The sequence below is a fragment of the Lithobates pipiens genome, unplaced genomic scaffold (assembly GCF_037356315.1).
Source record: "Lithobates pipiens isolate NorthernLeopardFrog02 unplaced genomic scaffold, aLitPip1_a1.2 Scaffold_27, whole genome shotgun sequence".
Classification (NCBI taxonomy): domain Eukaryota; kingdom Metazoa; phylum Chordata; class Amphibia; order Anura; family Ranidae; genus Lithobates; species Lithobates pipiens.
The window spans coordinates 56,330,922-56,403,010 of record NW_027507788.1 but is presented as its reverse complement, the minus strand read 5'-3'; positions in this window follow the sequence as shown (position 1 = coordinate 56,403,010).

Here is a 72,089-nt window from a genome sequence, read left to right as displayed (position 1 = left end):
ACATAACACTTGTAGCAAGGAAGATCAAAACCACTCCCTCTGCCCCTAGGTCTGCCTACCATTTTGGGTATATTTTTAGGCGGTGAGTATTGCAGAGCTGCTTTGTTTCAAGATGCTGATACACATATTTTTAATGTTTCTCTAAAAGATGGAATTGAACTTAAAAACATCTGCCAAAAAGAAAATAATTCAGTAAAATGATAATGCACAACAGAACACAGAGCAGAAAGTAGCAGACAAAGCTAATTTTTAAAAGGCCTTTGAGTAGATATGAAACCCTCGCCTATGCAGTCATCTTCCCTCAGAACATAACCACTCTTTGTTATGCAGGTGGAAATTGTCTTACCTGAGTAACATACAGTTTGCATAATGCATCCTTAACTGCAGCAAAGCTCATTAAACATCATTTTATAAAGTTTTAGAGCAGTTGTTTTTTTTTTAGCCACCCTGTCCTGGGTCAGCTAAATTTCGTTTATGACTCTGTTGTATCCAGCTGAGCTGCAATTCATTTTCCAGGTCTCCTCAGGATTATCCCTAAACCTGGTGGCTGATGGCTTTTGCCTGTTCTAGGAAAATTTCCGGAAATCGTGAGGGAGTGTATGTCATTGGATTATGTATAGTTATCTGACCTTGGTTAATCTTTGGGAGGCTGGCCCAGAAGGTGTGGCTGGGCAGAAGATAAATATTTGGGAGGATCTGATTATTCTCTCTCTTCCCCTAGGGCTTTCTACTGGAAGGAGGCATATTACAGTGGTGTGAAAAAGTGTTTGCCCCCTTCCTCATTTCCTGTTCCTTTGCATGTTTGTCACACTTAAGTGTTTCAGAACATCAAACCAATTTAAACAATAGTCAAGGACAACATAAGTAAACACAAAATGCAATTTGTAAATTAAGGTGTTTATTATTAAAGGTGAAAAAAAATCCAAACCATCATGGCCCTGTGTGAAAAAGTGATTGCCCCCCCTTGTTAAAACATACTATAACTGTGGTTGTCCACACCTGAGTTCAATTTCTCTAGCCACACCCAGGCCTGATTATTGCCACACCTGTTCACAATCAAGGCATCACTTAAATAGGAGCTGCTTGACACAGTAAGGTCCACCAGAAGATCCTTAAAAGCTACACATCATGCCAAGACCCAAAGAAATTCAGGAACAATTGAGAAAGAAAGTAATTGAGATCTATCAGTCTGGAAAGGGTTATAAAGCCATTTCCAAAGCTTTGGGAATCCAGCGAACCACAGTGAGAGCCATTATCCACAAATGGCGAAGACATGGAACAGTGGTGAACCTTCCCAGGAGTGGCCGGCCGCCCAAAATTACCCCAAGAGCGCAGCGAAGACTCATCCAAGAGGTCACAAAAGACCCCACAACAACGTCCAAGGAACTGCAGGCCTCACTTGCCTCAGTTAAGGTCAGCGTTCATGCCTCCACCATCAGGAAAAGACTGGGCAAAAATGGCCTGCATGGCAGAGTTCCAAGGAGAAAGCCACTGCTGAGCAAAAAGAACATCAAAGCTCGTCTCAATTTCTCCACAACACATCTTGATGATCCCCAAGACTTTTGGGACAACATTCTGTGGACCGATGAGACAAAAGTGGAACTCTTTGGAAGGTGTGTGTCCAAGTATATCTGGCGTAGAAGGAACACTGCATTTCATAAAAAGAACATTATACCAACAGTAAAATATGGTGGTGGTAGTGTGATGGTCTGGGGCTGTTTTGCTGCTTCAGGACCTGGAAGACTTGCCGTGATAAAAGGAACTATGAATTCTGCTGTCTACCAAGAGATCCTGAAGGAGAATGTCCAACCATCTGTTCCTGTACTCAAGCTGAAACGAACTTGGGTTCTGCAGCAGGACAATGATCCTAAACACACCAGCAAGTCCACCACCGAATGGCTGAAGAAAAACAAAATGAAGACTTTGGAGCGGCCTAGCCAATGTCCTGACCTGAATCCTATTGAGATGTTGTGGTATGACCTTAAAAAGGCCGTTCATGCTCGAAAACCCTCTAATGTAACTGAATTAGGACAATTCTGCAAAGATGAGTGGGCCAAAATTCCTCCAGGACGCTGTAAAAGCCTCATTGCACGTTATCGCAAACGCTTGGTTGCAGTTGTTGCTGCTAAGGGTGGCCCAACCAGTTATTAGGTTTAGGGGGCAATCACTTTTTCACACAGGGCCATGATGGTTTGGATTTTTTTTCACCTTTAATAATAAACACCTTCATTTACAAATTGCATTTTGTGTTTACTTGTGTTGTCCTTGACTATTGTTTAAATTGGTTTGATGTTCCGAAACACTTAAGTGTGACAAACATGCAAAGGAACAGGAAATGAGGAAGGGGGCAAACACTTTTTCACACCACTGTATATGTGTTCAAGGGAGTTACTACTACTAGACCTCAGCATGTGCTATGGTCTGAGGGTCTAAAGAAAACTTTCCTGAGGAAAAATTGTCTGCGGGAGCTTGGCTGGAGAGGGAAACGTTTCATTGAAGAATTTTGCAGGGGAGCTGGGCAGAAACTGCTCCTGGGCATTGTGAGTAGGAACTTTCTCTATAGTTCCAGGTATGGAAGTACTTAGTGAGGGTGATGCATCAAAGGTTGTTGCAAAGGACTGTGACTACTCAAATAGGGTCTTAGATTGACTGGCTTCCCCCTCCACTATAAGCATTATTTTTAAGTTGCTACTAATAGACACACTCCTAAACCTTGTGGACAGCTTTCCCAGAAAAGTTGAATGCTGCAAAGGGTGGGCCAACTCAGTATTGAACCCTATGGACTGGGATGTCATTAAAGTTCATGTGCATGTAAAGGCAGGCATCCCAATACTTTTGGTAATATAGTATACATTATATTATATATATTGGTAAGGTTGAATAAAGGCAACAGTCCATCCAATTCAACCTGTGTAGGTGTGTGTGAGTGCGGAAAAATAATTTACCATATCCCCGTATATTGTTTTCTCTAAGATGCACGTCCAAGAGTCCTTTTTAACAATCCATACTTTCCATACATAATGACACCACCAATTTTGGAAGAGAATTACACATCCTTACTGCCCTGACAGTTAAAAAAAAAAAAAACTATGCAGCTTAAAGTGGATGTAAACCCTCACATATACCCATTGAAGTGAACAGCCTCAGCTGATACACAGAGATTAAACAAATCTCCCTACATAAGTTTTACATGTATATCTGCTGTCTTCAGCTTTATATACTGTTTAGAAAGTGCACGTCCTGTTCGATTTTTTACTTCCTCATTCATCTGTAGGAGTAGATTTTTGCTAGACACTGTGGGACAGCTGATTGAAGGTAAGGCACACACCCCCTCCCCACACATGCAGAGCTTGCCTGTGAATAGTTTAGCAGTCTGCTAATTTATAGCAACCTATCCCGACACACACGTCTATCTCCTATCTTGGAGAGCTTGGCAAAAGTTATCAGGCTGATAACAGAAGAACAGAGCAGGACAAAGCTACGAAAGATAGTACTTTGAAGAGTGATAAAAAAAATACTACAGATATATGTGCCCAGCTCATATTTCATGGTTTATATTATATATATATATAAATATATATATATATATATATATATACATATTTCATTCGGGTTTACATCCACTTTAAGGTTAAACCGCTAATCTTCCAGTCTCATCGTGTGACCCGGTGTCCTCTTACACTTCCTGATAGTGAAAAGTTTTATACTTATGCTGGGATCACCATTGAGATATTTGTACATCACAATCATATCCCCTCTCTTCTCCAGGGAGAATAAATTGAGTGCTTGCAGTCAGTCATTTCTCATAAGTGAGGTCCTCCAGTCCCCATATTCATTTAGTTGCCCTTCTCTGGACTTTCTCCAGCTCCAGCACATCCCTTTTCCTTCTGAGGATTGGTGACCAGAACTGGACGGAATACTCCAGATGTTTTATAAAGTGGCAGAATAATCGTTTTATCCCTGGAGTAAAATCCCTTTTTAATGCATGCTAATATTCCGCTTGCTTTGGAAGTCGCAGCTTGACACTTCGTGCTATTGCTCAGTCTGTCTTCTACTAGGACTCCTAGATCCTTCTTCATCCTAGAAGCCTCTAGAGATTCTCCCCCGAAAGAGTAACTTGCGTTTATATTTTTACCCCCAAGTGCATTACCTTACATTTACCAGTATAAAACTTAATTTGCCATTGTGTGTAGTAGCCCATTCCTTTAATTTTTTCAGGTTCTCTTGTAAAGTTTCTATATCCTGCTGTGTTGTTATTCCCCTGCATATTTTTATGTCATCAGCAAACACTGGGATCGAGCTATTCATCCCATCCTCTATATCATTTATAAATAACTTTAACAGAATTGGTTCCAGGACAGAGCCCTAGGGTACCCTACTAACCACTCTAGACCATTCTGAATATACGTTATTTATCACAGCCTTTTGGACACGCCCCCGTAGCTAGTTTTTTTATCCAGGCACATACTCTGTGGTCCATGCCTACAGACCTCAGCTTGCAGATTAAGCGTTTGTGGGGATTGTATGAAATGCTTTCACAAAATCCAGATACACCACATCCACTTGCCTACCTTTGTCTGGATGGCAGCTCACTTCCTCGTAGTATGTTAATAGGTTGGTTTGGCAAGACCTTTAGTAAACCTGTGCTGATTACTGCTAATGATACTGTTTTCATCAGCAAATTCTTGGATATGGTTCCTTATTCCCTCAAATAGTTTGCAAACTACCAACGTTAGACATTATGCTGACCGGCCTGTAGTTCCTGGGAATAGATCTCTGCCCTTCTTTGAATATTGGTACCATGTGGACTTTCTGCGAATTAGCTGGTACCAATCCTGTCAATAAGCTGTCCATGAAGATTAGGAATAACGGTCTGGCTATAACCTGTCTGAGTTCATTAAGGACTCTCGGGTGTAAGCCACATAGTCCCAGTGATTTATTATTATGTTAACCACATGCCGACCAGCCATCGCAGTTGTACTGCGACAGAATGGAATGGCTGGGCAAAACAACATTATGTAACGTCGCTTCGCCCTATGGCCACTAGGGTGTGTGTGCCCCTGCTCACTCCCTGAGTCGATGTGAGTGCCTGGCGGTCTTGATCACTGCCATGCTCCTGCGATCACTCTAGGCACACGGAGAACCCAGAACTGTGTGTGTAAACACACAGCTTCCGATTCTCTGAGCAGAGAACTGACAGATCATCTGTTCATACAGAGTATGAACAGTTTCCCTGCACAGTCCCCATCCCCCTTCAGTTAGAACACAAACTAGGACACACATTAACCCCTTCACTGCTAGTGACATATTTACAGTAATTTTTGCACAAACCAATTAATATACACTTTTTACCAAAAAATATGTAGAAGAATATACATCGGTCTAAACTGAGGGAAAAAAAATGTTTTTATAGATTTTTTGGGGATATTTATTATAGCAAAAAGTAAGAAATAATGTTTTTTTTTTAAATTGTTGCTTTTTTTTATTTATAGCGTAAAAAATAAAAACCGCAGAGGCGATCAAATACCATCAAAAGAAAGCTCTATTTGTGGGGGAAAAAGTACGTCAATTTTGTTTGGGAGCCATGTCGCATGACTGCACAATTATCAGTTAAATCGATGCAGTGCCGAATCGGGCTGAAGCGGTTGAGCTTCTCTAATCCTTTCTGGATTCCAGCCTCTGTTAGCCACAAGGATAGATCATGTGGCGTGTAGTTGCAATACTTGTGGTCGGTATACCCCTCCTTTTTCTGTGTATAGACTGAGAAGAAGAAAGAATTTAGCACAGCTGCCTTCTCCTTGTCATCTGTAAGCACCTTCCCTTCCTCGTCTTTTATGGGGACTTTGTGTTCTGTTCTCGCCTTTTTACTAATATATTTAAAAAACTTCTTGGGATTATTTTTACTTTCCTCCATTTGGTGTTTCTCAAATTTTTTTTAGCTGCCCTGATTGTGTTCTTACACCTCACATTGTATTCCTTGCGTTGTTTGAATGCTGACACTGACCCCTCCGCTTTGTACTTTTTAAAGGCCTTTTTTTGTCTTTCATATGACATTTTACTTTTTGGTTTAGCCACCTAGGTTTACCTTTGTTCTTCTATATCTATTACCACTCGGTGATACATTTATTTAATGTATTCCTAAAGCATTTCCATTTTTCCTCTGTGTTCAATGTTTCAAGGATATGGTCCCACTTAGTATTCTGCAGCATTGAGTGCAGTTTAAAAAAGTTTGCTCTTTTGAAATTTAGTGTTGATTTAGTGTTGTAGTACTCCCCTTACTATGATTTATGCGGAATGTAATAATCTTGTGGTTGCTAGTTCCCAAGGCCAAGGTATCACTTGCAATTAAAAGATCTAGCAATGCGTTAATCCTAGTTGGGGAATCCACCAATTGAAGCTGTCCTGTAGAACATTTAAGAAATGGCGGGCCTTTAATGAGTGGGCTGTCCCTTCCGTCCAGTTAATGTCGGGATAGTTGAAGTCCCCCATTATGATGGCATTTCCCTGTCTTCCTGCCATTTTTAATTGTGAAAGAAGTTCCTCTTCCTTCAGGTTAGGGGCTCTGTAACATACCCCCACTAGTAATTTCTGGCTCACTTCCACCCTTTGGAGTTCCACCCATACAGACTCCACCTCCCCCTTGCCCCATCACTGATGTCATTCCGCTCTTCTACCCTTCAATTATTCCTGATATATAGACACTCCCCTCTCCTTCCCTCCCTGTCCCTCCATTACAAAGAATACCCCTGGATATTTGCCAGCCAGTCATGTGAGCTGTCAAACCAAGTTTATGATATTCCCATCCTCAATTTTATTGACTAGGCTCCTGGCATTTGTGAACAGTCCCCTGAGTTTGTATTGGTGCATATTTTAATTTCCATTTGATTTCTAAGGCTTTGTTTTTGAATTGGTACCCCCTTAACCCCCCAAGATTAGATGTTATGGATATAATACTGCTAGTGTCTCCACTAACCCCCTCTGTTCTATGCTCACTGCACAGGTAGTATTTCAGAGAAAACCATCTTGGAGGTCCTTCTCCTCAAGCTATTCCCTAAGTCCCTGAAATCACTTTTTAGAACTCTCCACCTTCCTCTCACATTGTTATTGGTGGCAATGTGTACCATAACAGCTGGGTCCTCCCCAGCCCCACCCAATAATCTGTCCACTCGATCCACGATGAGCCGAACCCGAGAGCTCGGTAAACAACATTAAATTCACCACAATCCACCACATGTAAGAAATTAAAAAAGTCCATCCACAAACTTTTGTGTATTCCCCCATAATTCCCTTTAACCTTTTACACATAGCCTCTTACCAACAGCAGAAACCCCAAATCATAGGCGGTCAATGCAGCTCTTAGAGTTTTGCGGACTAGCTGTGTTAACCTTATCCACTCCTGGATCACAGATATGCTGATAGAAGGCTGGAAGGCTGTCCAATACTCTTCCTCTCCAAAGATATTACTGTGTCCGGCAAAGGAAAACACATAACAACCCTCTATAGCGTAACGTCAGAAATATCTCTTAAAAAGTTGTAATTCTACTTAGAATGTAACAGATAAGAACCGCATACAACTCCATAAACTATGCAGCTAGTACTGGCTCCAGCAGCGGATGACATCAGCACAAACTCTGTATGTTTCATCCAAACTGACATTTTCAAGGGGATTGGCTGAGTGTGCTGATAGGTCATTTAAATAGACATCTCAAAGCCTGTGAATGCCACCAAAGCATCCACGCTTCCATTTAACATTTTAATCAAAAGAACCCTAAAATTTTTATTACTAGTTACTCAAATATGTCAGACTTTACTGGTACTAGAAATGACAGACACATAAATATATCAAAATAATTGAAAATGTATTCAAAATTGAAAATCACTCTTAAAATAACATGGGAAATAATCCCTTTCAAACAATGTAGACCATATGTGTTATTTCCATTCACAGATCTCTTTGCTGGCATAACAGTTGCTGGAATATCCCAATAGGTTGCCGTGTTTCACAACAATTAACTTCTTCAGGACCTTTACATCTTGGGGGCCAAGAGGAATGGCCTAACTGGAAGAACATATGAAGCAAATATATTCATCATTGATATAGCATTTTTAACGACATAATTGTAATCTATGCCACTTACACACTGCCTCTCAAAGTACACATGGTGATCCGATGGTGGATGTTAACAGTGCATATTCATTGGGTGATAAGACGGCTGGACACAGGACACAAAAATATTATTATTAATGCTGCCTGATCATAAGGTGAGTTCAAGTATATACTTTAAGTTCCTCCATTGCCAGCCTTTTATGGGGGGAACTGCGTTGGAAGGAGAAGCAGCTTTTTTTAGTGACTTCTGATTTAAGCATTTAGAATTTTAACCAATTTTACAAACAATGCATTTTTAACAAGGAAAAAAAATAATTTTTATCCAAAAGATTTACTATGATGGACACTAGTTATTTACATCCGTAAGGAGTTAATGGTGTATATCCATCTCAATTTTTGACTTGATTTGATATATCACATCTGCTACTTTGGTGATTATGTTTAGTAAAAGCAAAATATGTTCTTGTATCAAAATAGGTATGGACTGCAGAGAGTGCCAATGCCAATCAGAGAGTGCTACTCAGTCCCACCTATTAGTGCCACTCAGTGCCCATCAGTGCTGCCTACCAGTGCCAATCAATGCCACCTATCAGTGCCAATCAGTGCTGCCTATCAGTGCCAATCAATGCAACCTATCAGTGCCCATCAGTGCTTCCAATCAGTGCTGCCTAGCAGTGCCAATCAGTGCTGCCAATCAGTGCCCATCAGTGCTGGATATCCATACCCATCTGTGCCACCTATCAGTGCCCATCAGTGCTGCTTATCAGTGCCAACCAATGCCACCTATTAGTGCCAATGATTGCCCATCAGTGATGCCTATCAGTGTCCATCAACCCTGCATATTAGTGCCACCTATTAGTGCTACCAATCAGTGCTACCTATCAGTGCCTACCAGTGCTGCCTCTCAGAGCCAATCAGTGCCCATAAGTGCTGCCAATCAGTGCCCATCAGTGCTGCATATCAATGCCATCAGTGCCACCTAATAGTGCCCAGTGTCCATCAGCGATGCCAATTCATGCCTATCATGCTGCCAATCAATGCGGCCTATCAGTGCTGCCTATCAGTGCCACCTATCAGTGTCAATCAGTGCCACCTATCAGTGTCAATCAGTGCATCCTATCAGGGCCAATAGTGCTGCCTATCGGTGCCAATCAGTTCTGCCTATCCGTGCCACCTATCAGTGCCATTAGTGCTGCCAATCAGTGCCACCTATCAGTGCCAATCAGAGCCAATCAGTGCTGTCTATCAATGCTGCCCATCAGTGCTGCCAATCAGTGCCAATCAGTGATTCCAATCGGTTCTATTAGTGCCAATCAGTGGCGCCTTACAGTGCCAATCAGTACTTCCAGTGCACATCAGTGCTGCCAATCAGTCCTGCCCACCAGTGCCACCTATCAGTGGCCATCATTGCTGCCAATCTGTGGCCAACAGTGCTGCCAATCAGTGGTGCCTATCAGTGTCAATCAATGGCACCCATCAGTGCTGTCAATCAGTGCCCATCAGTGCTATCAGTGCCCATCAGTGCTGCCAATCAGTCTCCATCCGTGCACTGAGTGCAGGGTTGGGGAGATGAATTCAGTAGCCAGACACATTGCTGATGCTTATTAGTGCCACATCCCGATCTTTAGTATAATAGGTAATCACTACACTACTATTTACAATAAACTACTGGAAGTAAAATAAAAAAGTGTCAGTAAAAGGCTTGCTGCTAAGCACTGTTATGTGTTCCCACACCACCAAAAAAAAAAAGCATCACTAACTTACTGATCAATAATGGTGGAACCCTCTAATGTATGTAAATCTCTATGAAATTCAATATTACCACAATATTGGTCTCTATGATATGTAACATCACATATAATACACATCAAACTGAAAAAAAGAGACATAACAAATAAAACTCAGCAGGGTTGGTGGAAACCCCTTCTATAGATATTTGCCATACAGATTAAATTCAAGTACAATAATTCCCGTGATATGTGATTTCACATGTAATGCACATCAAAATGAGAATAAGATATACATTTTTTTTTAAACTTAGCAGAGAAACCTTGCTACAGATAATTGTAATACAAATTAACTTCAAGGGAAACATATTTTTAGTTGGGAGGTTCACACCATTTTAGCAGTTTAACATTTTAATTTTTTAGATTGTTACACTTCATTTTATATATTTTAGTTACTATTATAATGTGAATTTTTGCACCTGAATTAAATTTTTCACCACCTCTACTAAGTCCATGTCTTTAAAGACCTTGCTTTGTGCACTGGTGTGCAGTCATGCTGGAACAGGAAGGGACCATCCCCAAACTGTTCCTACAAAGTTGGGAGCATGAAATTGTCCAAAATGCCTTGGTATCCTGACACCTTAAGAGTTCCCTTCACTTGAACTAAGGGACCAAGCCCAAACCCTGAAAAACACCCCCACACCATAACCCCCCCCCTTTACCAAATGATTTGGACCAGTGCACAAAGCAAGGTCCATAAAGACATGGATGAGCGAGTTTGGGGTGGAGGAACTTCACTGACCTGCACAGAGTCCTGACCTCAGCCCAATAGAACACCTTTGGGATGAATTAGAGAGGAGATTGTGAGCCAGGCCTTCTCGTCCAACATCAATGCCTGACCTCACAAATGCGTTTCTGGAAGAATGGTCAAACATCCTATAGACACACTCCTAAACCTGGTGCACAGCCTTCCCAGAACAGTTGAAGTTGCTATAGCTGTAAAGGGTGGGCCAACCCAATATTGAACCTTACAGACGTAGACTGGGATGCCATTAAAGTTGATGTAAAGGCAGGTGTCCCAATACTTTTGACAATATAGTATATAGAGTATATATATTTGTACATGCATGTGTGTTTGAGCTTTGGGTGCACACCCTAATGCAATAGCCTGCGTACAGCTATGAGTAAGACCTCATCTGGAATAAGCAGTACTATTTTGGGCACCAGGTCACAAAAAAGGATATCGGGAAACTGGAGAAAGTGCAGAGAAGAGCAACCAAACTGATAAGAGGTATGGAGGAGCTCAGCTTTGAGATTATGCCCCATACACAGGGTCAGACATTCCGACAACAAAATCCATTGGATTTTTTCAGACGGATTTTGGCTCAAACTTGTCTTACATACACACGGTCGCACAAAGTTGTCAGAATTTCCGATCGTCAAGAACGTGTTGACGTACAACACGTACAACGGAACTATAAAACTCTTGTCGTAGAGTTCGTGCTGTGCAGGGGCTTGGTGTTGGGCTTTTAGCTTTGACACAAGCCCAGTCCATGAACAGGGCTAGGAGGAGTTCATGGACGAAGAATTGGTTCCTCCAGTGTGACCAATTCTCGCACATGCCTTTGCTTTGGGAGATCCGTGAGACTAATCCTGATGATTTCAGGAATTATCTCTGGATGACGGAACCCGTTTTTAACTGTCTGTTGGCTTTGCTGTCCCCTTATATCAGCAGGCAGTATACCTGCATGCAGCAAGCCATCACTCCGGAGCAGAGGCTAGTTGCCCCGTTGCGGTACTTGGCAACTGGGAGAAGCCTTCAGGACCTCAAGTTCTCGACAGGCATCTCCCCCCAGGCTCTGGGGATCATTATTCCAGAGACCTGTTCTGCCATTATTCAGGCCCTTCAGAAGAACTATATTAAGGTAAGTTTTATCTTTAACATCACATTCTATGTATTTAATGTTTGCTAATGCATTGTATTTCTTTCATCATTCCCTAATTATCATGATTGTAATATGCTGTAATATGCTGTGCCCCTTTGTCCTCATGCATGCTAGAAGCTTTTAAAGTTCCTTTTTTGTCCTTCATGCATATTTGCCTTCACTAACCTCCCCAGCATGCTCTCCTGGGCCCACATACACCTATAGCCTAGTCACTTAGCAGTGTATTTTGTCAGCTCCATAGTAGTGCTTTTCCCTAAACACCACCAAAAATGTGCACAAAATGTTATGTGTGTCATTAAATTCATGCAGATTGTCAGAGGCTTTTTTTTTGGTGGCCCAAACTCATTTGGAACCCCCCTCCCCCCAACCGCTAAGTCAGCTGATAGCAATCTTCTATCTGCTGACTTTGGCAACCCATACACACTATACCTACCTCTTTTGTGGTCAGATTTATGGATAAATTCACCAAAGCATGTAGTGCAAGGGCCTGTCTAAATACTTTCAAATGGTACTGTTTAACCACTTTCAGACCGGACCATTTTGCTGGCTTAAGACCAGACCACTTTTTGCGATTCTGCACTGCGTCGCTTTAACTGACAATTGCACGGTCATGCGACATGGCTCCCAAACAAAATTGACGTCCTTTTTTTTCCACAAATAGAGCTTTCTTTTGGTGGTATTTGATCACCTCTGTTTTTTTTTTTTTGCGCTATAAACAAAAATAGAGCGACAATAAAAAATAAAAAAACACATTATTTTTTACTTTTTGTTATAATAAATATCCCCCCCAAAAACATTTTTTTCCCTCAGTTTAGGCCGATACCTATTCTACATATTTTTGGTTTAAAAAAATTGCAATTAGCGATTATTGATTGGTTTGCGCAAAAGTTATAGCATTTACAAAATAGGGGATAGTTTTATGGCATTTTTATTAATTTTTTTTTTTTACTAGTAATGGTGTTGATCAGCGATTTTTATTGTGACAGCGACATTATGGCGGACACATCGGACATTTTTGACACATTTTTGGGACCATTGTCATTTATACTATTTATTTATATGCTATACAAATGCAGTGATTCCTGTGTAAATGACACTGAAAGTGAAAGGGTTAATTAGGGGTGGCAGTGTAGGGGTTAAGTGTTCCTAGGGGCGTGTTACTAACTGTGGGGGGCTAGGCTTTGTGTTAGTGAACACTGATTTCTGCTCCAATCACATGGAGCAGAGATCAGCGTCACTTGTTGCTATGCAGAACAGGGAGATGCTGTTTCCAATGGCATCTCCCCTTTCTGCCACCCCGTGAGACGATCGCGGGTAGCGACCGGACTCACGGGGTCCCGACCGCCACGCGAGCGCATATAAAAATGGATGTGCCTGTACGCCAATATTCCTGCCCGTGCCATTCTGCCGACATACATCGGCGTGCGCCGGTCGGGAACTGGTTAAAGTTTGTTTCTCATATTATTATCTTGATAGGTAATAGCAGAATGTAAAAATGTGCTTCCATTTGTTCAGTGTGTTTTTTCATTTTTGTTGTTTTTATTATAACACTTCTTACCTGTCCAGTGGGCTACCAATAGTGTAAGTAAGGAGGGGCTGGCCAAAGTTAACACACATTATTTATGCATTCAGCTCTCAATGAAGTGGAGAGGGTTACCTGTCCCAAACATCTGCCCCCCCCCTACATTTTTGCAATGGGCCATCAGATGGGGTGAGGAATCTGATAAGTGGACCTTATACTTTTGTCTTTAAGTACTCATTCCAATAAATGTTATACTTATGTTGGCCAAACATGTTTGTGTCTAATCTGCTTGCAATGTTTATGTGCAACATTACTAATTTTTTTTTTTCTTGTTTGACTCCACAGTTTCCTTCAACGCCACAGGAATGGCAGACTGTGGCTTCCCACTTTGCCACCCGTTGGGACTTTCCCAATTGTGGAGGTGCAATTGATGGGAAACACGTCCACATCGTCCTACCCCCCTAACTCGGAGTCCTACTATTATAATTACAAGGGGTATAATAGTATAGTGATGTTGGCGGTGGTGTCAGCTACTTATGAGTTCCTCTATGTGGACGTGGGGAAACCGGATGTTGGATGGTGGAGTGATCGCCCAGACAGAATTCTACTGGCATCTTCAGAATGGCAGTTTGGGCTTGCCACCTCCAGAAGACAATGTGGAAGGACTCCCCTTCGTCTTCGTCGCAAATGAAGCATTTGCACTGGGGGACCATGTTATGCGGCCATTACCTATGAGGACCCCCACCCCGGACCAGCGGGTTTTTAATTAGCGGCTGGCCAGAGCCAAAAGAGTGGTGGAGAACACCTTTGCGATAATGGCCAGCTGGTTCCGTCTATTTTTGACTCCAATCCACATGACGGAATATAAACTGAACCATATTGTGCTTGCCTGCTGCATTCTGCACAATTTTCTCCGAAATAATTCACCAAACTAAGTGGCCTCAGTTGAGCCCGAGGCCGACTTTCCAGAACTTTTCTGGCGGACAATCCGCTGGACTATGGCGGGAGTCTGCTGGACTTTTGAAATGAACGGACTTGCCTACACACGGAGTAAAGTCCGTTAATTTTGAACCTGGCTTCAGGTAGATGGGACTAGCGAAGGAAGTCAATGTTGCCGCCTCCATCAGCGAGATTGAGACCTCACTAGCCCTGTCACCTGGTATGGATTTAAAGGGGAACCTCTACGCCGAAAAAACGGTGTGGGGGTCCCCCCAAAGTCCATAGCAGACCCTTATCCAAGCACGCAGCCCGGCTGGTCAGGAAAGGGGGTGGGGATGAGCGAGCACCCCCCCTGAGCTTTACCAGGCTGCGTGCCCTCAACATGGGGGGTGGGTGCTTTGGGGAAGGGGAAGCCCTGCGGCCCCCCTACCCCAAAGCACCTTATCCCCATGTTGATGAGCACAAGGTCCTCTTCCCGACAACCCTGGCCGTTGGTTGTTGGGGTCTGCGGGCAGGGGCTTATCGGAATCCAGAAGCCCCCTTTAATAAGGGGGCCCCCAGATACCGGCCCCCACCCTATGTGAATGATGGGACTGTGACATCATATGTCCCTATATAAGTCGCCGCACAACGCGTCCCTGCCATTACGGCCAGAGAGAGCGCCATGTTAACATTGCAAGGAAGAAGAGAAGAAGGTGGCAGTGACAGAAGACTGGGCCAACGCTAGTAACAGAGCTATAAGAAGATAGCGGAGGCTCGGCAAGAAGAACCGAAGAGCGGGAAAAGACCCCCGAAGAGTGGGACAAGACCCCGAATTCGGAAGAAGACCCCTGGACGGCGGCGGCAACGAAGAAGAAAGCTGGGCTCCTCCGCTAGTAAAAGAGCTAGCAAAAGAGCAGAAGATAGTGGAGGAGTCCGTCGAGAAGACCCCCCCAAGATGGAAGAAGAAAAGACCACCGGAGCTGTCTAATAAATTATTTTAAAAGCTTTTGTTGTGTTTTTTTATTTACACTTTTTTCACCAGGTGAATGGGTAGGGGTACATCATACCCCATACTCATTCACATAGGGTGGGGGGCCGGTATCTGGGGGCCCCCTTATTATAGGGGGCTCCCGGATTACAATTTACATGTGCGTTTATAAAAGAGTTTTTCAACACACCAACATCTTTGGTGTATATAACATTATTTTTGGTGACATTAATATAACTAGCCGTTTTGTTAAAACAGGCATGTTTCAAAGCATAATAAAACATACACAACTCAGGAATTTACAAAGTTTAACTTTGAAAAGTGAAGACAATATCAGACATTAGTATGTCCAAACTGTGTTGATATTGCCTTCATCAGATGGGGTGATGTCACGCCTGTAAAAGACAAATTTGGAAGATGCACACAAATTGTGATTCAAACTGGGCATTTTCCTCCTGATCCCATGCCTAATGTCAACATGTTTTGGGGGTGCGACCCCTTCATCTCAGCCAGTTTAGTAGCAAAGAAGGGGTTGCACCCACAAAACACGTACATTGATCCCTCATGATGGGAGATAGCACATGTTGCTTAGACATGTGCGATTCATTTTGTAGGAATCGAAAACTCGTACGAATTTCTGGAAATCCGTACATACGAATCCGAAATACAAATTTTTATGCATACGAATTCTGTACCAAATAAGAAATTTGGATGGTGGGAACCCTGTGGGGAACGTCCATGCTTACAAATTTTATACGAAATACAAAATGTTGTTAAAGAATTTCAGAATTTTGGATCCAAATTAACAGAATTGTGACTGGTGTTTTGTTTGCCAATCAGAGGAAGTCAGCACAGCACAGGGATGGTGGGAACCCCTCATAATGGGCACAGTGGGTGTACACTCAGACCCGGGAACTCAGCACAGGAATTTGTGAGAACCCCTCATAATGGGCACAGTAGGTGTACAGACCTGGGAACTCAGCACAGGGATGGTGGGAACCCCTCACAATGGGAACAGCGGGTGTACACTCAGACCCGGGAACTCAGCACAGGGATGGTGAGAACCCCTCATAATGGGCACAGCAGGAGTACAGACCTGGGAACTCAGCACAGGAATGGTGGGGACCCCTCATAATGGACACAGCAGGTGTACAGACCTGGGAACTCAGCACAGGGATGGTGAGGACACCTCACAATGGGCACAGCGGGTGTACACTCAGACCCGGGAACTCAGCACAGGGATGGTGAGAACCCCTCATAATGGGCACAGCAGGAGTACAGACCTGGGAACTCAGCACAGGAATGGTGGGGACCCCTCATAATGGGCACAGCAGGTGTACAGACCTGGGAACTCAGCACAGGGATGGTGAGGACCCCTCATAATGATAAATTCATCATAATAAATTTGTAAACTTTTTGTTAAAATAACAAAAGTTCAACGAAAATTCATATTCCATAGGAATCCGAGTTTAATTTCATACACAAATTACGATATATGATTTTTTTTGTACGAAACGGAACAAAACAATTTTTTTGACGCTGCCCATGTCTAATGTTGACACACTGTGTGCATCTTCCAAATTTGGCTTTTGAAAAAATTTAAAACTGTTTTTTAAAATCTCAAATGGATACTATCTAGTTTTGTGTGTTTTAGATTCTCCCTAAAACATCAATGATGGTCTTCATTTTTTGTTGAACATCATTGATGTTTTTCTTGAGATTTTCTAAATCACGATTGCACCCCATCATCTCCCCCAGATGAGGATCTGGGCCCTTTCACTGGTAAAATTACATTCTTCTTCCACAACATCTACATCACCTTAAAATAAACAAAAAAACACACCATGTATTATAAAAATGCAGGCACATATCTATTGCCTGTGGTCTCAGACACTCATCTGTTGTGGTGACAATTTCGCCAATTTCAACAACCTCTTCTTCCTCCTCCTTCTCTGCTTCTGGTGTTGATATTTCCCCTTCTTTGGGAGGTGTAGTGTGGTCCCTGGTGTCCTCAGACATCCCATATCTTCTGTACCCTATGAGAATGTAAAAAAAGAATATTTAGCACATCGATATTTGAGGACAGAAATAGGAATATGAAACATTGCTTGGAAGTGTAGTACAATTGTATTTTTTGGCAGAGTTCAAAGCTGATAACATTATTTTTTACACTTTCTAAAGCTGGAATCCTTACCTGTTTTGTTCAAGTTTCACAGATGGAGACACCCCTATAGTATCTACTGGAGCATGTGTGTGAGACACCCTAATAAAAAGGGTGTTCTTGTGTCCCACACTAGTGCTCCTGAGTCCAGATGTGTAAACAGCTGCTGAGCGTCTCCTTTACACTGAATCAAGTTTGCATTTCATTCTCGTTAAAAACCTATCTATACAACAAACTTCTTTGACTAGAAATAGGCCTGAACAAATGTAGTTAACTGCAACTTCCCAAAACATCGTATTTTAGTGGGCGAATGAACAATGTTTCCTACGACCGATTGAACCCATGAAACTTGCCATTTTAAACTGTACAACGGTAAAGAAAAGCACATGGACCGGTATGCAAGTAATAATAATAATATGAACACACGACAAATACTTTTTGAAGAACTCGCTTGATCGTTCTGTACTCATTGTGCTCCCTCAATTTCAGGTCTGACCAGCGTTTCCTCAGTTGATCTTTGGATTGTCGTACCCCAAAATTCTTCTGCAGACTCTTCACAACTTTACTCATGATCTTGGCCTTTCTGATATTTGGGTTTAGGTAAGGTCCATACATCCAATTATAGTCGTTCCTCTTCAATATGTCCAACATCTCTAAAAAGGACATATTTGAGGCCTTAAATCTTCTCCTCTGGGATCGGGACGTTTCTGGCTCCGGGTTTTCCTCGCCCTCCTCGTTGCTGTAATTAGCACGCACCTGCTGTGTCTCCGCCATGTGCTCTCCCCACTGCTCCAAAAGAGAAGGGGCAGGGAATACACTAGAAAGAACATCAGGGTGAGTTTCACGCATGTGCAGTGTATATAAAATGTAACGCGCGTGCTTCGTACGTACGATATGTGAATGGAGGACGGAGTATCGGAAGCGACAATTGAAGGTACAATTTAAACTCGGAACATCAGTGGCCTATACTGCTTATAGATTGAGGCCTATATTGGGTCAAGATTAGGAGAGTTTAGCCTGACATTAGGGTTTGTCTTGTGTTGTGTCTTGCAGAGAAAATGGATGGGTTTAACAACTACAGTTTTCTCCCAATTTTCATAGGCAAGTACAGGGAGCTGCCCTATCTGTGGCAGGTGAAACACCCCCATTACAATAATAAATGAAAGAGGCAGGCAGCACTGGAGAAACTGCTGGAGTTGGTGAAGCCAGTGGTCCCCACGGCAAATATCCCCTATTTAAAAGCCAAAATTGATGGCCTGAGCAGTACATATCTGAGGGAGCACAAGAAGGTCCAGGACTTCATGAGATCAGGAGCTGCAGCAGATGTGGTACTATGTGGTACTATGAGAGACAGCATTTTCTGTTAGACCAGACTGAAATCAGGGAATCCCTCTCAACCCTTCCTTCCATGCTTCGTTCCACGCTTCGTTCCACCCCAGCTGAGACTTCAGATGCCCACTCTGGGCCTTCCAGCCAGGAAGAAGTGGAAGAGCCCAGCTTGAGCCAGGTATAGTATTGTTCTACATATTTTTTGTGTAAAAATGAATGAGGTTAACTAGATGTGATTATTGATCACTAATTGCTGATTTAATAAAGTGTTTTACATATCAATAGACAGTAGTAGCCAAAAATAATTTGGACAAGAATGAAAAATGCTGGGCTCAGAATGATAGTATTTTCTATTTGTTAACATTCAATTTGCAACAGTCATGAGCTGAAAATTGTGTGTGATTGATGAACCAAAAACTAAAAGTATGTCCCTTTTTCATACACAGGAAGACCTCAGCCAGGATGAGGGCATGGAATGTGGCAGCCAAGAGGAGGTAGGAGTTAGTGGCAGCCAGGAGGAGGCAGGGGTTAGTGTCAGCCATGAGGTGGGCAGGCCTTGGGGCCTCACAGAATCCCAGGTCCCTCCCCTGTGCCTTCCAACCAAAAGGCCCAGAAAGGGGAAGAACGTGGAGGAGTTAGCGCTCAGGCTGATTGGGGAGGCTTCTGCAGCCCTCAAAACCACCCCCACTCTTCAAGAGGCCTTTGCCTCCTTGGCTGCATGCAAACTGCAGGACGTGGAGGAGGGGAAATGCCTCACATGTGAAGAACTAATTTATCTCACGCTAAATAAGGGGTTGAGGGGACAACTCACCAACAAAACCCACCTGTGTGAGTTGGACTATCCTCCTCCTCTTCCTTCTGCCCCACCTCCAAAACCACTGCCACAGCCTGGAAGGAAGCATGGAAGGCAGACCAGAGAGTGATGGCCTGGGTTCAGTCTGGTCTGACAAAAGATGCAGGCTCTTATATGACCACAGCCTGGGGACATATATGTCATCTGCTGCTGTTCATGATCTCTTGGACTTCTGGACCAGATTGTACTCCCTTATATATGGACTCCTCAGGCCACCAATTTTGCCTTTAAATAATTGATGTGTGCCCTGGGGGCCAAAGGCTTCACCAATTTCACCAGTTGCTCCAGCGTTGCCGTCCTCTTTATTTGGTTATGACCCATAATATTTTTTTTTGTTAAAGAAATACTTGCCTATGTGTTTTTCTTAAAAAGGGACAGTTTATTTGTGAGTAGGCAGGTACATTTAAAAAATACTAAGTCAAATTAACAAGATACACAAACACCAAACAACCTCCTCAAAATTAAAAAATAAAACAATAAAATAAAAACATAATAATGGTGTTGTGTTAAGCTGAAACACAAAACACACAAAAAAATTATGGCGATCACCAAAATAAAAAAATGAGATCTTGAGTAAAAAAACAGCCACACATTTTAAAAAAAATATTAAAACATAAAAATCAAAAATGATTCGGGAGATCTGACGAATAAAAATATTATATTCATGAAATCAGGAGAAATAATAAAGAAAGAAGAGATCCAGCTCTTAAATTTTGTGTGGCAGAAATTCCGATGGAAAAAGTCAGATGGAGCCCACACACGATCAGATTTTCCAACAACATGATCCGATCGCACATTTTCCATCTGAAAGTCTGAAGGGGATATGATATGGAACATAAGTGATCCATATAGTGAACTTGGAACTTGGTGTTGAGTTATTCGCTTTAAAGTCATCACAGAGGACAGAGGACAAGGGGGCACTCTTTATGTCTGGAGGAAAAGAGCTTTAATCTTCAAATATGGAAAGGTTTCTTCACTGTAGGAGCTATGAAAATCTGAAATAGACTCTCTCAATTAGTTATGGTCAGCTCAGTAGATTGTTTTAAAGAAGAGCTGTATGTATTGTTTAATGCAAAGAATATATCTGGATACTAATGTTTAGGGAAATCCAAAGAATATCTGATTACCTCCTGGGGGATGAGCTACCCCAAAGCACCCTCCCCATGTTGAGAGCATGTGGCCTGGTAAGGTTCAGAAGGGGGGCGCTCTCTCGTCCCCCCTATTTTCCTGCAGCCTGCCAGGTTGTGTGCTCGGATAAGGGTCTGGTATGGATTTTGCCATTTAAAAAAAAAAATTGGTCTTCAGTCTGGTATGGATCTTAGGGGGACCCCTATGCCATTTTTTTTTTAATTTGGTGCAGGGTTCCCCTTAATTTCCATATCAGACCCGACCCCCCATGCAATTTTTTTGTGTCCCCCTTAATATTCATACTAGACCCAAAGGGCCTGGTAATGGGGGGGGGGGGAATTCCATGCTCTTTTTTCAATTATCCGTATCTATATTGCCGAGACCCAACAACTCATTACAGCCGCAATCAGTTTTAAATGACAATTTTTCCTTTAGAAATGTCATTTTGCTGTGGTACTGTTCCATACACTGGAAAAATGTGCCACTTTACAGGCATACTATAGACACCCCCCAGGCACAATATTTAAAGGAATATTTAATTTTTATTGTTTCTCTTTAAGCCTTAAAAAAAAATCACTGCTCCCGAAAAAATTTCACTTTAACGATGTTCCGGCAGCTTTCGACTTTGCCACGAACACCGCATATTGTTCACTGTTCGGCGAACAGGCAAACATCAGGCTCATTCCTAGTTACTACCACTCTAGCGTAGTGGGAAAGAGTATCTATGCCTAAATTCAGCTGTGCCAGGCTAGGGGATAGCTGTACAGGGATGGACACACTTTCTGAGATGGTGTCAAAGATGGAGATCAGAAATTTTTCTAATTTTTGACATTCCCAAAGAGTATGGAAAAGAGTACCCATCCACCCTTATTCCCTCCAACAAATATCGGATTTACTATATACGCTTGAAATTTGGATAGCCAGTATGGGGTCACGTACCAAGATAATTGTGTGCATTAACTCCCATAGATTGGCATTTCTAGTAGATTAATAGGTATAGGATATTTATAGGAGTTGAAGGATTGGTCAAGGTCACATTCCCAAGCCAGGAAAGTTTTAGATTTGCAGAAGTACTTTTTGGCATTTATAAACCCATATAATCTATCTGCCATTCAGAGATATTATGGATGGCTGCATGGCAGACCTCCAGTGGAAAAGAGATAGTAGAAGTTTGTTCATATTTCACATTGGCGATAAGTAGTAGTACCGCCAAGCATTTATAGAAGCTAAGATAGTGAGAGACAGTTTTTGTTGGATTTAGGGTTTGAAATGCTGGGCTAAACGGAAATTTGGTAAATTTTTACCTGGAATAAACTCAGACTCAATCTCAGACCACAAATGTGAAATTGCAATGGCAAACTAGTGCTTTAGGTGTGAAATAACAGTTACTATGTAGTAGTCTTTCAAGTCTACATGTCCCATACCCTCAGCCTTTCTATGCTTAATAAGTTTGTTGAAGGCAAACACATAGTTAATAACAATGGCTTGTAGGTATTTAAAGAAAGAATCTGGAACCACTATTGGTAATGTCCTGAAGATAGTAATTGCGGCAAAACCATAATTTTAAAAGCTGCAAGGTGGCCGGATCAGGAAAGTTCAAATTTGGATATATGGGACTAGTTATGTACCTTTTGTAGAAGAGGGGCATAATTTGGATTAAACAAAGATTTGGTTGAGCTAGTAAGATTAGTGCCCAGGTAGGGAATACCTTCCTCTTTACAAAAATAAGGACATTTTTGTTCCAAGTGTTTTTTTCAAGGGGGATGCTATACCCAGATTCAGTATATATACGATTTAGGTGAGTTGACCTCATAATAAGAAAAAGTGTGAAATAGCTGCAGAGCATCCTGTACTGGTTACAAGGTTGTAACATTTGTTGTTAACATCAATATGATATCGTCAGCAAATAAACTGATGAAAAGGACACGACTGCCAGTTTAAAAGTCGGTGATATTGGTATGGGAACGAATATACGGGATGAAGGGTTCCATTAAAAGATTGAAGATTAATGGAGACAGGGGGCAACCCTGTCAAGTCCCATCTGTAATTAGGAAGGGTTGAGATAGCATACTCTTCAAAAGCACTTGGGCTGATGGGCAAGTATATAATACTAATTGAGGAGAGTATGTGTCATGAAAAACAAAATTTCTTTAGAACCTTGTCAAGGTAAGTCCAGTGAATGCAATAAAACGCCTTCTCTGCGTCTAGTGCCAGAAGCAGAGAAGTCGACTTGGACATCTTAGCATAGTAGATAACATTAACAACCCTTCTTGTGGTGTCAAAAGTCTGTCTAGCTTTGGTGAAGCCGGATTGGCCTGGGTGTATCAAGGTGGGCAGAGTGTCCACAAGTTTAAAGGCTATTCATTTTGCATAGCATTTTAGGTTATTATTTAACAATGAAATAGTACTAAAGTTTTGCGGGGTATCAGGATTCTTCTCAGGTTTCGGCGACAGTATCGTTTTAAATGTTTTAAAATATTCCCCACTATACCCATCTGGTCCTGGCGATTTATTGCCGGGGAGGGAGTCAATTGCTTTAGTCAGTTCTGCTGAAGTTAAAGGGGCATTTATATTTCCCAGTTGGGTAGGTGACAGAGAGTTTAAATTAATGTTATCTAAGAAGCGCGTTATGTCATCTAGTGATGGCTGTAGGGTCGTATGGTCCTCATGGAGATTGTACAAGGAGCTGGAACAGCAGCTAAAAATGTCGGCAGTTTCTTGCGGGTTCAGGACTTTTTTGGTAATAGGATGGTATAAGGTAGATATTTTAACCTTGGTTCTATAACCTTTTAGTCATCTGGCAAGCAGTTTGTTTGCCTTATTACCACAGGTATAGTAGGTAATTTTCAGGCATTTAGATTATTTTTCAAAATTCTCCAATAGGAGATTGTGGAGGTCTCTCCATAGGTTAGTAAGTTTGGTGCTTATGACTTGATCAGGATTGGATTTATTTGTTGTTGTGCACTGTTTTATTTCTAATAGTAAGTGGTCTATGTGCTGCTGACTTTTGCTCTTAGCCCTAGCTCCTAATTAAACAAATATTCCCTTCATAAAAGACTTATGACAGTTCCATAGTACAAATGGATCGGTGATGGACTTTTTATTGAACTGAAATAATTCCAGGAGGTTCTTTTCCAATGTGGCCTTGGAGTAATTAGTGTGCAGTAGGGTGCACTTAGTTCTCCACAGGAATGTGGATTGGGGAGTACAGAAGTCAGTAATTCTTATAGATATAGGGGCATGATCTGACCACGTTATGTAATTTATGTAAGCATCCTGAATCTTTTGCAGATGCCACTTATCCACTAGGAACAAATCGATCCTTGAGTAGGTAGTGTGGACCGCTGAGAAAAAAGATTAAATCTTTTTCAGATGTGTAGAGACATCACCATACATCATAGAGATAATTTTGACCTAGGAGGGGTTGCAATGAGGGTGTAGAGCGTCTGGGTGTAGTAGTGGAATCAAGGCTGAGGTCCGAGGTAATACTAACAAGCCTCCTTGATTGATCTTCAAAAATGGAAGAGAAGCACCAGGCATATCCTAGTGCAGCATTATTTTATTTTATTAAAATACAAATTGTTGACAATACAAGGTGCACGTACATAGTACTAGTACTAGTGAGGATAGGTGCTTTCCAGATTCAGCATTCAGCATGGACCCTTGCACAGGGACACCCGGTGGCTCTTCTGTGATGCTGGATCTGGAAAGCACCTACTCTCACTAACACTATGCAAGTGCACCTTATCCTGTCAACAATTTGTATTTTAATCAAATAAAATAACACTACACTAGGATTTGCCTGGCGTTTCTCTTACTTTTTTGCCTTTTTCCCATAGTGATTGCTCCCTTTGCAGCATTTGTTTCAGAGACACAGAGTTGACAGGAGTGCACCCCCTAAACTCAATGTTCTACTCGTTCATTTTAGGACTTTAATTGATCGACATTTTTAACAAAAATGTTTTTTTTGTTTTCTATTCATTTTTGTTAAATGTTTACCTCTACAGTATATTTTTATTGTTGCTATTGATGAACCAGCATACTTATGCATGTCCCCCCACTATTTTTCAGAATCAGACATTTCAGCACTGAGTGTTACACCAGTGCTTTATGTGTGTTTGTTTTTTTCTAATGTCCTTGCTTGATCTTAGCTATTTTTTGTAGTAATCGGTTTAGAAAGTGAATCTGATGTTTTTTGGGTGCATACAGATTTTTTAGCGTGTACCTTGTTGAGTTTAAATCGCATATTAGTATAACAAATCTTCCTCCTGTGTCAATAAATTGATTGACTGAAAGAAAAGTGATATTGTCCAAAATTGTGATTAGTACTCCCCTATTTTTTGCTGGGATGGAGGCAGAAAAGATGTGGGGAAAGGAAGTGTTTGGAAGGGCTAACTGATGGAAGTATGTTTCTTGCACACATAGTATGTTAGAATGGTGTTTAAGAGCTTTGGCCCAGAAGGAGGAGAATTTAACTGGGTGATTTAACTCTTTAGCATTGATCGAGAGTTAATTGACATGGTAAGAGGACTTGTGTATGCTGAGATCAGATGCTGGGCTACTTACGTATTGAATGTAGTTTGGCTGGATGATAGCATGCAAAGACTCCTAGAAGTGAGGACGATCATTGTAGAATATGGTGGACGCAGGTTTGATGTCCATGCTTGTGAAGTTGTGGTTGACTCATAGACAAAGAAAAATAAAACAGAAAAGAACATTAAAATGGTAGGTAAACAATGATCAATGAACTAGACCTAAAATGGTGTGTAATAAGAACTGCAAAAGGCAATCGGATTAAAAGTTTGCTAGCAGGAAGATTTCCTTAAGCAGGCTAGGAAGATCATATTGATGTAAAGCTGCTGTATAGCAGATTAAACACTCAAATCGTTGGTGATTAGTGATGGCCGAACGGTTCGCCCGGCGGTCGTTTCGCGGCGAATTTCCGACTTTCGCCGTCCGCGGGTTCGAACGCCTTTTTCCGTCGTTCGCCCCGGCGGACTTACGTGTTTAATGTATACAAGAACTTTAACCTTTCGTGACACGTTTATCATGTGTTACAGGACAACCAATTGAGACATGACAGCTCATGGACACTTGGACATTCCCCCTAACCTATAAATACACCCGATCCGGTGGCCATTTTACATTCTTTCTTCTGTCACTGTAGGGAAAGGATCCTGTGTGGAGTAGGGACAGAGAAAACGCTAGCTATTTGGTACACAAAAGTTCTTTTCAGGACTGGTATAGGTGTTAGGTCAGCAGCCTGAGTTTCTTTTGTCAGTTTAGATAAAGGGACAGAGCGCTGTATGCTGCTATTTTAGGGACAGCTCAGCCAGATTAGTCTTTCTTCATCATCATCATCATCATCATCATTAGCTGTTACTATCAGGTCCACAAAAGAGCTGTTCCAGCTAATCGTTCCAGCCTACTCTTTTTTGCCAATTTGTATAGGGACAGGCAGGAAGCAGTGTGTCAGGCAGTGAGGATAATTTTAAAGACTTGCTGTTACTATTAGTTCCACAAAGGTTCTTTTCAGGACTGGTATCAGTGGTACGGTAATAGGCTTGTACACGTATAATATTCTTTCTTCCAAATATAGAAAGAATATTATACTTGACTGCTGCCCTTCTGCTGCAGTCTGCTAATCATTCACAACTCACTTGTTCCACAAAGCTCTTTATCAGGACTGGTAACTTGGTCTGTCTAGGGTGCTACGGTACATAGGCTTGGGTGCGGTACAGTCTGCTGTTCTGTAAGGACCGCTATCGGTCCACAATACATAGGGTTGCCGTGCACTACTGCTGACCGCTGCCCTATACTGCAGCAGTCCTTCATTGGTATAGGGACTGACGTACAGTCTGCTAATCACTAACACACAACCTGCTTGGTCCACAAAAGTTCTTATAAGGACTGGTAACTTGGTATAGGGTGCTACGGTACATAGGCCTGAGTGCGTTACAGTCTGCTGTTCTGTAAGGACCGCTATCGGTCCACAATACATAGGGTTGCCGTGCACTACTGCTGACCGCTGCCCTATACTGCAGCAGTCCTTCATTGGTATAGGGACTGACGTACAGTCTGCTAATCACTAACACACAACCTGCTTGGTCCACAAAAGTTCTTATAAGGACTGGTAACTTGGTATAGGGTGCTACGGTACATAGGCCTGAGTGCGTTACAGTCTGCTGTTCTGTAAGGACCGCTATCGGTCCACAATACATAGGGTTGCCGTGCACTACTGCTGACCGCTGCCCTATACTGCAGCAGTCCTTCAGCGGTATAGGGACTGACGCACAGTCTGCTAAACACTAACACACAACCTGCTTGGTCCACAAAAGTTTTTATAAGGACTGGTAACTTGGTATAGGGTGCTACGGTACATAGGCCTGAGTGCAGTACAGTCTGCTGTTCTGTAAGGACCGCTATCGGTCCACAATACATAGGGTTGCCGTGCACTACTGCTGACCGCTGCCCTATACTGCAGCAGTCCTTCATTGGTATAGGGACTGACGTACAGTCTGCTAATCACTAACACACAACCTGCTTGGTCCACAAAAGTTCTTATAAGGACTGGTAACTTGGTATAGGGTGCTACGGTACATAGGCCTGAGTGCGTTACAGTCTGCTGTTCTGTAAGGACCGCTATCGGTCCACAATACATAGGGTTGCCGTGCACTACTGCTGACCGCTGCCCTATACTGCAGCAGTCCTTCATTGGTATAGGGACTGACGTACAGTCTGCTAATCACTAACACACAACCTGCTTGGTCCACAAAAGTTCTTATAAGGACTGGTAACTTGGTATAGGGTGCTACGGTACATAGGTCTGAGTGCGTTACAGTCTGCTGTTCTGTAAGGACCGCTATCGGTCCACAATACATAGGGTTGCCGTGCACTACTGCTGACCGCTGCCCTATACTGCAGCAGTCCTTCAGCGGTATAGGGACTGACGCACAGTCTGCTAAACACTAACACACAACCTGCTTGGTCCACAAAAGTTTTTATAAGGACTGGTAACTTGGTATAGGGTGCTACGGTACATAGGCCTGAGTGCAGTACAGTCTGCTGTTCTGTAAGGACCGCTATCGGTCCACAATACATAGGGTTGCCGTGCACTACTGCTGACCGCTGCCCTATACTGCAGCAGTCCTTCATTGGTATAGGGACTGACGTACAGTCTGCTAATCACTAACACACAACCTGCTTGGTCCACAAAAGTTCTTATAAGGACTGGTAACTTGGTATAGGGTGCTACGGTACATAGGCCTGAGTGCGTTACAGTCTGCTGTTCTGTAAGGACCGCTATCGGTCCACAATACATAGGGTTGCCGTGCACTACTGCTGACCGCTGCCCTATACTGCAGCAGTCCTTCATTGGTATAGGGACTGACGTACAGTCTGCTAATCACTAACACACAACCTGCTTGGTCCACAAAAGTTCTTATAAGGACTGGTAACTTGGTATAGGGTGCTACGGTACATAGGCCTGAGTGCGTTACAGTCTGCTGTTCTGTAAGGACCGCTATCGGTCCACAATACATAGGGTTGCCGTGCACTACTGCTGACCGCTGCCCTATACTGCAGCAGTCCTTCATTGGTATAGGGACTGACGTACAGTCTGCTAATCACTAACACACAACCTGCTTGGTCCACAAAAGTTCTTATAAGGACTGGTAACTTGGTATAGGGTGCTACGGTACATAGGCCTGAGTGCGTTACAGTCTGCTGTTCTGTAAGGACCGCTATCGGTCCACAATACATAGGGTTGCCGTGCACTACTGCTGACCGCTGCCCTATACTGCAGCAGTCCTTCAGCGGTATAGGGACTGACGCACAGTCTGCTAAACACTAACACACAACCTGCTTGGTCCACAAAAGTTTTTATAAGGACTGGTAACTTGGTATAGGGTGCTACGGTACATAGGCTTGAGTGCGGTACAGTCTGCTGTTCTGTAAGGACCGCTATAGGTCCACAATAGATAGGGTTGACGTGCACCACTGCTGACCGCTCACCTATACTGCAGCAGTCCTTCAGCGGTATAGGGACTAAGAGTTTTGTCACAGGGTCATTTAAAAAATGACATGCAGAGGAAGAGGCAGGCCCTTCCGCAGGGGTGGTAGGGGTAGGGCAGGAGCAACAGGCTTGAGCCAAAGTGGGAAGTTGCAGAAGGTGCGTTCAATTACTTTAAAGGATGCACCAGACTTGGTTGAGTGGCTCGCTCAGCCTTACTCTTCTGCACCCTCCTCATCCTCTCGATCTGCACCCTCTTCTTCACTCTCTGCTATGTGCACCCCCAAAGACACTACCACCAACAACACGACCACCACCACCACCACCACATACCTTCCGCTTGAGTCACTGGAATTATTTTCCGATCCATATCAAGAGGACATTTCTGATGCGCAGCCACTCTTGGTATTGGATCAGGAAGAGGAGGTAGCAACAAGCGCTACTCAGCAGTCTGACGCCAGTACCCAGATCAGCCCAAGGAGGAGGTTGGTCCCCGGTGTTGCTGCCTACTCTACTTATAGCGGTGGGGAAGGTGACGTTGATGATGACGTGTCTAGTGATGTCACGTGGGTGCCCACAAGAGAGGAAGAGGAGGGGAGTTCAGAGGGAGATATGGACCAGCAGATAGGGAGGAGAAGCAGCAATGACTTACATTGCACAGCAGGGACAAAGCAGACTGCAAATGTATCAGGAGCGAGTCATCGACCATGTACGGTCACATCTGGCGCTCCCAGGACACCGGCACATGGCTCCGCAGTGTGGGCTTTTTTTAACGTGTCCGCTGCTGACAATAGCGTTGCCATCTGCAATCTTTGCAGTCAACGCGTTAGTCGCGGTAAGCCCAATACTCACCTAGGGACGACCGCCTTAAGAAGGCACATGAGCAGCCATCACCGAGCCCAGTGGGAGCAACGGAACACACAAAGCCACACTGCAGGCTCTCACCGTCCAGCCTCGTCTTCTACTTCTCCTTCTCCTCTCTCCTCACAATTGTCCTCCACTCCACCTTCCATCACGCCAAGCTCACATTTTTCTGCAAAAAGGCAGGCTTCCGTGGGCCTAATGTTTGAGCGTAAAAAAATGATGACGCCGGATAACCCTCTTGCCCAACGGTTGGCGGCTGGCTTGTCAGAACTCATAGCCCGCCAACTACTGCCATATAAACTGGTGGACTCGGAGGCCTTTCGCAAATTTGTGGCCATTGGAACACCACAATGGAAGGTCCCAGGAAGGAAGTATTTCTCAGAGAAGGGCATCCCAGAGCTATATGGCCATGTTCAGCGGCAAGTGAATGTATCTCTGGCACACAGTGTCGGTGCCAAGATACATCTGACCACAGACACGTGGTCTAGCAAACACGGGCAGGGAAGGTATATCAGTTTTACTGCCCACTGGGTGAACCTTCTGACGGCCGTCAAGCATGTAACCCGTGGCACCCGTGTAGATTTGGTTTTACCGCCACGGATTGCATGCAGGCCTGACTCTTCTTCTCCTCCTCCTACTCCATCCTCCTCCCTCTCCTCCTCAGCTGCCTCCTCCTTTTCCGCTGCTAGCGTCTCTTCCACTGCACCGCCCAAGCTCCCCAGAACCTATTCCACATGCCAGGTGAGACGTTGCCATGCCGTGCTGCGTCTGTTGTGCCTGGAAGCAAAGAGCCACACTGGCCCGGCACTCCTTTCAGCTTTGCGTTCACAGGCAGATGAGTGGCTAACACCGCTCAATTTGACAGTTGGTAAAGTGGTGTGTGACAACGGTGCCAATCTGCTTAGCGCATTGAAACAGGGCAAAATCACGCACGTGCCGTGCATGGCACACGTCTTAAACTTGGTCGTGCAGCGATTCCTTGTCAAATACCCTGGGGTCCAGGACATCTTGCGGCAGGCAAGGAAAATCTCGGCCCATTTCAGAAGATCTTACACGGCCATGGCTCGCCTTGCTGACATTCAGCGGCGACACCATCTGCCGGTCAGACGTCTTATTTGCGATTGCCCGACGCGATGGAACTCAACCTTCTATATGCTTGATAGGCTGCTCCAGCAGAAACGTGCAGTTAACGTCTACCTGTATGAACTCTGCGAAAGAAACGGTTCTGGGGAGCTGGGTTTTTTTTCACCGCGCCAGTGGCTGCTCATGCGCGACACATGCAGACTTCTGCGGCCATTTGAGGAGATCACCAAACTGGTCAGTCGCAGCCATGGCGCCATCAGTGACATGGTACCTTATGCCTTCTTTCTGGAGCGTGCATTGCGTCGTGTCATTGATCAGGCTGTGGAGGAGCAGGAGCGGGAAGATGAGGAAGTCGCAATGCTGGATGAATTCCCAGGGGGGGCTACTCTATCTGAGACAAGTCAACAACAGGAGTCTGATGAGGAGTCAGAGGAGGATGGTGCCGGGGCGGATGAGCAGGAGCAAGAAGAGCATGCTTTAAACCTTTCTGGGATCCCTGTTGTGCGAGGATGGGGAGAGGAGAATGAAGAGGACGACATTATCCTGGATGATGAGCAGGAGCCAGGCCACCACACCGCTTCCACTTTAGTGCAAATGGGGGCCTTCATGCTCCAGTGTTTTAATAGGGACCCCCGTATAAAAAGCATGAGGGTCAAGGACCAGTACTGGGTGGCAACGTACTTAGACCCCCGGTACAAACACAAAATGGCGGAAATGTTACCGCCGTCGCAGAGGGCTGTCAGAATGCAGCACTTCCAGGCCTTGCTTCGAGAAATGCTGCATTCTGCTTTTGCGTGCGCTGGCAGAGGAGCAATTCCCACTCCCAGAGAAGGATTTGCGGGTACCAATCCAACAGCGCCTGCAAGAAGAGGCCGGTTTGAAGATGTGTTGGTGACTTCGGATATGAGGTCATTCTTTCAGCCGACCCATCGACAGGTGTCATCCGGATCCAGCATCAGGGAACGCCTAGACCGTCAGGTGTCCGACTACATTGGGTTAACGGCCGATGTGGACGCTCTGAGGAGTGATGAACCCCTAGACTACTGGGTGGGCAGGCTTGACCTCTGGCCAGAGCTTGCCCAATTTGCAATCGAACTGTTGGCTTGCCCCTCATCCAGTGTCCTGTCCGAAAGGACGTTCAGCGCAGCAGGGGGGATTGTGACCGATAAGCGTACTCGCCTAGCTCACCACAGTGTTAACTACCTCACATTTCTAAAAATGAATGAGGCATGGATCTCGGAGGAATTCAACACATGTGATCAGTAGACCATGTATATGTCTATAAACAATTTTTGGAATCAAGCACACAGACCTTCTTAATTCATTTGGCTCACTTCCCTGACCCAAAAAAGCACACCGTACTATATGCCCCTACCCTCCTCTTTGAAGAGGTTGAGCGGTGTCATATTTCTACTGGGGCTGCTTATTATGAGGGGTTCCCACCATCCCTGTGCTGTGCTGACTTCCTCCTGGGTGTTCTTATTATGAGGGGCTCCCACCATCCCTGTGCTGTGCTGACTTCCTCCTGGGGGTTCTTATTATGAGGGGATCACACCATCCCTGTGCTGTGCTGACTTCCTCCTGGGGCTGCTTACGGTGCTGCTGTCAGCGCTGTATGTCACGGAGCTGCTGTCAGCGCTGTATGTCACGGAGCTGCTGTCAGCGCTGTATGTCACGGAGCTGCTGTCAGCGCTGTATGTCACGGAGCTGCTGTCAGCGCTGTATGTCACGGAGCTGCTGTCAGCGCTGTATGTCACGGAGCTGCTGTCAGCGCTGTATGTCACGGAGCTGCTGTCAGCGCTGTATGTCACGGAGCTGCTGTCAGCGCTGTATGTCACGGAGCTGCTGTCAGCGCTGTATGTCACGGTGCTGCTGTCAGCGCTGTATGTCACGGAGCTGCTGTCAGCGCTGTATGTCACGGAGCTGCTGTCAGCGCTGTATGTCACGGAGCTGCTGTCAGCGCTGTATGTCACGGAGCTGCTGTCAGCGCTGTATGTCACGGAGCTGCTGTCAGCGCTGTATGTCACGGTGCTGCTGTCAGCGCTGTATGTCACGGAGCTGCTGTCAGCGCTGTATGTCACGGAGCTGCTGTCAGCGCTGTATGTCACGGAGCTGCTGTCAGCGCTGTATGTCACGGAGCTGCTGTCAGCGCTGTATGTCACGGAGCTGCTGTCAGCGCTGTATGTCACGGTGCTGATGTCAGTGCTCTGTATTACGGTGCTGCTGTCAGTGCTCTGTATCTCCTGCACCCTCTTGTTTGCCTACCCTGGTCCCTGACCTTCCCTCTCCTCCATTGCCTTCATTAGCTCCATAGTCCTGAATTGTCAGAACAATTTCCCAAATAAAAAAAAAATGCTTGTAGTTATCGATCCCAAATTCACCTCATACATGTATTATGCTATTGTCCAGGTGGTGGGACTACGTGCTACCCCCTAATAATTACCCCGTGGCCGCAAATTCGACCTAAAGGTTTGCGAAATTCGCCTCCCATTGAAGTCAATGGAGCCCGCGGCGAACGGTCGTTTTCGCGAACGTTTGTGCCCGTTCGCGTTTCGCGTTCGCGAAACGTCCCGTCGGAAGTTCGTCCATCACTATTGGTGATATGGCTGAAGGCACTTATTGCCATTCTAGAGAAAGATGAGTAGGGGTGCGATTTCCCCTATCAGATGGTACAGGGTTATCTACGATTCCCCAGGACCTCAGGAGCTGCAAGCCTTTCTCCAGAGTGTAAATTACATGAGTGTCCCCATTCCTGAAGACAAGGGGTTTGGTCGGGTTTCCGCATTTGAAATGTATTATGTGTTTTCTCAGAGACTTGGTGATTGTATTGAGCTTCATCTGCAGTTGCATAGTAAATTGTGATAGATCTGCAAAAAAATTGCTCATACGGAGATGGGAGAGAACCCAAGTTGCAAGAAGTGGTTAAAAGCTGCTCCTTCACATGATAAAAATGAATGTGCATGAGCACATATCTGGGTACATGTTCAGGGATGAATTATGGCTTAGATATATGGTGAATTCTGTCTATTATTGTCAGGGTTGGGCTAAGCCCTTCCTTCTCTAAGCTGGCCACTCAGCTGTCGGCTAATTGCCAGCTCCTATCTCTCCACAGTGACTCACCTATTGATGATATGCTGCTCGTCAGTCCTGCCTACTTAAGACGTCCAATCTAGATGATCTCTGCCTTCACTTTGGTCATATCTCTAGAGATGCTCTCCTGTGTTCCTGCTAATGACTTGCTTGGCTGACATTCCGTCTGGCTCCAGATCCTGCTTGCTGTTCTACTACGCTCATCTCTGGCTCCCTGACCTTTTGGAGTGTCTGACTATCTGTTCCGGTTCCTGAACTCTGGTTATGTTTTGACTACATTTACTCTGTTTCATTTTTTATTATTATTAAACAAGTGGGATTTATCTGTACTTATGTCTCAGTCTGATTCATGGTTTCTGACAACTATCATCTCAGAGTCTGTGAGTTCAGGGATCGTTGCTTTAAAGGGTTTGCTAGCATATTGGTAGAGCTCCCAAGGTTGCACAGATTCTGGGACCCCCCTGATCTTTAGGTTGTTTCTTCTGGAACAATCCTCCAGGTCTGTCAGCTTAGCCGTAAACCAGGTATGCTCCTCCATATTGTCATTATGAGTGTCTACAAGGTCAATAATAGTATGGGCAGACTCATCCATTTTAGTTTCTATATGGTCAACCCTGTTGCCATTAGCCTGTATCTCTCCAGTGAAATGCTTGATAAGCTGCATAATGTCAGTAAGGAGAGTTCCTCTGAGGAATACTAGCATGTTGTTTTGTGCAGTTTCTGAGACAGGTTGGTTAGTAGCTGGAAATGACAGGATAGTCTGGTAATTCTCTGGTGATATTGAAAGAGTCAGAAATAGGAGAAAACTCACCCACCATGTCCCTCAGCCCAGTCTGGTTCTGGACTTAGTAGGGCTGTAGTGGCATAGATGCTGCAGGAGAGCGGGAGCTAAACAAAGAACCTCTGTGCCCAGAGCCACAAGGATGGGCAACCATTGGTGTCTGTTGGCCACCTCTTGTGGAGGTATGCAATCCAGGGCCATTTTGCTTGGGCTCCCTGGCCGCCTGATAAAAGAAGGCTGGGAAAAGTCCTTTTTCCAGCGGGGTATGTTGCTTGAGTGATCGGGGGTGCAAACCGCCGTATCTAGGGAAAAGAGTGAATACTGAGCTCATCGCTGGAGATAGTTTTCCTTCGCTGCAGGATGAATCTCTAGAGTCAAAAGTCCACATTCCTTGCACGCTAGCCATGCACCCAAGTACTTAATTTTTTATCTTAAAGTGATTTTAAATGTCCGTTTTTTTTTGTTTGTTTTTTTATGACAAATATGTTATACTTACCTCCTCTGTGCAAGGGTTTTGCACAGAGCGGCCCCAATCTTCCTTTTCTGGGGTGCCTTGGTGGAGCTATTGTCTCCTCCTCTTTATTGAGTGTCCCAACGGAGAGCCAATATCCAAGAGGGCACTCGTGCAGGTTCTCTCCCGAGTCCTGCTGCTGCGTCTATTGACACAGGCAGCAGGACTTGGCCCCGCACCCGGCTCCCATGTCACAGGATTTGATTGAGAGCAGTGGGAGCCAATGACTCAGTCTATCCAATGAAGGCCAGAGACAATGGCTGGTGCTGCTCTGCTCATCCTTATTGCTGGAACGATCGGGTTCAGAGGACAGCTGCAGCGCAAGAGGTTTTTCACCTTAATGCAAAGAATGCATTAAGGTGAAAAACCACAAGGGTTTACAACTCCTTTAATGATTCCCTTCTCTAAATACTTAAGGGATGTCTAAAATGTAAGGGTGGAGCTGACCACAAAGTTACATGATTTAGACTACTGCAGAGTTAAAAAAAAAAAAGGCTCTGCATTAATTTCAAGCTCATGATAACCTTTAGTATTCTGGAGGCATATACTCACTTTCAGGACCCCAGAGCACTTCAGCAGTCATTGCAATGTATAGGTGTATGAGCTGGTATAGAAATTATACACCTGTTCTATTCATTTCATTATTGGACAGCTTACTGTAGGTGCTACATTTTTAAATGCAGCTTGCAAATTATACGTGCCTAACTTATCTGCTTCAGTCTACATTAACACATTTTTACATAAAACACATGTCTGGAAATATATGATTAACTCACCATGTATCATAATACTGAAATACCTCAACCTGTTTCTCGTCCAAAGAAATCTCAAGATTGCCCAGATTGGCTCGCAGAGTCCTTGGCAAAGACTGTTCCTAAATCCGCCAATTCATGCTGGCAAGATATTTAGGTCTCTTCCTAACCTAACTAGCTTCCTGGATCCCCTGGGCCACTGTATCTTAGACCCAATTTATCAGATCTGGACAGGAACCAGCTCCTTGATTGCTGATATTGCGTGGGTAGTTTTGATATGACTTCTCAGAAGTTAAAGTTGGCTGTTTATACCTAAAACAAATTTCAGCTGTACCGCTAGAAGTGAGCATTCTGTTTCTTCCACACATTAAACGAGCATAAAAATTAAAGCTAATTCTAGTTATTTACTATTTCATGTGCTTTATGGAATATGTGCTGACGTTTTTATGTGGATTTTACTTTAATATCTTGTATTTTTTAGGCTGCAATGAATGAAAACATGTCCAATTCGGTACAGAGCATTGTGGTATATCCCAACAGTTTTCTTTGCATATGCATGGTGTTTGAAATCTCTGCATTATGGGTTACTCAACTGTCTGTGTTGTGAATGCAGCAAAATGGACTTGCAAAACACAACCCCAATGCCTAGTATGCCAGGTTAGTGCCAGACTAAAGCTGGCTGTGCTTTTTTTTATTATGCTTGATTCTCTGTGTGCTAAAACTGTGTAAAGCAGTTTACTGTACTTTGAAAGTGTGCCAGATGTCACATTTTCCATTTAATAAATACAACAAATGTGGCAGGCAAGGGGGAAGGGAAATACTGTAAGTTCCAGTTGGTGAGGTAATATATTTTTGAAGGAATATGATCTTGTTTGAGGGGAATGTTGTTGGGTCCTATTGGGGGTAAAATACTTTTAAAGGAACTTTTAAATGGTCCTGTTCGGAAGTAATATTTTACTTTTGGGAGAATATAATTGTGTCTGAGGTTATATTGTGCATTTCCTCAGATAACCCAGTCTAAAATAAAGCGTTACTAGATCTACTGATTACCAACAATACAGACCTGATCACGGATGTGGAAATATGGGGAAATTTAGGAAACAGTGATTACAGGTCAATTGGCTTCAGTATAAATCACACAAACAGGAAACATAAGGGAAATACAAAGGCACTGAATTTCAAAAGAGCCAACTTCCCTAAACTACGCACCTTGCTAGAAGATATAAATTGGGATAAAATCTCAGAAACAGAAAACACGGAGGAGAGATTGGTTCACTTTAAGAACATATTAAATAAGGGCATTAGCCAGTGCATCCCATTGTTTAAAAAATGTAAAAGAGCGAACAAAAGTCCTGGATGGCTTAACTCCAATGTAAAAATGCAAAGCAAAAAATACAAGGTTGAGGGATCATCATCAGCATTCAAACTTTATAAAGAATGCAACACGAAATGTAAGGGTGGGGGGGCGCATGCGCGGCTCTCTGAGTTGGCGGACGCGTGACGCCTGAGCTCCGCTCCCGCCTGGTGATCCACGACCCCTGCACAGCCTCAAGCTTCTAAAAGCATCGGGGGTAAGACTCCACAACTCCCTGACTCCCCCCGGCACTGCATGGTTAAAATCGAGACCAACGAGACCACTATCGAGCCTCACGACACCTGTGGAGGACTACATTAGCACCTTGATGGCGGAGGACGGATCACAGCAGGCCACTTTCCCTCACCCTGCCATACCACCTCACCCCGGAGATGATGGATCTCAAGCTCCAGGGCCGACGCCAGAATCTCAGAATCAGCGGAGTCCCAGAAACGGTCGTGGACAACAACATTGGGTCTTATCTCCTGGGCCTTTTCAATACTCTTTCTCCTGAAATTGTGCATATTGACTGGCGCCTGGATCACGCACACAGGCCCTTGGCCCCCAAACCCACTGTGGGGGCCAGACCTCGTGACATAATGGTACGCTTTCAGTTTTATGAAAGCAAAGAGACCCTGACTAGGGCCACACGCAACAGATTGGGCATTGACTACAAAGGGGATAAGATTCAGCTATTCAGTGACCTCTCCCCTATCACACTGGCCAAGCATCACTCTCTAAGACCCATCACCTCTCATCTCCAGATGCATAAGGTCCCTTACTACTGGGGCTTTCCCTTCCGCCTCAATGTTATCCAGGACGGGGTTCAAAACATTCTCTGTGACCCTCAGGAGGGGGATGCATTCATTAATCATTTGGGCCTTCTTCCGCTTCCTCCAGAGGTGGAACAAGCTATCCCTACCACCCCACAACCTCTATCAGCACCGACCAGGATCTGGACCCCAGTAAGAGGAAGGGGATCGAGGGCCTTCTCCACACCTCAGCGCTCTCAATGCTCAAGGCTACCACCCTGATTTAGATCAAGTAACCCTCTTGCACCTATCTTCTCTCTATCCCACCTGGGATCTCGACAAATAATCAAACCCCCCCCTTGGGGAGCCCATGTGTTCTTTTTTGTTTCTGTTTTACCTAACCTTCCCATGAAGGCACCTGCAAAATTGGCAGAGTTACAGCTGCATTGTCATCTGCCATTCCCTGAGTTGTTTATAATTTTCATACGCCCACTCATCCCTTTTTTCTGAGGATGACACAGCTGTTCATCTCACCCCCATGGTTTTTCCTGTGACTGCTGTCCATCAGACACTTCTAAGCCCTTGTACACACGGTCGGAGAATCTGTCGGAATGAGTCTTATCGGACCGTGTCGTCAGATAATCCGACTGTGTGTGGTATGCATCGGACTGATTCCGTCCGAATCTCCGTCCGACCCAATTTTCCAACATGTTGGAAATATTTCCCGACCAACTGGGCCGGACGGACCTAATCCGATCATGTGTAGAGCATTTTCATCGGACCAAGTGCCACGCATGCTCAGATCAAATTCCTACATCAAAGCTATTGGCTACTAGCCTGAATGTAGTCCCATGGTAACGAAATGACGTCATCATGTTCGGAAAGATCGGATTTTTCGCCAACTTGGCCCGACCGTGTGTATGCAACAGTTTCGGACACAATCCGTCGGACTAAATCCGACGGGCAAAATCCGACGGATTTGGTTGGCAAAATCTCCGACCGTGTGTACGTGGGCTAAGAAGAGTCCAAACAGTTAACATTATAGGCGGATGACCATGGCGGGTGGTCCCTCACCATGTTGGAGACTGTTGTGCTCTCCTTCAGTTCCTCAGGCTGAGGCCGAGGACTTATGCGTAGCCCCTGCTACTCAGGCCTCTTTTTTGATGTTTTTTTCTTTCTTTTTTTTTTGCTTTTTGGGCCATACAGGCCTCCTTGTTTCCAAGCCATCCAATCTTTCATGATTCCTTTTTTGGATCACCTCAAGACAGATTTGGTCTTACTGTTCTTTTTTTTCATTATTATTATTATTATTATTATTGTTGTTTCCTTTTCTTTTACCATATCAATGATCATCTCACTACTGGTGAACTCTTGGTCAGGCTTGGATCTGACCTATGGCTATTCAAATATGTCTAATTCAGGGCTGTTGCCCAATGTTTTGAATATTTCTAAGCTGGATCATAATACTTACTTATGGCTTTGAAACTGTTAGGCCGCGTACACACGGGCGGACTGTTCGCCCAACCTTGTTCGGCAAACAGTTTCATCAAACAGTCCGCTCAAAATTTGCATGAGCGGACTTGCCCACACACGAGCGGACTGTTTGACGAACAAGGTTGGGCAAACAGTTCGCTCAACTTTTGAAATGAACGGACTCGCCCACGTAAGGCGGAGGCAAATCCGCCCATTTCGAGCGCGTGTACAGGTAGGCGGGGCCCGCGAAGGAGACGTCGCGGGCTCCGCCGCCTGGAATGGGCTTAAAGGGGAACCCCAACGCCGAAAAAAATCGGCGTGGGGGTTCCCCCCAAGTCCACACCAGACCCTTGTCCGAGCACGCTACCCGGCCGGCCAGGAAAGGGGGGCGAGCGAGCGCGCCCCCCCTCCTGAGCCGTACCAGGCCGCGTGCCCTCAACATGGGGGGTGCCTTGGGGAAGGGGGGGGCCGCGCGGCCCCCCCCACCCCAAAGCACCTTGTCCCCATGTTGATGAGGACAAGGGCCTCTTCCCGACAACCCTGGCCGTTGGTTGTCGGGGTCTGCGGGCGGGGGGCTTATCGGAATCCGGGAGCCCCCTTTAAGAAGGGGGCCCCCGGATACCGGCCCCCCACCCTATGTGAATGAGTATGGGGTACAATGTACCCCTACCCATTCACCTGTGAACTAAAGTACAATAAAAAACACAACACAGAGAAAAAATATTTTATTGCACAGCTCCGGGGGTCTTCCGTCTTCGGGGGTCTTCTCGCCGGACTCCTCCGCTATGTGTGTGTAGCTCTTTTGCTAGCGGAGGAGTCCGGCTTTCTTCCTCCCCGCCGCCGGCCTCTTCTCCCGACTTCGGGGGTCTTGTCCCCCTCTTCGGTTCTTCTGCCGGGCCACCGCGCCTGGTCCGGTGGCCCGGTCTTCTGTCGCCGTCTTCCGTTCTTCTGTCGCCGCCTTCGGTTCTTCTGCCGGGCCACCGCGCCTTCTTGTAGCTCTTTTACAGGCGGTGGCCCGGTCTTCTGTCGCCGCTGTCGTCGTCGCCGCCGCCGCCGCCGCCTTCCGTTCTTGTTCTTCTTCTTGTTCTTCTTCTTCTCCTGGAGATGTTGACTCGACGAGCTCTCCGGCCGGAATGCCAGGGACACGCTCCGCTGCCACTTATATAGTGACAATGGGGCGGTGTCACATGGTATATGTCACATGGGTTGGTCACATGGGTTGATGTCACATGGGGACTATGACATCGTAAGGGGGCGGGGTCACCATGTGACCAACCCATGTGACATATACCATGTGACACCGCCCCATTGTCACTATATAAGTGACCGCACAGCGCGGCTCTGGCATTCCGGCCGGAGAGATCGTCGAGTCAACATCTCCAGGAGAAGAAGAAGAAGAACAAGAAGAAGAACAAGAACGGAAGGCGGCGGCGACGACAGCGGCGACAGAAGACCGGGCCACCGCCTGTAAAAGAGCTACAAGAAGGCGCGGTGGCCCGGCAGAAGAACGGAAGGCGGCGACAGAAGAACGGAAGACGGCGACAGAAGACCGGGCCACCGGACCAGGCGCGGTTGCCCGGCAGAAGAACCGAAGAGGGGGACAAGACCCCCGAAGTCGGGAGAAGAGGCCGGCGGCGGGGAGGAAGAAAGCCGGACTCCTCCGCTAGCAAAAGAGCTACACACACATAGCGGAGGAGTCCGGCGAGAAGACCCCCGAAGACGGAAGACCCCCGGAGCTGTGCAATAAAATATTTTTTCTCTGTGTTGTGTTTTTTATTGTACTTTAGTTCACAGGTGAATGGGTAGGGGTACATTGTACCCCATACTCATTCACATAGGGTGGGGGGCCGGTATCCGGGGGCCCCCTTCTTAAAGGGGGCTTCCGGATTCCGATAAGCCCCCCGCCCGCAGACCCCGACAACCAACGGCCAGGGTTGTCGGGAAGAGGCCCTTGTCCTCATCAACATGGGGACAAGGTGCTTTGGGGTGGGGGGGCCGCGCGGCCCCCCCTTCCCCAAGGCACCCCCCATGTTGAGGGCACGCGGCCTGGTACGGCTCAGGAGGGGGGGCGCGCTCGCTCGCCCCCCTTTCCTGGCCGGCCGGGTAGCGTGCTCGGACAAGGGTCTGGTGTGGACTTGGGGGGAACCCCCACGCCGATTTTTTTCGGCGTTGGGGTTCCCCTTTAAGCCCATTCCAGGCGGCGGAGCCCGCGACGTCTCCTTCGCGGGCCCCGCCTACCTGTACACGCGCTCGAAATGGGCGGACTTTCCGAGCGGGAACAGTCCGCTCATTTCGAAAGTACAGCGGACAAGCCCACACACGGGCGGACTGTTCGCTCAAACACAGTTTCAGCGGACAGTTTTTCGGAATTTCCGAAAGACTTTGTCCGTCCAACTGTCCGCTGAAACTGTCCGCTGAAAGCCCACACACGAGCGGACTGTCCGCCCAAACACTGTTCAGCGGACAAGGTTGGGCGAACAGTCCGCCCGTGTGTACGCGGCCTTATAGTACAATGTGAAAGGTTCAAATTCTATAAAAAAAAAGGTAGATGGCCTTGAAGGAACTCAGGGCATCCGGAGCGGATGTAATCCTGGTTCAGGGGATTCATTTCCGCGCCGGAGGATCCCTGAAATTAGTTTCCAGACACTTCCCAGTGTCATACTTGGCCTCTGACTCATCTGGAAAGGCGGGAGTGGCGATTTTGATCAAACGCTCTTGTCCCCTCCAGATTAAGTCTACTCAATTGGACACTAATGGTCGTTATATAATTCTGGAAGGTACCTATCTATCCAACCCTATAACGATTATGAATGTCTATGCCCCTAACATGGGTCAAATTAAGTTTATAACTGGGGCATTTGAAAGGTTGAATAGAGTATTACATCCCTTATGATAATTGGAGGGGATTTTAATGCTGTTCTCTCGCCCACTAGGGACAAGAAATCCCTGTTCCATACAGTGTCCTCTTATGCCCCACAATCATTAGCCACTTCTTTTAGGAAATTGATCCAAAACTACCCCTCTGGATAGGCAGTACTCATTCTATTCCCCTCCCCACAAGATGTTCTCCAGGCTGGACTACTTTCTGATATCTGCCCCATTACTTTCCCACTTGGTAGGTTCTGATCTGGGTCCAATTACCTGGTCGGATCATGCCTCTCTGTCCTTAGACCTATGTCTCTCCACTGCATTTCCCAGGAAATGTCAATGGAGGCTTAATGAATCCCTACTAAAACAACCCAAAACTAAATCCAAATTTCTTACCGTCTTAACAGAATATTTTCAATTAAATACAGGTTCTGTGCCCTGTTGTGGGAAGCCCACAAAGCCTTTTTTAGAGGACAATGCATTTCTATTGGATCTCGGAGGAAGAGTGACTTGGCCCTTTTAAGATCCTCTCTAATATCTGATCTAGCAATTGCTGAATGATCTTTGATTATCGCTCCCACGATGGATCGGCTGCGCATGGTAACTTCCTTACGGAATCGCATAAAGTCCTTAGACATGTCTAAAATTGATAAATCCCTACTCTGGGCTAAACAAAAATTCTATGAATTTTCTAATAAGCTACACAGGATGTTTGTCTCTAAGCTTAACCCTAAGCCCTTGCTCTCTTTCCCAGACCACTTAAAACGCACTGACGGGACCTCCACTCACTGCCCGCAGACAATGACTCAAGTCTTTGGCGAATTTTACGATAAACTTTATAACTGCCTCACCCCAGACCATCATCCCCCATTCAATCAGACAACTTTTGAAACATTTATGACCGATCTCCAACTCCCCAAACTCACCAAGACAGATGTACAGACATTGAATAACCCCATTACTGCAGAAGAGCTTGCTTCCGACGTCAAATCCCTCACATAAATCCCCAGGTCCAGATGGCCTTCTATACTCTTACTACAAGACCTTCCTCCCGATCCTCTCAAAGCATCTGACTTCTCTTGATCATTCTCTCCTCCAAGGTCAACCTCCTCACCAACAATTTCTACACTCTTATATCACAGTAATACCTAAACCAGACAAAGACCCTTCACTCCCTGACAGCTACAGACCTAAAGATTGCACTTTCGAATTCAGACTATAAGCTCTTTACTAAAATTCTTGCAAATCGCCTTTCCCAATTCCTGACGAAACTGATAGACAGAGACCAAGTGGGTTTTGTCCCCTCTAGACATGCTGGAGACAACACCAGATGAACCATCGACCTCATCGATATACTTAACAGAGTTAAACGCTCTGCCCTGATTCTTAGCCTTGACGCCCAAAAGGCTTTCGATAGATTAAGCTGGCCTTACATGTTTGCGACCCTTAATAAATTTGGAATTAGAGGCCCCTTTATCTCGGCTCTATGCACCCTTTATTTTAACCGCTCTTCCCAAGTCCAAATGGCCTCTTTTACGACTCGCTCGTTCCCTATGTTCAATGATACAAGGCAGGGATGCCCCCTATCTCCCCTTCTCTTTATCCTCTGCCTTGGGCCTTTAGCTGAAGCCATTAGATCACACCCAGACATACGTGGGGTTGCTATGCGACAAAGGGAATATAAACTGTCTCTCTTTGCCGATGATGTGCTCTTGACTCTTACTAACCTCCATTCCTCACTCCCATCCCTACACACCCTCCTCTCCCAATTTAGCTCCCTATCGGGATACAAAATGAATACATCAAAAACGGAAGCCTTACCCCTACATCTACCCCCCGCTAATCTCCTCTCGCTTAAACACTCATACCCCTACTGTTGGTGCTCTTCTTCTCTTAAATATTTAGGAATTCAAATTACACCGGCCTACTCCACCCTTCACTCAGCTAATTATCATGGGTAGGCAGGATCAATGTGCTGATGGTTATGCCAAAATTATTATATCTCTTTGAAACCCTTCCTGTATTTATCCCTATGGCTCAACTGAAACTCCTCAAAAGATGGTTTCTTAACTTTATTTGGAAGGACGGAGCTTACAGGGTGGCCAGCTCGATCATTTTTTCATCCAGAGGTCGGGGAGGTAGGGGAGCCCCGGATATTCATAAGTACTACTTTGCTTCTCATCTCTGTGCGGTGGTAGCTCGGTCTAGTATGCGCCCCCCAAATAGATGGGCGGAGATAGAGATGGGTTCCCTGTTTCCAACCCGTCCCTGTGCCTCGATTTGGTCCCCTACCTTATACTTGGATCCCAAGCTCATGACCCCTGTTTAGGTCCCATGTCGTTTTTGCTTAAAGTATGGCGATCCTGTTGTGTCAAGTTTTCTTTAGCCTCCTCCTGTCCCCCCCTTTCTAATGTTCTTTTTAACCCCTTGCTCCTGGACAGTTTGTCCCACTCTCGGATGTTTCCCTGCCAAGGCAGGTCTGTTCCAGCTCCGGCACTTTGTACACCCTGTAACTCGCAAATTCTACTCATTCTCAGACCTCCAATCTAACAGCCAAATCACAAATCAGTTGTCCTTCTCATACTTCCAAATATCCCACTACCTAGCATCCTTTTCGCCATCACTCACCCTAACTAAACCTATACATTTTGAGATTATCTGCTCTCAGGGACTGTACCAAACGCGACTAATATCCAAAATATACCGAATATTATAAGAAAACCTTCTGCTCTCCATAGATCCCCATTCATACATGGTCAAATGGTCACACTCTACACAACAACAAATATCCCCTTCCCAATGGGCCAAAATTTGGACATCAACCTCCAAAATTTTCCAATGTGTGGCGCAAAAAGAGACAGCATATAAGGTATTATTCTTTTGGTATAGGACCCCTGAGATTATTACATCGTTATGATCTCTCCCTTTCTCCTCTCTGTTGGAGATGTGGTAAGCTCAGGGGTACTCATTATCATATCTTTTGGCAGTGTAAATCGATAGACCCTTTTTGGTCTAAGGTGGTATCGTTGCTCCAACAGGTCTTAGATACCTCCATCCCTCTGGACCCAATACACCTCCTTCTGGGTCTCCCAGTCCCTGGTTTAGGAAAAGCCTCAAATAAATTGGCCTCATTTTATTAGCAGCCAAAAGAGCTATTCCTGCATGCCCACTCCCGCACCATCCCAGACCCAACTGATACAAGGTATTAGTGACATCCGTAGAATGGAGCATATGACAGCCTTGATGGAAGATGCCATTGATAGATTTGATAAGATATGGGATCCCTGGGATCACTCAATATATAGCTCCTCTCATTGATATTACCCTAGATATTCTATAGCCGTCTCTTACTATTGGAATAAAGGCTCCCTACCCTGATCCCCTCGAAAGTTAACTAAGGTCTCTCAATGACCCTCCGCTCCTCCGCCTCCCCTCCTTATTTTACTCCCTTGGCTATGGAGACAGTCTTTGGTTTTAAAGTAGCAATTTTTGCTAGATGATCAACTTTTACAGCTGTATAGGTGCCTGATGCTTATTTACCTCTTTTTATTTTTATTTTTTCTTATTTCATTGTATTATTATTATTTCTGTTTATGATCTGTGTTGTACCATTTCTCAATTATATGACTTCCTAATTGATGTTCCTAAAATACTGTACGATTTGTACCGTTATGTTATTTCCTACACTTATTAAAATACAGTAAAAAAAAGAAAAGAAATGTAAGGGTGCAATTAACCACTTCAGCCCCGGACCAATTTTCAGCCTAAGGACCGGAGGTCTTTTTACAATTTCGCACTGCACTGCTTTAACTGGTAATTGCGCGGTCATGCAATATTGTACCCAAACGAAATTTGCGTCCTTTTCTTCCCACAAATAGAGCTTTCTTTTGATGGTATTTGATTGCCTCTGCAATTTTTATTTTTTGCGATATAAATGGAAAAAGACCGAAAATTTGGAAAAAAAATGTTGTTATAAGAAAAATCGAATAAACTAAATTTTAGTCATACATTTAGGGCAAAATGTATTCAGCCACATGTCTTTAGTAAAAAAAATGTCAATAAGCGTATATTTATTGGTTTGCGCAAAAGTTATAGCGTCTACAAACTAGAGTACATTTTCTGGAATTTACACAGCTTTTAATTTATGACTGCCTATCTAATTTCTTGAGGTGCTAAAATGGCAGGGCAGTACAAACCCCCCCCCCCAAATGACCCCATTTTGGAAAGTAGACACCCCAAGCTATTTGCTGAGGGGCATGTTGAGACCATTGAATATTTTTTTTTGTCCCAAGGGATTGAATAATGACAAAAAATAATTTTTTTTTTATTTTTTTTTTTACAAAAAGTTGTCACTAAATTATATATTGCTCACACATGCCATGGTTATATGTGAAATTGCACCCCAAAATACATTTTACTGCTTCTCCTGAGTACGGGGATACAGCATGTGTGGGACTTTTTGGGAGTCTAGCCGCGTACGGCACCCTGAAAACCAATCACCGCCTTCAGGATTTTTAAGGGTGCAAATATTGATTTCACTCCTCACTACCTATTACAGTTTTGAAGGCCATAAAATGCCAAAATAGCACAACCTCCCCCCCCAATGAACCCATTTTGGAAAGTAGACACCCCAAGCTATTTACTGAGAGGCATGTTGAGTCCATGGAATGTTTTATATTTTGCCACAAGTTGCGGGAATAGTACAAACTTTTTTTTTTGCTCAAAGTTGTCACTAAATGATATATTGCTCACACATGCTATGGGCATATGTGAAATGACACCCCAAAATACATTCTGCTGCTTCTCCTGAGTACGGGGATATCACATGTGTGGGACTTTTTGGGAGCCTAGCCGCGTACGGGACCCCAAAATCCAAGCACCGCCTTCAGGATTTCTAAGGGCATTAATTTTTTATTTCACTCCTCACTACCTATCACAGTTTTGAAGGCCATAAAATGGCAAGATGACACAAAACCCCCCCAAATTACCCCATTTTGGAAAGTAGACACCTCAAGCTATTTTCTGAGGGGCATGTTGAGCCCATTGAATATTTTTTTTTGTCCCAAGGGATTGAATAATGACAAAAAAAAAAAAAAAAAATTTTTTTACAAAAAGTTGTCACTAAATTATAAATTGCTCACACATGCCATGGTTATATGTGGAATTGCACCCCAAAATACATTTTGCTGCTTCTCCTGAGTACGGGGATACCACATGTGTGGGACTTTTTGGGAGCCTAGCTGCGTACGGGGCCCCAAAAACCAATCGCCACCTTCTGGATTTCTAAGGGCGCAAATATTGATTTCACTCCTCACTACCTATTACAGTTTTGAAGGCCATAAAATGCCAAAATAGCACAAAACCCCCCCAAATGACCCCATTTTGGAAAGTAGACACCCCAAGCTATTTGCTGAGAGCCATGTTGGCTGAACGAAAAAAAAGAGATTGATCGGTGGGTATGCCCACCATTAGAATACCTCCCTTCATCCACCCACTTCTAATGATGGACATACATGCACCATTTATATATGCCGAAGCATGGGGGCATCCTCCCACAAAAAAGTTATGCCACGTACACACGGTCGAACTTTTCCACGGGCAAGCCCTCCGTCGGAATTTTGACCGTATGTACGCGGCATTAGGAGCAAAATCGCTCCTCTGCCCCTGCTGCCCCCATGCTTCGGGCATATATGCTCTTTTTTTTTTAACTGTAGTGGTGAAATCACCTCCTACAGCGTTGGAGTTGCGGCTTTATGTATCATGGGAGCAAACACTGTTGCTGTCAACATAAATAAATCCACGCTGCAACTGAATGGCGTACCTGCTAAGCAAATTATGGTTAACGTTAAATCTAAGTAACATTACAGTGTAACAGTAAAACCTTACCATACCATACCTGCAAAGCAAATGCCAAAAAAAACAATAAAAAATAAAACATTTTTTAACACAACCTGTGCCTAAAATATATATATGCCAAAGCAAGGGGGCATCCTCCCGCAAAAAAGTTATGCCGCGTACACACGGTCAAACTTTTCCACGGGCAAGCCCTCCGTCGGAATTTTGACCGTATATACACGGCATTAGGAGCAAAATCGCTCCTCCTCCCCTGCTGCCCCCATGCTTCGGCATATATGCTCTTTTTTTTTTAACTGTGGTGGTGAAATCACCTCCTACAGCACTGGAGTCACAGCTTTATGTATCGTGGGAGCAAACGCTATTGCTGTCAAGATAAATAAATCCGCGCTGCAGCTGAATGGCGTACCTGAAAACAAAAAAAATGGTTAACAATAAAACACAGTAAACAGTAAAGTATAAAAAATTAGAGAGACGAGAGAGAGAGAGAGAGAGAACAATAAAACGACAACTATTTTTGGTTTTCATATTTTATATATTTATTTATTTTTTTTACACTTGTTTTTGAACTGTAAACTGTAACAACTGTAACATTTCGGGTCTCTCAAAATGCGATGGCACCTTGGGAAACCCTGTGTTAGTGTGCCTAGCCTGTGAAATGCTGTACCCTACGCTAATACTTCACTAGTTCATGGTAGCGTTCAAAACACTCACCAAGGCAAAGACCAGGATTGCCAGGACAGCGTGGACAATAACAACGGGTGTCACGTCTATATCCGCGCTTGGTACAGACACAACATCTTTTTCGGGGGGCTCATTGGGTAGGGGTACTCGGGATGGCATAAGCATAATGCCTCTCATGCAGCCGGCTTATGCATTTGGTTGGGAATGGTGAGGTGCAGAACCGTCTGGATACAGAAGCTCTGTGACAACCTCTCTCTGGAAGAAAAGAAAGGTTAAAGTCCCGCCTGAAGCTTTGTAAAGCACAAAAGCATTCAGCAAAGCCAATTGAAATAAGTAAGCAGACATTTTTTTGTACCAGCGTCTGGTCTTACGGGAAACTAGATACGGTGCCAACAACTGGTCATTGAGGTCCACCTCTCCCATATTTTTGTTATATTCGTGGACACAGAGGGGTTTCTCCACAATACCAGTCGCCGTAGAAATTTGGACCGTCGTGTCTGCATGAAGGGAGGTAAGAACGAAAACATTCTTATTATCCCTCCACTTCATAGCGAGCAAATTATTACACCGATAGCAGGCTCTCTCCCCCAGCCTAAGACGGGAATCTACAAGCCGCTGGGGAAAGCCCCGGCGATTAAGTTGCACGGTGCCACATGCTCCAATCTGATGATCAAACAAGTGACTAAACAGTGACACGCTCATGTAATAATTGTCCACGTACAAGTGGTACCCCTTTCTGAATAAGGGTGACACCAAGTTCCACACTATCTTGCCAGCGCTTCCTATGTAGTCAGGGCAGTTCTCCGGCTCTACGTAACTATCTTTACCCTCATAAACCATAAGGCTCCATGTATAGCCTGTGACCCTGTCACAGCACTTATAGAGCTTGACCCCGTACCTGGTATGTTTGTTGGGAATGTATTGTTTGAATGACAAGCGACCAGTAAACTTAATCAGGGACTCATCAACGCAGACAACTTGATGGGAGTAAACAAGTCTGCAAAACGTTGGTTGAAGTGGTTTATGAGGGGCCGAATTTTCTAGAGCCGATCGTATTCAGGGTCTCCATGATGACGACAAAGTTCATTGTCATTGAAGTGCATGAACCGCAAGATCTGCTCGTATCGTTTCCTGGACATGGAGTTAGAGGACACGGGCATGTGGTCAGTCGGATGCGTGGACCAATAAGCCCGCAACGTCATGAATTTATGTGTGCCCATGTTGAGGGAAAGGCCCAGAAAGGTCTTAAATTCGGAAACCGTAACAGGTTTACAATCTCTGGCAAGAGAAGGCAACTGGGGATTAGCGGCGATGTGTTGACCAGTATATAAATTAGTTTGGTCCACAATAGATCTATAGAGATCTTCCGTGAAATACAGAGAATAAAAATCAAGTGGCGTAAAATCATCTGTATCCACCTGAATACCGGGTTGGGCAGTGAACGGGGGGGAGTACTGGTGCTGCAGACGTGGTGGGCACCCAATCAGGATTGACGAATTCTGCATGAAGGGCACTATGGGAACGACGGGCCTGCCTTCATCTTCTTCTTGGTGGCAGCGGGACACTACTTGTGCATGCCACCTCGCCAGTTTGAACTGCACTTATGGAACTCGCCACGTCACCATGTGATACTGCAGTGCTGGATGTACATCCAGGGTGTACTAGGCCGCTGGTGCTTGCCAGTTCACCAGAATGATGAGCGGTGCTAGTACTGGCTCTCTGCTCCATACGAGGGACCTGTGGTTCCTGCACCTCAACAACATCAGAAGATCGGGGTCCGGTACGCCTGACGTTAGCAGGGACCTCATCTTCGTCGTCAGAGCTATCTCTCATGGAGCCGCTGTCCTCTACAAGTTCGTATTCTGAGCCTGAATCTGACAGATCAGTGTCTTCACTATCTGTCATGATCAGAAACGTGTAGGCCTCTTCACTAGTGTACCTTTGCTTTGCCATTTTGGGCTCTAAATTTAGGGGTAAACTAGTGAGACTCACAGGTAAAATAGCACCTAGGCTGTCAGCGACTGTATGAAAACGCTACAAAAAAAACTGTTAGCGATCGCAGGGATCAAGCCTGACTCTGCGAACGCTGCAGTTGTGTGTGTTGTGTTTTGTAAGTGACAGTGATCGATCGATACTGCACTTGGGTGGGCTGGGCTGGGCGGAGGGGCAAAACGCAGGTGCTAGCAGGTATCTGGGCTGATCCCGCTAACAATGCGTTTTTTTAGAACCCTAAACTGCTGGGCACGTTAGTATAGATCTGATCAGATCAGATATTGATCTGTTCAGATTCTATACCACTAAGGGAGGAGTATGCTTTGCGCGTGGGTGTTAGCGGTACTGGCACTAACCTAGCACTGCTGGGGCGACGCAGACCCTATCTGACCCGAAACCGGATTGATATATGGTGGGTGCGCTGATGCTATAAAAAGCGAACTACCTAACCAGCGTCACCCGTAAGACTTATACGGTGATCACTGGTGAAAGGGTTAACTAAGGGCAATCAGGGGGTTAAAACCTTTATTGGGTAATTATATGGGAGTACCTGACGTTATATAAAAACCTGACGGGGAACCTAAATAACTAAATAACTAACTGGATAACCAGCGTCACCAGTGACACTTATACAGTGATCGCTGGTGAAAGGGTTAACTCTAGGGGCAATCAAGGGGTTAAAACCTTTATTAGGTTATATATTGGGGTACCTAACACTATAAAAACCTGGCGGTGAACCTAAAAAAAAACTAGCTTCCTAGCGGGACCAGTGACACTAATGCAGAAAAACGATCGCTTAGTGACACTGGTAAAAGGGGGTGAAAGGGTTAACTGGGAGGGCAATTAAGGGGTTAAACCTTTATTGGGGGGGGTAGGGGGCTACCCTGGACCTAAAGGGGCCTAACACTAGCTGCCCTGACACTTTTTACAGTCACAACTGACACTAAATGCAGTGATCAGTAAATAAATGATCACTGCAATCAGTGACACTGTGACTGGGGGGGGGGCGGAGGGGGGGCGGGGGGGGGATCGGGGGCCGATCGGGTGGGTGATCGGGGGGTGACTGGGGTGAAAAGTGTGCCTGTGTGTGCCTACGTGTCAGTGTAGTGTTGGTGCACTTACTCGGATGTCTTCTCTCCTCGCCGTCCGGTCAAAAAGACCGCCACGAGGGGAGTGACATCACTTGCTCCTTCCTGTGTTTACACTTACACAGGAGAGGCAGCTTCTCATTCACCAGGAGCGAACGAGAGGGGATGGCCAGAAACCAACGGCCATCCCCTCATCCCAGATCGCTCCTGACGCGAACTGGACCACCGCATCCAGCGGGAGGGGGTCTGATCGGACCCCCCACCCGCCGGAAGGCAAGCACGTACATGTACGTGCTTGTGCCTGTACATGCCATTCTGATGACGTACATTGGCATGCGGCGCTCCTTAAGTGGTTAAGGCAGCTAAGATAGAACAAAAAAGCAACATAGCAGAGGAGAGCAAAAAAAATCCCAAGAAGTTCTTTAAGTATGTAAACAGTAAAAAAGAGAGGACAGACCAAATTGGCCCCATAATTAATGAGGAAAGACATTTGGTTACAAAGGATGGGGGGATGGCATAGGTATTACATTTATTCTTCTCCTCAGTCTTCATGAGGGACTTGGGGGGCTTCAGTAACCAAAACTACATTGTTTATCCTCGTGACACATCATAGGACCCTCATAGCTAACAGAGGACAGAATTAGAACTGGGAAACTTAACATTAATACATCACCGGGACCGGGTGGCTTGCACCCGATGGTACTTAGGGAACTCAGTCAAGTAATTGCCAGGCCATTGTTCCTAATTTTTACTGACAGTCTACTGGCTGGAATGGTACCAGCTGATGGGAGAAAAGCCAATGTAGCACCAATATTTATAAAAGGGCCAAAATACATCCCTGGGAATTACAGACCAGTTAGCTTAACATCAATAGTATGCAAGCATGGATTCATGAAGAATCGCTCTTGCCAAACTAATCTACTAACCTTCTATGATGAGGAGAGTTGCCAGCTAGATAAAGGAAGGCCCCTAGATGTGGTGTATCTGGATTTTGCAAAAGCATTTGACACAGTTCAGAGGGTGGTGATAAATGGGGAATACTCAGAATGGTCAGGAGTGGGTAACAGGGTCCCACAGGGTTCTGCGATGGAACCAATCCTATTTAATTTGTCTATAAATGACCTGGAGGATGGGATAAACAGTTCAATCTTTGTATTTGCGCATGGTACTAAGTTAAGTGGGGCAATAACTTCTCCACAGGATGTGAAAACCTTACAAGAAGATCTGAACAAATGAATGGGGTAGGCAATTACATGGCAAATGAGGTTTAATGTGGAATAAATTAAAACAATGCATTTGGGTAGCAAAAATATGAATGCAATCTACTCACTAGGGGGAGAACCTCTGGGGGGGATTTAGGATGGAAAAGGACCTGGTGGTCCTTGTAGATGATAGGCTCAACAATGGCATGCAATGCCAAGCTGCTACTAACAAAGCAAACAGAATATTGGCATGCATTAAAAAAGGGATTAACTCCAGGGATAAAACGATAATTCTCCCGCTCTACAAGACTCTGGTCCAGCCGCACCTTGAGTATGCTGTCAACAAATACGGGGCTTTCACTGTGTCAAAAGCTGTGGCAGGGCGATCCCACCCCTAAATCTAGTTCTAAAATGAGACCCCCCTTAATGGGACTTTAATAGATCACCAATACCACCAAAATTGCAAGTAAAACTTATATTTTTATTTATACATTACAGAATAAAGAGAGTCAACCAGACAACAAATGTCTCCAATAAAATATACAGTCAAAGAAATACACAAAAAAACATCTATACAAAAAACACTGATACTCTCATTGGTGTCCCAAACCCAATGCGTTTCCAGTCTCTGCTATTATGTCCTCTGGGCTGTTCTGCATAGGGATTTTCGGACAGGGGAACCCCGAACCAAAATTAAAAAAAAAAGTGTGGGGGTCCCCCTAAATTCCATACCAGGCCCTTCAGGTCTGGTATGGATATTAAGGGGAACCCCACACCAAAATTTAAAAAAAATGGTGTGGGGGTTCCCCTCAAAATCCATACCAGACCCTTAAGGTCTGTTATGGATTTTAAGGGGAACCCCGCAACAAAATTAAAAAGACAATAATGTATACTGACATATAATCACACACATAGGTTGGACTTGATGGACTTGTGTCTTTTTTCAAGCTCACCTACTATGTAACTATGTAACTATGAAATTAATAGAATATCAAACCTATTATTTCACTTGTTTCACATGGGCTTAAGCTTGTATAAGAGCAATGTGAAAAGCAAGCTTTCATGCAAAGCTTTCAGTAAACTTTAAACAGCTTTCTCTAAGCCATGGGTGCTCAACCTGTTGCCCTCCAGCTGTTAAGGAACTACTCTCATCATGCCTCTGCCTTTGGGAGTCATGCTTGTAACTCTCAGCCTTGCAATGCATCATGGGACAGATGTAGGGCCACAGATTGAGCACCCATGCTCTAATGTCCTGTACATTCTGACAACAAAATCCATGAGATTTTTTCCGATGGATTTGGCCCAAACTTGTCTTGCATACAAAGTTGTCGGAAAATCTGATCGTTGAGAACAAAGTTACATAGTTAGTCAAGTTGAAAAAGACACAAGTCCATCCATTTCAACCTTAAAAACATTAAATAAATAAAATAAAAAATATTGTACAATCCAATATACCCAGTTATATTATGTACATTCAGGAAAGTATCCTGGCCTTTCTTAAAGCAATCTACTGAGTGTCCAGAATCCCCTCTGGCGGGATTCTATTCCACATTTTCACAGCTCTTACTGTGAAGAAACCTTTCTGTATTTGAAGAAATCTCTTTTCCTCCAGACGTAAACAGCACCCCCCCCTCCCGTGTCCTCTGGGTTGACCGTAAAGAGAATAACTCAACACCAAGTTCACTATATGGACCCCTTATATATTTGAACATGATGATCATATCCCCCCTTATTCTCCTCTTCTCAGGAGAGAATAAATTCAGTTCCTCTAATCTTTCCTCATAGCTGCGCTCATCTATGCCTCTTATCAGTTTGGTTGCCCTTCTCTGCACTTTCTCCAGTTCCCCGATATCCTTTTTGAGAACTGGTGCCCAAAACTGAACTGCATATTCCAGATGATTACTAATGATTTGTACAGGGGCAAAATTATATCTCTCTCTTTGGAGTCCATACCTCTCTTAATACAAGAAAAGACTTTGCTCGCTTTGGAAACCGCAGCTTGGCATTGCATTTTATTATTGAGCTTATGATCTACCAAAACTCCCAAATCCTTCTACACCACGGATTTCCACAGTTGTACTCCCCCTAGCATGTATGATTCATGCATATTCTTAGCCCCCAAGTGCATAACTTAAAATTTCTCAACATTAAACCTCATCTGCCACATAGTCGCCCAATTAGACAGTGCATTGAGGTCAGCTTGAAAATTGGAGACATCCTGTAAGGATGTTATTCCACTGCTTGGTGTCATCTGCAAAGACAGAAATTTTACTTTTGATCCCAGTTCCAATATCATTTATAAAAGATATTAAAAAGTAAGGGTCCCAGCACTGAACTTTGGGGTACAACACTGATAACCTTAGACCATTCAGAGTAAGACTCATTAACCACTACTCTCTGAATTCTGTCTTTTAGCCAGTTTTCTATCCATTTACAAACTGATATTTCCAATCTAGACTTTACCTTACACATGAGCCACGTGTGGGGAACTGTGTCAAACGCTTTTGAAAAATCCAAGTATACCACATCCAAAGAAATCAGGTTTGTTTGACAACTTCCGTCTTTTATGAATCCATGATGTTGCTTAAAATGTTTTTTTTTTTTCCAGCAAGAACTTGTCTGTGTGGTCTTATTAAATGCTCCAGTATCTTCCTGACTATAGAAGTAAAACTAACAGGTCTATAGTTACTTGGTAAAGACTTTGATCCTTTTTAAATATAGACACCACGTTCGCCCTGCACCAATCCAGTGGTACTATTCCCATCATTAAGTGGTGTTCCACACAGAAAAAAAAAATGCTTAAAATTCCAAAATAAATAAATAAATAAATTTGGATTTTTTTTAACTCACCTCTAAATGCCTGTTGCTAGGGTGTCCCTCGTAGTCTGCCTCCTTCAGTCCCTGGGCTCCTAATGTCACTTCCCCTTGGCGCCGGAAGGGCTCAGCTCCACCCTCTTCCTCCTGTCAGTCATCTGGGACACGTGACAGTTCCCAGATGACTGCGCGGCCAATCACAGCTCGTGGCGCCACTCGCACATGTGCAGTGGGTGCCTGGCTGTGAAGCCACAGCCGGGTGCCCACAGTTGCAATGCCGGTGCTGCCGAGAGGAGGGGGGGATGAGCGGGGCTTCGTTCCCCCGCATCGCTGGACCCTGGGACAGGTAAGTGGCCAATTATTAAACGTCAGCTGCTGACTTTTAATTTTTTTTTTTAAGGGAAACCGAATTTCTGCCAGCAAAAGATTGAGAGCATGTTCTCTTATGGTCTCTTTAGACGGAAAAAGTTTCTATCAGAAATTCCAATCGTGTGTATGCAATTCCGACGCGCAAAAACTCACGCATGCTCAGATTCAACTATGAGACAGAAGATATTAGCTACAGGCTATTGAACTTAATTTTTTTAGTCCCATCATACGTGTTGTAGGTCACTGCTTTCATAACAGTCGTAATTTGGGGTGGCCGTGTGTATGCAAGACAGCTTGAGCGAAATCCCGTCGGAATTCCGTCTGGAAAACCATTAGAGCTTTTTCCGACAAAATTTCCAATCATGTGTATGCGGCATTACACTTCAATGTTGTCAGCAGGCTATATTGCACAAAAGTGTTTGTCTCCTTTCAAAATATATCAAACAGATTATAAACATTTAAGGTACAATTACATTAAGTGAAGGGGAAAATGTATGTGGAACTCAGTTCTGGTCCAACATATTCAGAAATATTTTAAGAATTTAAGAATTGAAACCCTTAATCCTTACAGTGAACCTTTGCTTGGCCCATGCAAGGTAAAGCAACAGCTTTGATACAATTGCAGACCCACTATCGGCACCTTACTTTATCTCAATCCATTTAGCTGTACTTCCAGGTAGGGATGAGCTTCGTGTTCGACTCGAACATATGCTCGACTCGAACATCGGCTGTTCGCCCGTTCTGCGAATTCCGAACGTTATGGGCCGTTCGCACCAAATTCGTGTGGCGCTCACGGCCCACAATTCACTGCGATGGCGCAGTGCATTGCTGGCTCATGATTGGCCAAGCATGCACTGTGACCAATCACAGCACCAGCAGCGAGGAGAGCCATGATTGGCCACAGGCAGGATGCCTGTGGCCAATCATAGCTCAGGCTGTGTAGTACACGCCCCACACTATATAAGACCGCCAGCGCGGCGGCCTTGTGTAGTGTGTTGGCGTCTGAAGCAGTTAGTGGGTGTTCTGTGTACCTTCAACACAGTATACACCGATCGTTATCTTGCTCTTCTGTAGTGGTTGTTGTCTGCGTGCCCTGACCGCAGTATACACCGCTATATTCACCTCACCTATATAACTAGTGATCTATCTTTTATAATAGAGCTTGCAGTCAGTAGTGTTAGGAGCTTGTGCGTGCTGTCTGCGTGCTCTGTACCCAGTACACACCGCTATATCCACCTACATAGCTCTTCACTATTTGAGCCATCTGCCATCTGCAGGAGTTATTGGAAGTTGTGTGTGCCTCCAGCACAGCACAGTATACATCTGTATATACCCCTTTATCTCTGGTGTTCTATAATAAAGGCATCTGCAGGAGTTAGTGGGTGTTTTGTGCCCCCAGCACAATATACACCTGTATCTACCCTTTATTGCTGTTCTCTAATAGAGCCATCTGCAGGGCTTAGTGGGCGTTGTGTGCCTCCAGTACAGTATACCCCTTTATCTCTGGTGTTCTATAATAAAGGCATCTGCAGGAGTTAGTGGGTGTTGTGTGCCTCCAGCACAATATACACTACCCAACTGCTGTTTTACCCAACTCCCTTCAGGCCATTACCATGTCTGGAAGGCCAGCAAGGAGAGGCAGACAGGCGCGAGCCGATAAAAGAGGGCAAGCAGGCTCTGTGTCTAGAGACAACAGTGCTGGTCGTGGACGCGGTGCATTGTCATCAGCACGTGGCCATGGGACACGCTTGTCCTTCTTTTCAGCAGCTGGACATGTTGAACCGCAACATGCCAACGACTTGGTAGAGTGGATGACCAAGCCCTCTTCATCCTCCTCATCCTCTCTCACCCAGTCTCAGGGTACTAGCAAAGCAGCTGCCAATGCATCGTCTTCCCTCCTCTCAATGTCATCATCAGTGACTCCTTCCCTAGACCCACCACGTCCTCCTGAGGAGTCTCCTGAACTCTTTGAGCACAGTGTTGGGTACATGCTCCAGGAGGATGCCCAGTGTTTTGTAGGCTCTGATGATGACACTCAGCTAGAGGAAGGCAGTAGCGTGAATGCAGAGAGAGGGGATGCTCAAGAAGGACAGCAATCTGGCAGTCATGTTCCACAAGCAGCAGCATATTGCCAGGTTTGCTACAGCGATGAAGAGGGAGGGGATGATGAGGGCACTGACTCCACGTGGGTGCCTGGTAGGAGAGAGGAGGAGGAGGAGGAGGCACATGTCCAACGAGGCAGGATGCCCTCCGGGGGCAAGCTTAGGGGCAGCACCGACTGAATCACACCGCAGAGCTCCGCCTGTGCAGGGCTCTGCCCCTGCGTGTTATTCTAAAAGTTCTTTGGTGTGGGCCTTTTTTGAGACGAGTGCATCAGATCGCACCGCTGCTATTTGCAACATATGTCTCAAGCGTATCTCGCGTGGCCAAAACATCAGCTGCTTGGGCACCATATGCTTGACCAGACATATGTTGACCTGCCATGCAGCTCGTTGGCAAGTGTACCTCAAAGACCCACACCAAAGAACAAAGCGGACCTCTCCTTGCTCCTCATCAGCTGGCATCTCCAACCCCACTAGACCTTCAGTCCTCTCTGAAACCTGCTCTGAGAGGAATGAAGGTGTAGAATTAGGTGTGTCACAGCCAAGTGCTTCTGGGCACTCTGCTAGCAGTACACCCACGTCCGATTATAGCAGGCAAATGTCCCTGCCCCAGCTGCTGGACCGGCAAAAGAAGTTCACTCCCAGCCATCCACATGCCCAGCGGTTGAATGCTAGCTTGGCTAAATTGCTAGCACTTCAACTGCTGCCTTTTCAATTGGTAGACTCGGCCCCCTTCCATGAATTTGTACAATGTGCGGTTCCTCAGTGGCAGGTCCCCAAACGCCACTTTTTCTCACGGAAGGCGATTCCGGCTCTCTACCGGCATGTGGAAGGCAATGTCCTTGCCTCGCTGGACAGGGCGGTCAGCGGTAAGGTGCATATTACCACTGACTCATGGTCCAGCAGGCATGGACAGGGACGTTACTTGTCTTTCACAGCCCATTGGGTCACTCTTCTGGCAGCTGGGAAGGATGCAGGACAAGGTGCAGTAGTGTTGGAGGTTGTTCCGCCACCACGCCTCCAAAATGCTACTATTGGTTGTGACACACCTCTCTCCTCCACCCCCTCCTCTTCTTCTTCCTCCATGGCCTCTTCCAGTGCTCTGTCCTCAGAACCAGCGGTGCTCCGTAGGCGTTCCAGGGGCTACGCAAGTACGCAGGCAAAACGATGCCATGCCGTGCTTGCGCTGGTTTGTTTGGGGGACAGGAGCCACACTGGGGCAGATGTTTTGTCAGCTCTGCAGGGGCAGGCCGAGAGGTGGTTGACGCCACGCCAGCTTAAGCCAGGAATGGTGGTTTGCGACAATGGCACCAACCTCCTCTCCGCCCTCCGACAGGGACAACTGACCCATGTGCCCTGTGTAGCTCACGTCCTTAACCTGGTGGTGCAGCGGTTCTTGGGCAGGTACCCCGGCTTACAGAATGTACTGAAGCAGGCCATGAAAGTCTGTGTGCATTTCCGCCGATCATTTAATGCCTGTGCTCGGCTGGCTGAGCTCCAAAAGGAGTTGAACCTGCCCAAGAACTGCCTTATATGTGACATGCCCACCAGGTGGAACTCAACGTTGGCCATGCTGCAGCAGCTGCACACGCAGCAGAGGGCCATCAATGAGTACCTGTGCGACTACGGCACCAGGACAGGGTCAGGGGAGCTCGGTTTTTTCTCACCACGCCAGTGGGGCATGATCAGGGATGCATGCACTGTCCTGTCACCATTTGAGGAGGCCACAAGGATGGTGAGCAGTGACAGTGCATGCATCAGTGACACTGTACCTCTTGTCCACCTCTTGGAGCATACGCTGCGTGGAATAATGGACAGGGCACTTAAGGCAGAACAGAGGCAGGAAGAGGAGGACTTCCTTGCCTCTCAAGGCCCCCTTTATCCAGACAGTGTTCCTGCTGTGCCACCCATCACACAGGAAGAGGATGAGGAGGAGGAAGAGGAGGAGGAGGATGATTGTGTCAGCATGGAGGTGGAGGCTGGTACTCAGCATCAGCAGCAGCAGCAGTCTTGTAGGGATGATTTACAGTCCCAAGAAACACGTGGACTTGTACGTGGCTGGGAGGAGGTAGCTGCGGATCATGTTGTCCTTAGTGACCCAGAGGACTCCGGACCAAATGCCTCAGCTAACCTACGCTGCATGGCCTCCCTGATCCTGCAAAGTCTAAGGAAGGATCCTCGTATTTTTCGGATCAAGGAGAGGGACCATTACTGGCTGGCCACTCTCCTTGATCCACGGTACAAGGGTAAGGTTGCCGACCTTATCTTGCCATCACAGAGGGAGCAGAGGATGAGACATCTCCGGGAGGCCTTGCAGAAAGGTCTGTGCAACGCGTTCCCAGAGGTTACAAGGTCCTGGACAACGTGTTGCTGAGGCATCAGTCAGAAGGAGCGGTGGAGAAGGTGGTCATCTGACTGATGCTTTCAGACAATTTTTTAGTCCGCAGCCCCAAGGTATGATCGGTTCCAGCAACCATCGCCAGCGTCTGATTTACATGGTGCAGGAATACCTAGGGGCAAGGTCAGACTTGGACACCTTTCCCACCGAAAATCCTCTGGCTTACTGGGTCTTGAGGATGGATCACTGGCCAGAGCTTGCACAGTATGCAATTGAGCTACTGGCCTGTCCTGCATCCAGCGTTCTTTCGGAACGCACCTTCAGTGCTGCTGGTAGCTTTGTTACCGATCACAGGGTGCGCCTGTCCACCGAATCAGTTGATCGACTGACCTTCATCAAGATGAATCAGTCTTGGATCACCCACAGCTACCAAGCACCTGAAGCTGATGTAACCGAATAATTTTGACTGTCCTGTTATGTTGATTGTCTATCCTCTTCCTCCTCCGCTGATATGTTGGAAGAACATTTCTGGTTCTGGGTGATGCCATCAGCCCAATTTTTCTGCCCCTGTTTAAGTACAATTTTTGATGCAATGCTTTGCAGCAGGGCTAATTCCTGCAATAAAACTAGAGTATATGGGAGAGGTTGCAGTGTCGTGGCACCAGTGCCTAAGGCCCAATTTTTCTGCCCCTGTTTAACAGGGACATGTAATTACAATTCTTGATATAATATTTCACAGGAGGGCCCGTTCCTGTGCCCACCCAGAGTAACTGTGAGGACTTATAGTGTTGTGGCACCAGCACCACAACCACCAAAGGTCAATTTTTCTACCAATGTTCAACAATGGCATGTAATTACAATTCTTGATATAATCGTTCACAGCAGGGCGCTCCAGCGCCCACCAAGAGTCACTTTGAGGGCTTACAATGTTGTGGCAAAACCAACACCTTGTTCTGCCATTTCTGCAGAGCATATAGGGCAGGCCCCTACTTTCAAACATCCAACTTTCAAACATCTCCTACTTGCAAACGGAAGGAGACAACAGCAAGTGAGATGAAAAAAGATGTACGGCAAAACAAATTATACAGGGGTGATAACCCTTCCCTATGTTTTCCAAAAAGCTTAAAAATAGTTTTTTTGACTGGAGCTACACTTTAAAAATGTACCAGTTGAAAATTACAAACAGATTCAACTTAACACAACCTACACAGTCCCTGTCTTGTTTGTCACCGCCTGTATACTGCTGTTCTGAGTATATAGGGCCTGGGGGCCACACGCATTTCCCTTTTTTAATATGGGTACTGGGTTCCCCTTAATATGTGTACAAGACCCAAAGGGGCTGGTAATGGGCAGGGAGGGCTACCCATGGCATTTTTCTCAATGATTTTCAACCATATTGCAGGAACCAGATATAACATTAAAACCACAAGCAGTTTTGTGCAGGGACTGTTCTAAACACGGGAAACACGTGGCACTTCACAGGCATACTACAGACACCCCCCAGACACCATATTTAAAGGAATATTTCACTTTTTTTTCACGTTGATCGTCATTAAAATCAGTGCTCCCGCCAAAACGGCCATTTTTAAAAACATTTTAGGCATTGACCCATGTCCCCTGGGGCAGGAGCCAGGTCCCCAAACCCTTTTTAGGACAGTATCTTGCATATTAGCCTGTTAAAATTAACACTTTTAATTTCGAACGTTCGAGTCCCATAGACTTCAATGGGGTTCTAAAGTTCGTACGAATTTGGGGTCCGTTCGAAAGTTCTGGTGCGAACCGAACCGGGGGGTGTTCGGCTCATCCCTACTTCCAGGTATGGGGGAACATGTGACTCTCTTCCACATGACTATGGTTGTGCTTAGCGGTTTGTAGGCAGTACAGTTAGTCTTTCCACCTGTGATTTTGGTCCCTTTGGAGATTTTGTCCAGTGCCTCAAGAGGAGAAGTTGTCTGATTGGACACAGAACTTTCAGAAAACTTGGCGGCCATCTTGGGAACCCTTTAAATATTTTGGCATACTTTTCACAAGAGGTTGGACCACTTGTGAGGGACAGTGTCCAGCATAGGGAAAGTTGAACAGGGAAAGCTCAGCAAAGTTAAACCAACATATATTGCGCAACCACTTGCATCTGTGACAGAAAAAACAGAATTGTCAAAGACTATAGCAACCCAATACCTGAATACAAGATATACCAAGCTTATAGTGAAAAATAGATGTGCAGTCTCTATTAAATTATGCTGTCTCCCAAATATGTTTTCTAACACGAAACATGGTGGGAAGAATTTACTTGTAACATCATCACACACAACTCAGGCCAGGTGGCATTGTGAGTATTGTGCCGGATTCAGGATGTTTTTAAAGTCTTATGAGTATCTTTGCTTAATAAACCTTCAGGTTTGTCGATACTGAGCCATGGAGTTTGTATTTCTTTCTCTGAGTGAAATGTACTGATCAAGAAGCCCTTGAGAGTGTGTTGAGTGTGTATATTGACCTTCTATAGCATAGAGGTCTGACATCTCTGAGAATAAGTTTGTGCACTTGAAGGTGGTGGAGCACTTTGAGAGGTACTATGAGTGGTGGAAAATTCTACAGCACCATGATTTGTGGATTATGAATTTTTGGTTTGACATTTAAATTTATACACATTTGAATAGATTTTTATTTTATTTATCGAGTTGTCACTTCATGTATTTGAATCGATATTTATTTATTATGTTGTTACATTGGTTTTACATCATGTAATAGAGATTGCACATCCATTTTTCAAGGAAGGCTCCCTCATCCGTACTTCCATTCTGATGGCTGGTGCAGTAGCATGGAGCTAGTGCAGAGTGTTGAAATCACTCCTTAGGTATTCTGGCAAGGGACACTATCCCTTGTGGGTGTCCTCCAATAACACATTTTGACATATGCTGAGGTTGATTATTCCCTGTACTGTTTTATCAAATGCCAAAGAATTATTGATCTGTTGTACTAAGAAGGGTACTCAAGATTTATTTAAAATACCTCAGTGCATCACATTCTGTGTGGGGGTAATCCCTCCCAAACAAGGTACTTAAGTTAGGCCCCATCTACAAGTTGCCCACTTAGGCATCCAACAATTCTACATGGGCAAAGAGTACTCTTCCCTGTGTAAACCCAAGACCTGGAGCTTACATGTAGCTAAATCTTACACGTACCTAAATCTCTCTTGCTCCCAGTGACTAAACAAAGCAGCAGGCAATATAAAGTAGATACACTTAGGCAGAGGCGACTCTAGGCTTTGCGAGGCCTAAAGGCAAATCTGAGACATGAGGCCCCATTCGCATCCATAATGGGAAAAATAATTCAAGCGATAAAAATGAACTGCATAAATTGCATATATTAAGAGTTTTATATTCTATGAACTATGAATTCACTGTTTATAGAATTTTCTCTAACCAATTCTTCTTTAACCACTTTCAGACCGGACCATTTTGCTGGTCAAAGACCAGACCACTTTTTGCGATTCGGCACTGCGTCGCTTTAACTGACAATTGCGCGGTCGTGCGACGTGGCTCCCAAACAAAATTAACGTCCTTTTTTTCCCACAAATAGAGCTTTCTTTTGGTGGTATTTGATCACCCCTGCAGTTTTTATTTTTTGCGCTATAAACAAAAATAGAGCGACAATTTTGAAAAAAACGCATTATTTTTTACTTTTTGTTATAATAAATATCCCCCAAAAATATATAAAAAAACATTTTTTTCCCTCAGTTTAGGCCGATACGTATTCTTCTACAAATTTTTGGTAAAAAAAAAAATCACAATAAGCGATTATTGATTGGTTTGCGCAAATGTTATAGCGTTTACAAAATAGGGATAGTTTTATAGCATTTTTATTAATAATTTTTTATAATTTTTTTTTACTAGTAATGGCGGCGATCAGCGATTTTTATTGTGACTGCGACATTGTGGGGGACCCACCGAACATTTTTTACACATTTTTGGGACCATTGTCATTTATACAGTAATCACTGCTATATAAATGCAGTGATTCCTGTTTAAATGACACTGGCAGTGAAAGGGTTAACCAGTGGGTGGCAGTGTAGGGGTTAAGTGTTCCTAGGGGTGTGTTACTAACTGTGGGGGGGTTGGGCTTTCATTTAGTGAACACTGATCTCTGCTCCAATCACATGGAGCAGAGATCAGCGTCACTAGTTGCTAGGCAGAATGGAGAAATGCTGTTTACACAGCATTTCCTCCATTCAGCCGTCCCGTGAGACGATCGCGGGTATGCCCGCGGCGATCGAGTCCGCGGGTCCCGCGACCGGACTCACGGGCGCACTCCCGATGGCAGGGCGGCATTGAAGATTGGACGTACATGTACGTCAATATGCCTGCCCGTGCCATTCTGTCGACGTACATCTTCGTGCGCTGGTCGGGAAGTGGTTAATAAAATATATATATTACATATATATTATATATAACACGCATATTTTTCCATTGACATGGAGGTCAGGTTAATATAACTCAGCCAGCACAGAGTTCCCCCATATATCAGAGTCTGCAAGATTTCCCCTTACAGTGCAAGGGAACTCTGATATAAAGGGGAATTCTGCGGATCATGATCTAAGGGGCAACCTGCAGACTTTGGTGTAAAGGGGAACTCTAATGTAAGGGAGGGGGGAGCTCTGATGACCAAAGATTACCTTTATATCCACTGGATTCCCCTTTACATCACAGAGTTTCAACTTGCATTTAAATTGCAAACTCTAATGTGGAGGGGGCTCTGGAGCTCCTTCCACAGAGTGAGAGAGTCACAGACATGATGCAAGAGATGATCAGAGACTGCAGACATGATGCAAGAGATGATCAGAGACTGCAGACATAGTACAAGAGACGATCAGAGACTGCAGACATGATACAGGAGATAATCAGAGACTACAGACATAGTACAGGAGATAATCAGAGACTACAGACATAGTACAGGAGATGGTCAGAGACTGCAGACATGATACAAGAGATGGTCAGAGACTGCAGACATAATACAAGAGATGGTCAGAGACTGCAGACATGATACAAGAGATGGTCAGAGACTGTGCTGACATAGTACAGGAGATGATCAGAGACTGCAGACATAGTACAGGAGATGATCAGAGACTGCAGACATAGTACAGGAGATGATCAGAGACTGCAGGCGTGATACAGGAGATGGTCAGAGGCTTCAGACATGATACAAGAGATCAGTGGCAGCTGGTGCTCACAATTCTTGGGGGGGGGTGCAAACAAACTGAAAAAACACAGCCACTGTGCCCTCAAATGCAGCCACTATGTCCATCAAGTGCAGCTACTGTGCCCATCAAGTGCAGCCACTGTGCCCATCAAGTGCAGCCACTGTGCCCATCAAGTGCAGCCACTGTGTCCATCAAATACAACCACTGTGACCATCAAAGCAGCCACTGTGACAATTAAATGCAGCCACTGTGACCATTAAATGCAGCCACTGTGCCCTCAAATGCAGCCACTGTGCCCATCAAGTGTAGCCACTGTGCCCATCAAATGCAGCCACTGTGCCCATGAAGTGCAGCCACTGTTCCCATAAAATGCAGTCACTGTAACCATCAAATGCAGCCACTGTGACCATTAAATGCAGCCACTGTGACCATCACATGCAGCCACTCTGACCATCACATGCAGCCACTGTGCCATCAAATGCAGCCACTGTGCCATCAAATGCAGCCTCTGTGCCCATCAAATGCAGCCTCTGTGCCCATCAAATGCATGCCAACCCCTTTGTGGCAGACAGCATCTGTTTGATTAGGGGGAGGATATGTGCTAGGGAGGTTTTGGGAGGGGAGAAGATATGTGCTGGGGGATGGATTTCATATCCAAGCCCCCTTGTAGCACAAGTCCTAAAGTCCCCCCAGCACACAGTGGCGCCACTAGGGTTGGTGTTACCTGGTGCAGTAGAACATGGTGTCACCCCCCTGCACTTAGCAGGCTAGTGTGTTGGTGTGGCTCTCCCTCCTTAACCTGTCACAATGGATGGAGCAGGGATGGGATTGGGGAGGTAGAGCTGGAATGGGTTCGAGGGAATGGATGGAGCCAGAATGGGAATGGGGGATGGATAGAGATAGGATGGGACCGGGGTGGTAGATGGAGCCGGGAGGGGATCTGGGGATGGAAGGAGCCAGCATGGGATTGTGGGGATGGAGGGAGCCGGGATGGGATTGGGGGGGTGGACGGAGCTGGGAGGGGATCGGGGGGATGGAGGGAGCAGAGATGGGATCGGGGGAATGAATGGAGCTAGGATTGGGGTGGGTGGGTGGAGCTGGGATGGGATGGGGGTGGATGGAGCTGGGATGGTATGGGAATTGGATTGGATCGGGGGGTGGATTAAACCGGGATAGGATTGGGGTGGGGTGGATGAGCTGGGATATTACGGGGGTGGATGGAGCTGGGATTGGATCGGGGGAATAGATGAGCCGGGATGGGATGGATGGAGCCGGGTTGGGATTGGGGTGGGGTGGATGGAGCCGGGATGGTATAGGGGATGGATGGAATCAGGGTGCGGTGGATGGAGGCGGGATGGTATGGGGGGATGGATGGAGCTGGTATTGGATCAGGCGGATGGAGCCAGGATGGGATTGGGGTGGGATGGAGTCGGGATGGGATTGGGGTGGGGTGGATGGAGCCGGGATTGGATCAGGGGGATGGATGGAGCTGGGATTGGGGTGGGGTGGATGGAGCTGGGATGGTAAGGGGGGATGGATGGATATCCTGTTCCCCAAATAGCTCCAAGTTAACTCTGCTTGTCCCCCCTCCCTCGCCCTCTTCTTTATGCCCCCTCCCCTCCAAGGCTAACGTTTAAATTACACAGACCTCAGACCAGCGCGGCTCTCGGTGAATGGTGTGACTCGTTCCCTCCTCCTCCACTGTGTACAGGAAAACATCACAGCACAGGAGGAAGAGGAGGGGCGGGTTCAGTTCGCTCCACTCCGCAGTGCACTGTGTGTCAGGCAGGGACTTTGGGTCAAGAATGCAAGGCGGTCCCAGCGAATCATGGAGGTTGCGGTATGGGCAAATTAGGCGGCCGCGACTCGCGAGGCCCCTGTGTGGGGGGCGAGGCCTAAGGCGACCGCCTAATTTGCCAAATTAGAGAGCCACCTCTGCACTTAGGCCACCATTAAAGTAAACTTGTTAAGATTCTTTTCATGGTCCAAGCACACCTTCACTTTAAACGGCATGTGTACTTGGCTATAATAGAATGTTATTCTATGTGTGAAGCCTGCTATGGTATGTTGAACTACATGTCGTATTAAAATGCATATAGTACTTTAGCTCTACGGACAAGTGTTTTGAGAATGTAACAATGTGTTGTTTCTACTGATTCAGGTAGATTATCAGAACAAGACATTGATGCAGATGACACCCATATATCATGTCTCCCATCTGAGAGAACAACAAAAGTGTATTCTGGATTAAAGAAATGGTGATTGGCACCTGCTGACAATGGATCAGTAACATTTCTGATGCACTGCATGAAATGGACATCTCTTACTACATTTGGGAGGAACAGTGTGACTTAAATGACAGCTGTAGATCATATTATGATGGCATGAGAAGTCATACAAGGAAATGCCTGAAAAGAAACATTCACTGTTTGCATTTCTACATAGTTGTTCTTACTTTACACTTTTTACTAAGATGTTTACCTATATGATGCAACACACACACACACATCCCTTGCAAGTCTACTTGTAGGAAAAAGTACAGACTCATGCTTAAAACAAATAATGCTGTGCTAGTGATAATAAATGCATCCAACCCCTTAGTGTATCTATACTCCTGTGCAAATATGAGTGTCAACATAATGACATGTGAATATACAATAATAATATACAAATTTTAGGAATCCCCCTGATGAGTCACAAGACCCTGTGATGTAACGCGTAGGGGAGGGGCAGATTTGTTTGGCAAAACACTTTTGCATCTTTCACAGAGAGGCACGAAATAGCTGCAGCATTGTGGTTTTATATGATATACGTGGTATACAATTGGTGCACTGGAGCACCTTTTAAATGTGAGTTCTAGGCAAATTTTTTAATGAATATTGTTTAAAAACAATATACTTGGAGCTTTTTGGCTCTCATATATATTGAGTCATAATGGAGGCACATCAATGGAGCAACAAGGAGGAAAGCATAATCAGTAAGTCCGGGGTGACTAAAAAGCCTTATTTGACCAAACTTAAATGTGAGGTCACACTCTGCGAGGTGAGCGTATTTCTTATGTGGGAGCACTGAGGTGAATAGATACAAAGAACTGATTTTTTAGGATATGTGAAGACTCAGCAAGTTACAACCTTTTTCTAACATTTTTATTAATTAAATATGTGACTGCACTCAAGCATGGGATTTGTTGTAGTTATAGTTATGTTATAGTAGGTGAGGTTGAAAAAAGACACAAGTCCATCAAGTCCAACCTATGTGTGTGATTATATGTCAATATTACATTTTATATCTCTGTATGTTGCAGTCGTTCGGGTGCTTATCGAATAGTTTTTTGAAACTATCAATGCTCCCCACTGAGACCACCGCCTGTGGAACCCTCTACATAGTTAGGTTAAGGTTAAACCTCTTTTCTTCTAATCTTAAAGACTGGCCACATATCTTGTTAAACTCCCCTTCCCTTCCAGTGATCACAAATAAAATCAACATAAAATAACGTTAGAGCAATGTGGGGTACATAAAATGGAGGCCTGCATTTTTGTACCCCACATTGTTCTAACGTTATTTTATGTTGATTTTATTTGTGATCACTGGTTGCTTTTATGTCATTTTTTTGACAAACTTTTTTCAATAAACCTAACGGTTACCTCCTGACCTGCACCATTTAGAGCCTTTTCTCTTTTTTCTTTTTTTGAACCTTTTTCTTATGATCCATCACATTTTGGATGCCATTCAAATGTGAGTGTTTGTGACTCTGTGGAGCCTGGAAGCATGTGACACAGCCATCTACATCAGGAGTTCCAGCCAATCGTCGACTCCAGAGATGATAGAGTGACTACTTACCTCCAGGACCTGTTGAAAATGCACAACACCAGATTGAGACCAGCTATAATTTCAAGCGCTTGTGACTCACTGCCATACGACAGATGGGTCCAATTCCTCTGGTAAGAGTTTTTAATTTTTTATAATTGATATTACTCCAGACAAGCCGTCTACCATAGTTGATCTGTGTGGTGTCCACTCTGCTGCTGGGAAGATCAATACTGATATGCTCTATCTCTCAATGCATATGGACTATATATTGGGACACACGTTCTAGTTGTTGATACCTTTTGGGACTCCTGTGCATTTCCACATTGCACCCATATTTGCAGTGAATTATTGATTTCACTCATTTATTGTTTTACAGTTTCATTTTATCATTTTTATTATTATCAATTTGTATTTCACATATGCACATGATTGTATATGTGTGTTATATAGGATTAGTTTCATTACCACTTTTCTAAAACTAGATCATCATCTGATTTCTTTAGCGCTACACTATTTTCTGTTCATATTGAAATCATATCCCTTCTCAAGCATCTCTTCTCCAGAGAGAATAAGTTCAGTGCTTGCAACCTTTCCTCATAACTAATATCCTCCAGACACTTTATTAGCTTTGTTGCCCTTCTTTGTACTCGCTCTATTTCCAGTACATCCTTCCTGAGGACTGGTGCCCAGAACTGGACAGCATATTCCAGGTGCGGCCAGACCAGAGTCTTGTAGAGAGGGAGAATTATCATTTTATCTCTGATACTCTTTCTAATACATGCCAATATTCAGTTTGCTTTGTTAGCAGCAGCTTGCAATGCATGCCATTGCTGAGCCTATCATCTACTAGGACCCCCAGGTCCTTTTCCATTCTAAATTTCCCCAGATGTTCTCCCCCCAGTGTATAGATTGCATTCATATTTTTGCCACCCAAATGCATTATTTTACATTTTTCTACATTGAACCTCATTTGCCATGTAGTTGCCCAACCCGTTAATTCGTTCAGATCTTTTTGTAAGGTTTCCACATCCTGCGAAGAAGTTATTGCCCTGCTTAACTTAGTATCATCCGCAAATACAGAGATTGAACTGTTTACCCCATCCTCCAGGTCGTTTATGAACAAAATAAATAGGATTGGTCCCAGCACAGAACCCTGGGGGACCCCACTACCCACCCTTGACCATTCCGAGTACTCCCCATTTATCACTACCCTCTGAACGCTCCCTTGTAGCCAGTTTTCAATCCATGTACTCACCCTATGGTCTGTGCCAACAGTAACCGTTTATGGGGAACTGTGTCAAATGCTTTTGCAAAATCCAGATACACTAAGTCTATGTGCCTTCCTTTAACTAGATGGTAATTAACCTCCTCATAAAAGGTTAAAAAATTGGATTGACAAGAGCGATTCTTCATGAATCATGCTGATTACTGCTAATGATACCCGTCTCGTTACTAAAATCTTGTATATAATTCCTTATCATCCCCTCCAAGAGCTTGCATACTATTGATGTTAGGCTAACTGGTCTACAATTCTCAGGGATGTATTTTGGGCCCTTTTTAAATATTCTCCAATCACCTGGTACCATTCAAGTCAGTAGACTGTCAGTAAAAATTAGAAACAATGGTCTGGCAATTACTTAATTGAGTTCCCTAAGTACCCTTGGATGCAAGCCATCTTGTCCCGGTGATTTATTAATGTTAAGTTTCCCCATGTCTAATTTTAATTCTGTCCTCTGTTAACCATGGAGGTGCTTTAACAATTTCATGGGATTTTTTTTTGCTCTCCTCCGCTATGTGTCTTTCGTGTTCTATCTTAGCCGCCCTAATTACACCCTTACATTTCTTGTTGCATTCTTTATAAAGTTTGAATGCTAATGATGATCCCTCAACCATGTATTTTTTGAAGGCCTTCTACTTTGCTTTTATATGCATTTTTACATTGCAGTTAAGCCATCCAGGACTTTTGTTCGCTCTTGTAAATGTATTACCCAATTGGATGCATTGGCTAATGCCCTTATTTAATATGCTCTTAAAGAAAACCCATCTTTCCTCCGTGTTCTTTGTTCCTAAGATTTTATCCCAATTCAGGCCTTCTAACAAGGTTCATAGTTTAGGGAAGTTGGCTCTTTTGAAATTCAGTATCTTTGTATTCCCCTTGTTTCCCATTTGTGTGATTTATACTGAAGCCAATTGACCTGTGATCACCGTTTCCTAAATGTCCCTGTATTTTCACATCCATGATCAGGTCTGTATTGTTGGTAATCAGTAGATCTAGCAACACTTTATTTCTAGTTTGTGCGTTTACCATCTGAATCTTCAAATTGTCCTGCAAGACAGTTAGAAACTGGCGAGCCGTAAACACGAACGGACTATCTGGTGGGCTCCGGATAGTCCGATCGTGGGCTCCGGCAGACTTTTT